Source organism: Canis aureus, chromosome 32 (genome assembly GCF_053574225.1).
Source record: "Canis aureus isolate CA01 chromosome 32, VMU_Caureus_v.1.0, whole genome shotgun sequence".
NCBI classification, from domain to species: domain Eukaryota; kingdom Metazoa; phylum Chordata; class Mammalia; order Carnivora; family Canidae; genus Canis; species Canis aureus.
Window position 1 is genome coordinate 44,124,717 of NC_135642.1, and position 65,647 is coordinate 44,190,363.

At 60.1% G+C, this 65,647-nt stretch overlaps 1 protein-coding gene across 10 annotated transcripts; it reads right to left on the reverse strand.

Annotated features, from left to right (window-relative positions):
• Positions 1-3,443: 3,443 nt before the first annotated feature.
• On the reverse strand, positions 3,444-42,767 carry PSTPIP1 (proline-serine-threonine phosphatase interacting protein 1). 10 transcript variants are annotated; one of them, XM_077882035.1, is made up of 15 exons: positions 42,322-42,767; positions 23,247-23,347; positions 22,947-23,021; positions 17,783-17,817; positions 17,527-17,633; positions 15,976-16,038; positions 15,575-15,673; positions 14,800-14,845; positions 7,694-7,773; positions 7,352-7,450; positions 6,826-6,922; positions 6,336-6,409; positions 4,518-4,573; positions 4,294-4,412; positions 3,444-3,793 (listed from the first exon to the last, which is right to left on the reverse strand). In XM_077882035.1, exons 1-15 carry the CDS (start codon positions 42,355-42,357, stop codon positions 3,471-3,473), a joined length of 1,410 nt encoding a protein of 469 aa, XP_077738161.1. In that variant the 5' UTR covers positions 42,358-42,767; the 3' UTR covers positions 3,444-3,470. The 10 variants fall into 10 exon arrangements, with proteins under 10 accessions (XP_077738161.1, XP_077738160.1, XP_077738162.1 ...); XM_077882034.1 differs by having other exon boundaries at positions 4,518-4,576; XM_077882036.1 differs by having other exon boundaries at positions 4,294-4,403; positions 4,518-4,576; positions 42,322-42,766.
• Positions 42,768-65,647: the final 22,880 nt, after the last annotated feature.

A 65,647-nucleotide genomic window follows, 5' to 3' on the forward strand; every position in this document is an offset into this window, starting at 1 on the left:
GTTCCCATTTTTTTCCAGTGGTCTAGAGTTCGTTATTGTCCTTTTGTGTTTTTTGCTTTTTGGTTCTCATAAAGTTCCAGGTTTGGCCAGCGGTTGCCCCTTTAGGTTGTTTCCATGTCCTGACATTTTTGTTGAACACTTTTGTGATTTCTGACTTAAGAAGGTGCTCCAGGCTCTTGTCGTACCCCTGGTGCCTTGGTCCCTGGCACCAGCCGTTCTCATTACCTCGGGGATGTCTTTGCCGCTCATCCTGTCCTTGTCTTATTCTTTTAAAATTGTGTCCTCCCCCTTTTTTAGAAACAAAAGTAATGGTGCTTTAAGAAATGCAAATCTATAAAGACAGACATCGATGAAGAAAAAAGTACCCAGTAGGCAAGTTTAGCAATGATGTGTATCCTTGTATTTACATTTATAAAATCAGATTTGGTGTGGTATTTGGTTTTGCTTCTTGCCAGTGTATGAATTCTGTTCTACGAGGTCTTGTTTCCTTCTTCACTGTGTAGCAGGTTCTCTATCGGATCGTAGAATTGCGACATTTCTGCCAGCTGCGTGGACCCGTTAGTATCACGCTTCACTGGCTTACAGATTGAATCCGGCCTTGCTGCGGGGAACATCTCCAGATGCAGACTCTTAGGCATTAACTTTTTTTTTTTTTTTTTTTGGTCTTTAACAACTTTTTATTGAGGTGTGCTGGGCACCTTTCTGGACGCGCTGAGCACGTCGCTAGTGGTGGGAAATGGACTCTCGCACGGGTCCTTCTCTCTGGAGGAAAGTTGATACAGAAATTATAACAAGATGGAGAGGTTTGTTTATCTCTGCACCCCAGCCCCTGGCACCTGGTGGGCGCCGCAGGTCTGAGATCAGTCCCTGCAATGCCGTCAGAATATGATTTCCTTTTTTTTTTTTCCCCCAAAGCCAAAGAACCCATCAGCCAGAAAGGTTTTCATCCCTGGCTGCAAATTAGAATCACCAGTAGAATGTTTAAAATGTTGATGCTCAAGCTCGGCCGGCAGAGAACGGGTTTCAGGGCGTCAGCATCTCAGCAGGGGACCCCGCGGAGCAGCCAGGGGGAAGACCCACTGCTGGCTGGTGCGTAAGGTCTCCACGTGGACCTGAGGTGCAGCGGCGCCCTCCTCCCCGGGCTCTGCTGGGCGCCTGAGAGAAAGCCGCGAGCCCCGAGTCCTCAGGCCCCGCGAGCTGGTGGAGGGCGGTGTGCCCGCCTGCTGGTGGCGGCTTTGTCCCGGGCTCGCGCTGTCGCGTCACAGGCCAGGATGGCAAACGGCCGGGCATCCTGGTCCAGCCAGAGGAGCCGGTTCCCGTGCGGAGGTTGCAGGGCCTGGGCGGAGCCGGGGAGGCGGGGGGAGGCGGTGCTGGGCCTCGGGGGTAGAGGGCCGCTGCTTTACTCCGTGTCACCCTTGGGCGAGGACGGCAACTGGAGCCCCTGTCACCGACGGTGAAAGCAAGGTCCCGAAGAATGGCAGCGGGGAAGCCTGAGCCTGGCTTCGACGCTGACGTCCCGACTGCGGAGGCCGTGTCTAAGCGGGCCTCGTTAGGAAGACACCGGTTCCGCGCGCCGGTTCCCCCTGCCTGGCGCCGGGTCCTCGCCGCCTGGTGGCAGAGACGGTGGAGAAGGCCGCGGAGCCAGCGAGTCTTGGGCTCCTCTGTGGGCTCTTCCCCGGGCGACCTGCAGCCCTCGACTCGCGTCCAGTCGGCTCTGGCGCCCACGGTCCTTACCGGCGCCGCTGCCGCACCTGTCGGAGGTGGGGTCAGGGTCCAGGCCAGAGGTCTCGGACAAGGCTCTGCGGCTGGATGGAATGTTCGATGGAGACGACCAGGTATTTCCGGGGAATGAAGCGCTGAGCCCGAGCTGCTCTCCCGCTTCCCCCGAGGCTGCTACGAGGGCCCGTGCCCGGCCCAGGCCGCCCTCCTCCCCGGGCCCTGGTGCTCAGGCCCGGCCCCGCCCAGTGTCCCCCCGTCCCCCCCCCTCAGCCTCTGGCCCCCAGCCCCGGCGCCGGCGCCCCCTCCTACCACCACCGCCCCGGGGTGGCCGAGCTCGGGAGGACACCCCTCAGCCCAGTGCCGCCCCCCCCCGCCCCCCCCCCGCCCCCCGTTCTCAGGCGCAGGCTCTGCCCCAGGAGCCTTCGGGACACCTTGTCGCGTCGCGTCCCCTCCCGGTGCCTGCCGGTCTCGGCCGGGGCCGCCCGCAGAACCCTTGTAGACCCTTCTCCACCGGTCTCCCCGGGGAGAGCAGACCCTGCGCCGCCGCAGGTGTCTTTGCCAACATCCCTACTGAGGGCGTCAGACGTGTCGGGCGTGGGGTCGGTTCTCTTGTAGGAAGTGCCTTACAGGGGAAGAGGACATTTCCGGAAGGATCTCAGCCTCCATCTGATTTTTCTGAGAAGCCCGAGGCCCTTCCCCACCCCCGGCCCGGCGCGGTGCTGCTGCTTGGGCCCCGCAGCCCGTGTCCCCGAGGCCAGGCGCCAGGCTTGCTGGGCCACGAGGAGGCCTGGCCGGGGCTGCGGGGCCGCAGGACAGTCCCCTCCCGGCCTGGGCCCCGGGCTTTGCTGGTGTCACGGCCCGTCCCCGGCAGCGTCGTCGCGGCTCCTGCGGCTCCTGGTGTGGGGCCTCCCGCAGCCCGTGCGGAGCGTCGGACGCGGCGGAGCCGAGGGCCTGCCCCTTCCCGGGGAGCCTTCCCGGTCCCGCGCTGTCCCGGGGTCACCGACCCTCAGAAGCCTGTGGCGCCCTCAGCCTCGGGACGGTCCCGTCGCTGGTCCCCGGGCCGCTCGCGGGCTCCCTGAGCAAAGCAGGACCGAGGCCTCGGGGCCCAGTGGGCAGCGTCCAGGCCGCGGGAGCTGCTCCTCAGGGGCCCGTGACCCCCGCCCCGGGTGCCTCGGCCAAGCGGGGCCTCCCAGGCCAGCGGCGGCAGCTGTTCCTGGGCTCCGGGGGCAAGAAGAGGCCCAAGAGCATCAGAGGGGACCCCCGCCCGGGAGGGCTTCCTGCCGACGGGCCGAGGTGCCGCAGCCCTGGCCTCCCCGGCCTCCCCGGCCTCCAGGCCTCCCGTGGGCCTCGGCTGGGTGTGGGGGCAGGACCACTGCCCCAGCAGGTGCTCGGCTGCCTCCCCGCTGCCCGCGGCCCCCTCCCTGCAGCGGAGCCGCTGCCTCTTCCGCAGACTGAGCTTGGCTCATCCCAGAGTGTTCCAGGCGATCCCACCTCGCCACCCCCCCCCCCCCGTGCTCATACCCCACCTGGCGCCCTTCTCCTCGGGGTGCCCTGCCCTGCCTGCCGCTGCCCTTCCAGGCCCCCATCACCCCCCATCGCCCCCCTTCCCTTTACCCGGGTGTGGGTCTCCCTGGCGGTCTGGGCCCAGGGCCCTGCTCCCTCCCCAGCAGGTTGGGGGGAGCCTGTCTCCCGGTGCACCCCTGCCCGCCCCCCCACATCTCCCTCCCTGCACTCCGCGGCCCCATCTTGGACTAGACGCTTGGACGTGAGGGCCGAAGAGTGAACGGGACCCTGCAGACCAGGGAGAGGGCAACGCACTCCTTTATTCCCGGTGCAGACACCGCGCAGGGAGCGGCCAACACCATGGGGGGGGCCCCCTCGGACCCCATCCCGGCCCAGTGAGGCCGCGGGGACAGCAGGGTGGTCGGGGGGGCTCCGCCCCTCAGAGCTTCTCCAGGTAGGAGCCAGGGACGAAGCCGCGCTGCCCGTTGCGCTCCACTGTCCACCAGCCGTCCTCCCCTTCCAGGATGACCTCCAGGACGTCCCCCGCGTTGATGTTCAACTCGTCGGAATTCTGGGCAAGGGAATGAGAGCAGGCCGGGCTGGGAGGGCCGCGGGCGGTGGGGGGTCCGTCGGCACCCCGCCCCAGACAGCAGGTGCCAGCTGGCCGCCAGGTGGGCGGGGGCCCCGGGGCTGGGGGGCCTTTGCAGGCTCGCAGGGAAGAGGGCCCTGTGGGGCTCAGCCTGCTGCCTCCCCCGCCCTGGGTCCCCCACTTTCCCCTCTGCCCCAGCCCCCACAGCTGCTGAGCTGACCTCTGCCCCGCGGACGCTCCCTCTCCTCCCCCCGCCCCCGTAGCCCCGAGCCTCAATCCGGGTGGGCCCGGGGGGCTCTGCGACCCTCCCGTCAAGCAGGGAGCGGCCTGGACCCGAGGGTCACACAGCCGCCCCGTGGCCCGGGCCCAGCCGAGGGGCGCCCCCGTTCTTGCCCGCTCCCCAGCGGCAGCTGAGCCCCCGGGCTGGGTGCTGCTCCAGGGCCACGCGCCCCCTCCGCAGCCCTCGGGGGGCCTGGCCTCACCTGGGCCGCGTAGTCGTAGAGCGCCCGGTAGGCGGGGGGCCCCGGCGCCTCCTTCACCACGATGCTGCTGTAGACGCCCTCGGCCTGTCCCGGGGCCGCGCTCGGGGTCTCTGCGGAGGCTGAAACCGTGTGAGCCCACAGCCCCCCCACCCTGGGCGGGCCCCCCGTGCCCTGCGGGGCCTCCCTTCACCCCAGGGCAGCGCTGGCCCGTCCCCCGCAGTCACCTGCGGAAGCTCCCACCGCCGAGGCCTTGGGACTTCCGTGCAGCAGCCCGGAGAACCTGCTGACGGGAAGGCAGGTCGGCCCCAGGGTGGGGGGGCTTCCCGCGCCCCCCACCGCCGCTCCATCTGCCTGGCGAGGAAGCTCACTCGTGGCCCGGGGCCTGCACCCCACGGCGACCCGGCCCAGCCGGCCCTGACCCCGCAGGTGGGGCTCCGAGCCCGGCAGGCGGGAGTCACGGAGGCTCGCAAAGTAAAACGGGGGGACCCCAGAAGCGGGCAGCGCTGAGGGCCAGGCAGGCGCGGGCGTCGTGGGGTGGAGCCAAGCCCTGAGAGGCTGCGGGTCAGGGGGGCTCCCCTCGGGTGGAGCGTGTGCGGGATGGAGGGGCCCCCTGGGCGCGCGGGAGCCAGGACGGGTCGGACCCTCTGGGGGGGACACGGCGGGATGGGAACTCGGACGTGTGTGTGTGTGGACCTGGCCTCGGGGGGGCACAGGCCCAGCAGGTCCCAGCAGGCCCCACACTAACGGGACGGCCCTGCCCCTCGGGGAGCCCGGGCAGGGAGACAGGCAGGGGGTGGGCGGCGGGGCCGCGGCCGGAGGAGCGAGCTCGGTGGGGGGGGGGGGGGCCCTGCCGCAGGCCCCGCCGCCCGGCTCCAGTCGGCTGCACCAGGACAGCGGTTCCCGAGTCCTGGCCCCCCCACCGCCGTGCCCGGCTCCCTGCTGGCCCCCTGTGCCGGCCCCCATGGTGACCCCTGTGCCGGCCGCCGGCCCCTTCCCTGTGCTGCCCCCACATGGTGACCCCCGCCCCCCCCAGGAGCCAGGCCGCCTCCACTCAGTGGGACTTCTGTCCTGGCCATCTGTCCTTCCAAGACACTACGCCCGGGAGCTCTCCCATCCTGTCGTCTGCACGGCCCCCTGTTGAGGTCCGGGTCTCCCCAGGGCTGCAGGGCGGCCTGCGAGCCCCAGGGTCACTCGGTGCAGCTGTGAGGCTGTGACTCCCCCCTGGGGTCACTGCTCTCTCCCGGCTCCTGGACGGACACGCTGTGCTCCCTGCCTCCGGGGCGGCCTGCCGGGGGCTCCGGGGGCTCGGAGGCCTGGGAGGCCCGTAACCCGTCCCCATCCTGCCGACCACCCACAGGCAGGGCCTTCTCTGCATGAGCTTGGATGGGGAGAGGGTGTCGCAGGGCCCTGGGGTGGGGGTGCGGCAGGGCCCTGGGGTGGGGGTGCGGGCACCACACGAGACCGCGGATGCTCAGACGCCCGCCGCCAGGGCCCAAGGGCCCCTCAGGAGCCTGCCGCCGAGGGCTCCCCGGGCAGGTGGTGCTGCTCCTAGTGGGCCTTCGCCCTGGTCACCCCAGGCCCGAAGCAAGTCCTTAGGTTCTCTGGGCCCAGGGAAGGCGAGTGACCGGTGCAGCGACGCGGTGACGCAAGGCCCCTGGGCCCTGCAGCCAGGCCGAGGAGGGGCCGGGAGAGTCGCTGTGCGGGGCCTGCCCTGTGCCCGGATCCGCACCAGCCGCAGTGTCCCCGCTGCAGCGCGACAGCCCGGCCACCGACGCAGGCCAGCAGCGGGGCCCAGGGACGAGGGGCCGGCCTGGGGTCTCGGTAGCTCTGAGCACAGTCACTGCCGAGTCAGCGGGTGTGATGATTTGCTTAATGCCTGGGCCCCCTGGGGCTGTGGGTGTCGTGAGGCTCGATTGAGTCGGCTTCTCCCCAGAGCGCCCGACAGACCCCTAGCAGCAGCCCCGCGGCGGGTCTCAGCAAGCAGGTGAGGAAGGGCCGCCCGCAGGTGGAGGGGCCGGGCCCAGGCCCAGCGGGCGCCTCACCTCTTGATCATGCCGCAGGATGGCTGCGTGCTGGGGCTGCCGGCTGCCGGGGTGACCTCTCGGTCGTAGTAGTTCTGGAAGGACACCGGAGCTGCGGGCAGCAGGCTGTGAGGCTGGGTGGCCCCGGCAGGCAGGACCTCTGCCACCTGCTACCCCAACTTGTCCCCATGCGGAGACCCCGACGACCTCTGCCTCGGAGCTGAGGGAGGGGCCGCTCGCAGCTCAGGCGCCCGCTGTGGGCCCCACGGAGAGCAGTCCCGGGCTCCGGCCCCAGGGGAGCCCAGCAGGCCCCGGGGCGCCCCCCCGCCCCCCTTCCAGCTCTCCTCACTGCTGCACCCGGCGGGGAACTGCTCTGTCCCCACGGAGCCGCCCGCCTTGTCCAGAGAGGAGCGTCAGGGCTGGGGCCGGGCCTCCTGGGGCCTCCTGGGGCCTCCTGGGGCCTCCTGGGGACACCGGGGCCCCGCGGCTCTGCGGCCCAGGCTGGGCTCACCTGGGGGCTCGGCGCCTGTGCTCCTGGCCTGGATGAAGCTGTCGATGTCGGCTTCCACGCTGCAGCCTTCGAGCGTCAGCCGCACCTCCTCGTAGAGCTGGGGGCGAGGCGGGCCGAGGGGGGCTGAGGGGGCCGCGCTCTCCAGGTGCTGCTCAGGGGGCCTCAGCCCCCCCACCCCCAGCCTCCTCCCTGCGGGGCGCCCTGGGGCCCGACCACCTCTCTGGGCTCCCGAGCACCTGCTGGGCCCAGGGTCCCCGGGACGCGCCTCCGTCCTCCAAAGGACAAGGAAGCGCCAGAGGCACAGTGACTTGGCCCCGGGGGTGAGCGGGGACCCTGCAGCCAGGCTTTGGGGTCCCTGTGAGAGGCCCCGAGGCCCAGGCTCCTCCGAGCCCGGGGCGGGGGCCAGTCCGAGCCCAAGCGTGTGCACAGTGGGATGGTGGCCCCGTGAGCAGGGTGGGGACCGGGACCCTGAGGCCGAGGCCACCGCGGCCCCCCGCGCGCCGCCCCCGCCCGCGCCCAGCCGCACCTCGTCGTCCTTGACGCACTGCAGGGACAGCTGGTTGCAGTGCACCCACAGGGCGTTGCGGAGGATGGTCAGTCGGTCGAACTCCTGCAGCTGGAAGGCCTGGGGGCGGGCGGGGAGGCCGGGAGACGCGAGGCTGCGGCCCGAGCCCTGAACCCGAGCCCCGAACCCGGTCCCCAGCCCGGCCCGGCCCGCCCGCAGCACCCGGGCTAGGAGCTCCGTCTGCGTGTGGGTCAGCGGCAAGGGGTGCAGGGCGCGTGGCTGCGGGCTCGGCCGCGACGGGGCACACGGGGGGCGCACGGGGGCCGCGGACACGCGGGAGGCAGGGACGCGGCGGGGCCTCACCTCACACGCCGTCCGGTGCTCCTGCTCCCACTCGCCCCGCACCTTCTCCAGCTGCTCCACGTTCTGCCGGTAGACCCGCTCTGGGGGCACAGGGGTCCTCAGGGAGGCGGGCCGGCGCCCCAGCCCCCCGGGGCCCTGCGGAGCCCCCTCCTCCCCGGCCCGGTGCTTCCCCTGGACGCCCGTCCAGCACCTGGGGGGACCAGCTCCCCCGCTGCGCTCTGAGTGGCCCAGGGCAGCCGCACACCCCGGGCCTTGGGGTGCGAGGCCAGGTCTCTTGGCACCCCTGGGTCCCACCCTCTCACACCTGCTGGACGGGAGACAGGCTGGGAGAGGGCGGTACTGAGGGGGGATGCGAGCTGCTGAGTGGAACCTCCAGTCCTAGAAACCTGGGGGGCATCTGTCTACCAGCCAAGGGAGCAGCTGGGTCCCGGGAGAGGCGGAGCAGGAGGGAGCGCGTTTCCGCGGGGGGTGGGGGGTGAGCTCTCTGTCCTAGGAGGTGTGCCAACAGACACAAAGGATGCTGGGGCTGGGGGCTTCTGGGATCACGTGAAGGATGGAAGAATGGAAGAGACAGGGGCCCAGAGAAGGCTCCGTGTGCTTGGGGGGGAGTGGGTCTGTCTCCCATGACGGCTGCTGTAGGTCCCGGGCTCCGGAGCCAGACAGCCTGGGTTCACACGCAGACCACTTCTTGGCTGTGTGACCTGCGGTAGTTACTTAAGCTCTCTGTGTCTCAATTTCCTCCTTTGTTACAAAGGGGGATGCAACAGTGCGGCCAAGCTGCTGGGGGCCAACCTCCCACACCAGCACACCTGGAGCAGCTGCAGCCAACCCTCTCCACTAGCCACTCGGTGGCCAGCCCTGCCCACCAGCAAGCGTGCCACCGTCACGGCCAGATCCCCACAGGAAGCCGGCAGAGGGCCCCATGCAGGTGACACCTCTAGAGCCTTGATTCTAGTGAACAGGAAGGATTGTGCTACTGGGCTCCTCAGGCTCCCACCTACGTGAGACCTCCAAGGCTGTTGCCTACCAAATACATATAAACAAACACACAAAATGGGGAGAAGAGGAATGTGTTCCAAATGAAAGAACAAGACAGAAACCCCAGAAAAGAACAAAACAAAGATAAACAATCTACCTGATAAAGAGTTAAAAGTAATAGTCAAAAAAAATAAAATAATAAAATAAAATAAAAAAAGTAATAGTCATAAAAATGCTCATCAGACTTGAGAGTGGATGAATTCAGAACCTCAATAAAGAGATAGAAAATATTAAAAACAAAACAAGCAGAGCTGAAAAATATAACTAGGAAAAATAAAAGACAAAAACCTAAAGGGTGCCTGGCTGGCTCATTTGGAAGCAGGGAACTCTTGATCTCAGGGTTGTGAGTTCGAGCCCCACGTTGGGTGTAGAGATTTAAAAAACAACAATAAACAACCCTAAAACCAAGAATACTCTACGTAGCATGAGTATCATTCACAATTGAGATAAAGAATTTCTCAAAGCAAAGTTAGAGTAGTTCATCATCACAAAACTGACCTTACAAGAAATGTTAAATGGTCTTCTTTAAACGGAAAAGAAAAGGCCATAACTAAGATGTAAAATTATGAAAGGGAAGAAATGTCACCAGTAAAAGCAAACATATTGTAAAAATAGTAGGTCAGTCACTTATCAATCTAGTATGAAAGTTTAAAGACAGAAGTAGTAGAACCAATTATAGGTATAAAAATTAAGGAATATGCAAAATAGAAAGATGTAAAATAGGACAAAATATGCATAAAAAGTAGGGGAGGAATAAAAATATAGAGCTTTTAGAATGTGTTGGAACTTAAGCGACCATCAACAAAAAATAAACTGCTGTATACACAGAGTATCATATATGAACCTCATAACAACCACAAACTGAAAACTTGATAATAGATACACAAAAAATAAGAATCCAGGTATAACATTAAAGAAAGTTATCAAATCACAAAGGAAAAGAGCAAGAGAACTACAAAAACAACCAGAAAAGAGCAAGATGTCAATAAACACATGCCTATCAATAATAACTTTAAATAGAAATGGACTAAATGCTCCAATCAAAAGACATAGGGTAAACACATAAATAAATTAAATAAATAAATAAATAAATAAATAAATAAATAAATAAAAACAAAAGACATAGGGTGACTGAATGGATAAAAAATAAGACCCATCCAGGGGCTCAGTCAGTTGAGCATCTGATCCTTGCTTTCGGCTCGGGTCGTGATCTCAGGCTCGTGGGAGCAAGCCTGGCACTGGGCACTGCACTCCCTTAGAGTCTGCTTGTCCCTCACCCTCTGTTCCTCCACCGCCCCCACCACCCCACTCTCACTTACTCTAATAAATAAATAAAATCTTTTTTAAAAAAGTAAGGCCCATCTATATGCTGCCTGCAAGAGACTCACCTCAGACCTAAAGACATATACGGGTCGAAAGTGAAGGGATGGAAAAAGATATTCCATGCAAATGGAAGCAACAGCAACAAAGCTGGGGTCAAACTACGGCTATCAAGCAAAATGGACTTTTTAAAAAGACTGTAATAAGAGACAAAGATGGGCATTACACAATGATAAAAGGATCAGTCCAGCAAAAGGAGATAACAGTTGTAAATATCCATGCACCCAACGTAGGGCACCTTACTATATAAAGCAAATAATAACAAACACAAAGGGAGAGATCGACAGTAATACCATAATATTAGGAGACTAATGCTCCACTGACATCAATGCATAGATCATCTAGACAGAAAATCAGTAAGGAAACAATGTCTTTGACACCTTAGACCGCATGAACTTAGATATGTAGAGAAGATCCCACCTCAAAACAGCAGGATACACATTCTTTTCAAGTGCACATGGAACATTCTCCAGAATAGATCACATGTTAATCCACAAAACAGGTCTCAGTAAATTTAAGAATATTGAGATACTATCAAACATCCTTTCTGATCACAACAGCATGAAACTAGAAATCAGTTACACGGAAGAAAAAACTGAAAAAAAAAAAAAAACACATAGAGGCTGAACAATATGCTACTAAACAACCAATGAGTCAATGAGGAATTCAAAAAGGAAACCAAAGAATACCTGTAGATGAACGAAAATGGAAACTTAACATTTCAGAATCTCTGAGAGGTGGCAAAAGCAATTCTAAGAGGGAGGTTTATACCAATACAGGCCTACCTCAAGAAACAGGAAAACCCCCAAATGAACAATCTGATCTTACATCTAAAGGAACTAGAAAAACAACAAACCCCAAGGTTGGTAGAAGGAAGGAAATAATAAAGATTAGAGTGGAAATAAATGAAATAGAGACCAAAAACAACAACAACCCAGAAAAAGATCAATAAAACTAAGAGCTAATTCTTTGAAAAGATACACAAAATTGGTCAACCTTCAGCCAGACTCATCAGGACCAAAAGAAAGAGGATTCAGATAAAATCAGAAATGAAAGAGGAGAAGTTGCAACTGACACCAAAAAAATACAAAGGATTGTAAGAGACTACTAGAAATAATGGATGCAGAAAAGCTATTTGACAACACTCAACATTCATTCATGACAAAAACTCTCAATAAATGAGTTTAGAGGGAACATACTTAAACATAATAAAGGCCATCAATGACAAATCATAGCTAACACCATATTCAGTAGTGAAAAGGTGAAAGCTTTGCCTGTTAAGATCAGGAACGAAACAAGGATGTCCATTCTTACCATTTTTACTCAGCAATCAGCAAAGAAAAAGACATATCCAAATTAGTAAAGAAGAAGTAAAACTCACTGTTTGCAGATGACATGACACTATATATAGAAAACTCTAAAGCAGGGATCCCTGGGTGGCTCAGTGGTTTGGGGCCTGCCTTTGGCCCAGGGCGTGATCCTGGAGTCCCAGGATCAAGTCCTGCATCGGGCTCCCAGCATGGAGCCTGCTTCTCCCTCTGCCTGTGTCTCTGCCTCTCTCTCTCTCTCTCTCTCTCTCTCTCTATCATGAATAAATAAGTAAATAAATCTTAAAAAAAAAAGAAAACCCTAAAGCTTCCACCAAAAAACTATGAAAACTAATAAGTGAACTCAGTAAAGTTGCAGTATACAAAACACCAATAATGAACTAGTGAAAAGAGAAATTAAGAAACAATGCCATGGGCAGCCCTGGTGGCTCAGCGGTTTAGCACTGCATTCAGCCCAGGGCGTGACCCTGGGGTCCCGGGATTGAGTCCCACGTGGGGCTCCCTGCATGGAGCCTGCTTCTCCCTCTGCCTGTGTCTCTGCCTCTCTCTTTGTGTCTCTCATGAATAAATAAATAAATAAAATCTTAAAAAAAAAGAAAGAATCCCATTTATAATTGCACCAAAAAGAATAAAATACCTAGGAATAAATTAAGGAAATGAAAGACCTATACTCTGAGAACAAAAGCCTTGATGAAAGAAATTGAAGACGACACAAATAAATGGAAAGGTATACCATGCTCATGGATTGGAAGAATTAATATTGTTACAATGCCCACACTGCCCTAAGAAATTTACAGATTCGATACAATTCCTATCAAAGCACCAACAATATATTTTCACAGAACTGGAACAAATCCTAAAATTTGTATGGAACCACAAAAGACCTTGAACAGGCAAAGCAATCTTGAGAAGGAAGAACAAAGCTGGAGGTATTACAATTCCAAGTTTCAAACTTAATTACAAAGCTGTAGTAATCAGGCAGCCCGGGTGGCTCAGCGGTTTAGCACCACCTTCAACCCCAGGCGTGATCCTGGAGACCTGGGATCGAGTCCCACGTCAGGCTCCCTGCATGGAGCCTGCTTCTCCCTCTGCCTGTGTCTCTGCCTCTCTCTCTCTCTCTCTCTCTTCCTCTCATGAATAAATAAATAAAATCTTTTAAAAAATTATAAATAAATAAATAAATAAATAAATCATAAACAAAGCTGTAGTAATCAAAACACGTACTGGCACAGAAACAGACCCATTGGGCAATGGAACAGAATAGAAAGCCCAGAGACAAACCCGTGCTTCTATGGTCGATTAATATATGACAAAGGAGGCAGGACTATACAGTGGGGGAAAAGATAGTCTCTTCAATAAATGACATTGGAAAAACTGAGAACTGCATCCAAAATAATGAAACCAGACCACTTCCTTATACCATACACAAAAATAAACCCAAAATGGATTAAAGACCTAATTTTGAGATCTGAAACCATAAAGTCCTAAAATAAAACATAGGTAGTAAATCCTTGGATGTCACCTTAGCGATATTTTCTGGATCTGTTCCTTCAGTCAAAGGAAAGAAACAAAAGCAAAAATAAACAATTGGAAATACATCAAACCAAAAAGCTTTTCCAAAGCAAAGAAAACCATCAAAAAAATGAAAAAGACGACCAGCTGAATGGGAGAAGATAAGGGGGTAATATTCAAATATATGGGATCCCTGGGTGGCTCAATGGTTTAGCGCCTGCCTTTGGCCCAGGGCACGATCCTGGAGACCCGGGATCGAGTCCCACGTTGGGCTCCCTGCATGGGGTCTGCTTCTCCCTCTGCCTGTGCCTCTGCCTCCTGCTTCTTGCTATGTCTATCATGAATAAATAAATAAATCTTAAAAAAACATTCAAAATATATAGAGAACTCATATAACTCAACATTAAAAAAAAAAAAAAAAGAAACAATCTGGAGGCACCTCAGTGGCACAGTCGGTTAAGCATCTGACTCTTGGTTTCAGCTCAGGTCATGATCTCAGGGTTATGGGATCGAGCCCCGAGCTGGGCCCTGCACTCAGCAGGGAGTCTGCTTAGCCTCTCTGTCCGCCTCCCACCACACGTTCTCCCTCCCTCTCACTCTCTCTCTCAAATAAATAACTAAAGCTTAAAAAAAAAAAAGAACCAATCTGATTAAAGAATGAGAAGACCTGAACAGGCATTTTTCCAAAAATGACACCCAGATGGCCAACAGACACGTGAAGAGATGCACAACGTCACTCATCATCAGGGAAATGCAAGTCAGAACCAGTGAGCTATCGCTCTATACCAGTCAAAATGGCAAAATGGCAAGTATCAAAAAGACAAGAAACAAGTGCTGGTGAGGATGTGAAGGGAGGGACACCCTCCTGCGCTCTCGGTGGGAATGCAAAGTGGTGCAGCCACTGTGGAACATGGTATGGAGCTTCCTCAAAGCATTAGGAGCAGAAATACCGTGCAATCCAGTAATTCCACATCCGGGTATTTACCTGAAGAAAATGAAACCACTAGTTGGAAAAGATCCACACACCCCTATGTTCCCTGCAGCACTATCTATACACAACAGCCAAGATGGGGGGGCAGCCCGAGTGTCCACTGGCTGACGAGCGGTGAAGAAGTGGGATGGAATATTACTCAGCCGTAGAGGAGAATGGAATCTTGGCATTTATGACAACATGGATGGGCCTAGAGGGTGTGATGTCAAGTGAAATAAGTCAGAGAAAGAGAAATGCCGTATGGTTCCACGATGTGTGTGAAATCTAAAAAAATAAACAACAGCAACAAAAAAACAGAAGCAGAGCCGTAAAAATAGAGAACAAACTGGTGGTTTCCTGGGGGCGAGGGCGGGGGAGGGTGCGCCCGGTGGGCGACGGGGATCCCGGGGCGCAGCTCCCGCGTGTAGGATCCAGGAGGCGCGGCCTGGGGAATGGCCGGTGACCTCGGAACGACGCTGCTCGGTGACGGTGTCGGAAACCGCGGGTATGGAGGGGAGCGTCGCGTGACGCTTATGACGGTCGAGTCACTAGGTCGCACACCCGAAATGAGCACAACATCATATGCCAACTACACTCCAATTAAAAACTCAGGGTTGAAAAAATAAATAAATAAGAAATAAAAAATAAAAACTCAGGGTTGTTGGGCGGAGCGGCCGAAACACGCCGGGCGCCACGAGCGGTCCCGGCAAACGGGAGGACGCGAGCTTGGGTTTTACGGCAGGATCACGGGAGAGTGGCGAGCGCGTGCCTCCGGGTAGTCGTGTGCCCGTGCATGTCCCCAGGGTGAGGATAGTGTGTGGCCGGGGGACGGGCCCGTGGGCCGCGTCCCGGGTCGGGGGAAGGGCAGGGCCGCGTACCTGCCTCCAGGGCTGCGTCCTTGCACTGCTTGGCCTTGTTCTGGCTCTGGGGAGACACAGGGGAGCAGGGCTGAGCTGTGGGGTCCCCGCCCCCGGGGCTCTGACGTCTGCTGTCCCCCTCTCCTGGGCCCCCGGGAGGACACCGGGAGCCGGCCGTGGGCAGGTCCCGCCGCTCACTCCAGCCTCGCCCACCAGCGACCACAACCAGAGAGGGTCCAATAAAGAAACTAAACACAGAAACGCGTAGCCCACGCGTGTGAAGGCGATGAGAGGAGCTGGGGGAGGGTGGCCTGGCGCTGCCCTTGGGCCCTCGACCCGCTGCCCTAATTCAGCCCCAGCCCCCTGCCTTCTGGGCTGGGCTTTCCCGTCCGGGCACTGGGCACGTCCGCCCTTGGGCCCCGGCGTCCCTGACCTCCCCCAGCCCAGAGACCCGAGCGTTGGGTGCTGGGCTCTGGATGAGCTGATGTGCGTCCTCTCTTCACGGCCTCTGGCTCCGAGACCTCGGCCAGTCACTCACCGTGTCCGGGCCTCAGTTTCCCCTCTGTGGCATGGGTGTACTGAGCCCTCTCCAAGGGCTACGTGGGGGCCAGCTAGCTGTCCACCCAAGGCCTGAGGTTCTTGGAAACCCGGTTCACGGCTGGGGACACGGTGGTTCGGGGGCGCTGAGCAGGTGCCCCAGATGCTGACCTTCCTGGGGTGTCCGTGGCACCCCTCCCTGCCGTCCTCACCCTGCTGCAGCCCCGGGGACAGCGCTCGGCCTCAGCGGCCCACGCACCTTCTCCACCTGCTTCTGGGGCCCGTTGGTGCTAATGCGCTCGAACACCTGCTCCGCGTCATCAGCGTCCCGGCACTTCTGCTCATACGACTTCTTGGACTGGGGGCGAGGAGAGGCAAGGGGGGCCCAGACTGAGGCTCCCTTCCCCATGGCGGGCCCGTGGGCGGGGTGCAGGCCTCCTCCCGGGGCGGAGCAGGGGGGGCATTGCTCGCCCTTCCCCTGGGGATACGGCCCCATCCTCGCATCAGGCCCCAGCACCCCCGGCCACACCCGCATCCTCATCCCTGCGCAGGGAGGCCGCTCCCGCCCTGGAGCCCTCGGGGACCCGGTGCCCCATCTGCGGCTGCGCCCCGGCCCGTGGACCCCAGGGCCTCCCGCGGGGCCGGGCCCCTCACACTCACATCCATGGCCTTCTTGTACAGGGACAGCTTGCTCTTGTGGACCCGGTCCATGACGGCCTCGTACTGCAGGGGACATGCGGCTCTGAGCAGGGGCCCGAGCCGGGGTGGCCCGGGGGAGGCCCAGCAGCCCCCTGCCCCCCGCCCGCCGCCCCGATCGTCCACGGTCCTGCCCCGGACGGGAGCCCAGGGCCCGGGGCGCGGTGTGGCCGTCTGGCTGCTTGGTGTGGACCCCGCGGGGACTCAGGCCCCCTGCCCGGCACGCCCGGCTCACTCGCGGGCCCTCGCGCCCCACGGAGCACCCGCCCGTGTCCTGCACGCAGCCGTGGCCGTGCACCCAGGTGGGCACTCGCGTCCCTGGATGCCTGTCCCCGTAGGCACCCGGGCCGCCGCCCCTCGGGGCTTCCGTTCGGGCAGACGAGGACCCTCAGCCTCAGACACTGGGCCGCGCGCGGGGGTTAGGACCCGGCTCCTTGCTTGGGGTCGCGCCGCAGGCAGCGGGCCCCGCTGTGCCCCGGGCGGCCTCGCGGCTCCGACCCCGGGCTCGGGCGCGCTCTCGGGCTCCACGGCGTCCGCAGCCCTCACAGCCCCTCTGGCCACAAGAAGACCCCAAACAGGCAGGTGGGGGCCCGGCTGCGCTGGCGGGGGCTCTGCCCGCTGCAGGCAGGCCCGGTCGGGGGGTGGCTACCCGCACCCTGAGGCGCCTCGGGGCCCTGGAGGCCGCTGACCCGGGCCCCATGCAAGCCCGAGGCCGCTGGCTGCCGGGGACGGGGCCCGGCCACACTGCACAGAGGGCCCAGCGCAGAGACCGAGGGGCCGCGGCCCGGTCCCGCAGCGCGGGGGGAGGCATAGCAGCCGGCCTGCGGCAGGGGACCGAGGCCCCCCAGGAGCCCCCAGGCCCTTCCCCTTCACGGCTCAGCTGGGTGGACTTCCCCGTCTTCCAGGCCTCCGGACAGTTCGCAAGGGTCCTTCATCCCTGGCGACAGGTGCCGCGTGTGCCCTGCACCCTCGTCACGACAGCCCGACGGGCTGAGCACGGGGCCCCGCCGCCTTCCAGCTGCCACGAGCGCGGCCAGAGCCTCAGCCTGGGAGGGACCTGGGCGGCTGAGGCCCCAAGGCCACCCCGCCCCTGCTGCCCCAGTCTCTGCTTGCACACCTCCCGTGACGGGGACCTCACTTCCTTGCCAGGCCCTCCCACAGGTGAAAGGACCGGTGGGTGTCGGGGAAGCCAGACACCCCCAGCGCCCCCTCCCCCCGGGCGGCCCGCAGAGCAGCGGCCACCACCTGCCCTTCTCCCGACAAGCAGCCCTGACTCTTGCGGCTCGGGACCGGTTTCCAGTGACTCCAAATCAGGAGGCCTCCTTTGGGTACCCCCAGACTTCAGGGACCCTCCGGCCTGCTGTGCAGCATAATCAAAAAGGCCAACGGCTCTCCTTCCTCCCGCCTGAGCCGCTCAGGGGAGGCCCAGCCCCCGCGCCCTCGGGGCCCTCCCCGCCGTGCCCCCGCCGTGCCCCCGCCGTGCCCCCGCCGTGCCCCCACGCGGCCCGGCCTCACCTTCTTCCTCTGCTCCTTCTGTCTCTCGCGGAACTCCTCGAGGCCCCGCAGCTCCTCACGCAGGGCCAGGGCCAGCTGGATGTGGGAGCTGCCCACGTTCTCCATTTCTGGGGACAAGCGCGTGGCATGGGGTCTCCGCCCGGAGCCGCCCCCCGCCAGCCGCCCGGCGCCCCTCTACCTCCCTCTGTGGGGACGGGGGTGTTCCCAGAAGGTCCTGGCCCCCCGCAGCCTGGTGTTGGGGACAGGCAGGACTTACGCTGCTTCAGGCACTCGAAGGAGGCCCGCAGGGAGCTGAAAGCAGAGAGGCCGGCGTCGGGTCCGCAGGGCCGGAGTCACAGTCACCCCACGCCCGGGCCCGGGGACCTCGCCCGTGGTGGGCGGGCTGGAGGTCACGCATGCACGGGTCTCGAGTCGAGGGCCCTCGGCCGGGCCAGACATGACCGCTCAGAACCAGGCCGAGATCTCTTTGGGAACAAGGAGGCCGCCGCATCCGGGCCATGGCCAGTGCCCCCTCCCCCCGTTGGGCCACCTCCAGCCCAGCATCCGGCGGCTCCACCTGGGTGCAGGCAGGCGGGCGGGCGGCCTGGGGGAGGCGGCGGGAGAGGCAGCAGGCGGCCGAGCAGCGGGGGGACTCGGGGAGCCCGGGACGTGCAGGCCCGACGGCGCCCTGGCTGGGCCGCTGGGCGACGGGGGTGCGGCTCCCAAGGGCCAGTGGGCGCTGGGGGCTCTGGGGGCACTGGGGAGGGCGCTGGAGGGAAGCTGGGGCGCCGGGCTGCGGGCAGCAGGGAAGGACGCGCCGTTACATCGCAGCCCCGATGACCATGGAACGCTTTGGACGTAGGTGTGAGCCGCGGTGTGTGGGACACACTCACACGTGAAAGGCCCCTGCTCTTCATCTGGGACTTGATTCCCTGGGTGGGCCCCACTGCGGGGACGGCCCCCAGGATCCCCAAGGAGGGAAGGGGGTGGGGTCCCCTGCTGGGTCGCGGGGCACCGAGGGACCAGCATCTCCCTGGGCCAGGCAGGGAGGCGCGTGGGTCCGGGTCGGCGGGCGTCGGGGACACGGCCCCAGTGGGGCGAGGAGGGTGACTGGCCATCGCAGCCCGGGCGCAGCAGGGCCTGGGCAGCAGCTCCTGCTCGGTGCCCCACGTGCTCTAGAAGCTCCCCTCCCCCCTCCCCGCCCCTCCCCCCTCCCTGTCCTCCGGGGCGCTGGCTCCGTCTCCTCACCGGACCCTTGGGGACCCTGGGGCCAGCCTGGTGGGACCCACGGGGACCAGGTGGAGAAGGCAGAGGGTGGGGCAGGGACAGAGGCCGCCCTGCACCCAGGAGGCGTGGGCACGGGCGCTGCACCCGCGGGGAGCCTGCGGGGCCCACCCCAGTCCTCCGGAAGCGCCTGAGCTAATAGCCTGGCGCCCGGCTCCCCTCGGTGGGAGAAGGGCCGGCCCAACTGCCGGGGTCCTCACAGCTCTGCGGGGAGCCCCCAGCACGACCCCGCTCCCCGAGGAGGAAAACCAGCCTTGGAGGTGAGGGAAGGTGAGCCGGCAAGGACGGGGAGGAGGGGTGGCGGCCAGGGTGCCCGGCCCTGGGAGGGCAGCGCCGACGGACGCCCTGCTGGGCTGCACCCGGCCTCTGCACACCCACGGCTCCTGCCCTCGTGGCGCAGTGTGACCCCAGCCCGCGGCCGCCCCCGCCACCTGCCCTCCTGACCACATCCCGCCCCAGACTCAGGCCTGCCCCCACCCCCCGCTCGACCCCACAGCCTGCGAACACCTCACATGCAGTGTCCAGCTTGGACTCCGCTCCCCGCGAGCCCCTCCCGGCCGGCGCCCCGCCAGCAAGGCCTCAGCCTGCACCTGGCCGCCCGCACGACCCCGCGGACCCCACATCCGCCCCCAGGCCCTCCCCGCCGCACCCCGCCGTCTGGTGCACCTGTGAGCCCCCTCCCGGAGCCCGCGCTGCCTCCCCTCCTCCACCCCGAGCGCCCCTTCCTCCTGCCAGCTTGGCCTGGTGCACTAGATGGCCCCTGGCCGGGCTGGGAACCCGCTGAACGGGGCGGTGCCCACCTCCCTGCCCCCTTGTCCCCAGGCTCGTCGTCCAGGGCGACAAATCCAAAGCTTGGCAACTACTGGGGCCTTTCCACATCCCACCCCCCACCGCTCCATCCTTACCCGCGGACTCGGGCCCTCCCTCCCAGGCGAGGCGGCTGCGAGGAATCACAGCCTCTGGGACGGCGGGTGCTGCTCCCCACCCGACCCCCTGGCTGGATGCGGGGAGCCCCTGAGCCCGCAGCACTGCCCGGGACATCGGGCCCTGGTCCCACCCTGATGGGGCCCCCAGGTCCCCCGCTGCCGGCTTCCGGGCAGCCCAGCCCTCCGTCCCCACCCCCTGCCCCAGGGCCCGCTCGAGCCCCCTCTGCGGGTCTCCGGGTCGTGCGGGCCTCCGCCCCGGGGGCCGCCCATGCCGTTGCCCCGGCCTCCACAGCGTAGGGAGCGAGCATGGACACGTCCCCGCAGCCCGCTGCCCTCCTGCCCACCTTCCTCCGGCCTCTGCCCCTGCCGCCAGCCTGGCTCATCCTCTGGGCTCAGGATCGGGAACCCCTTCCAACAGGAAGCATCTCAGCCTGGGGCAGCAGGTGAGGCAGGGGCTCGAGCCCGCGGAGGGGCGTCCGGGGGGCGCCCAGGGGGCAGGAGGCCGCCTCCAGCCCTGCCGGCCGCGCAGCTTCTGCAGCGGGACGCCCCAGAGCCCGCCTGGGACCACGTAGCCAGCAGGACACGGACGACTGGCCAGGGGACAGCCTGGCGCCTCCCACGGGGCTGAGAGGAGTCGGGGGCCCGCCGTCGGCCCAGGGCGTGACCCTGGGGTCCCGGGATCGAGTCCCGCCTCGGGCTCCCAGTGTGGAGCCTGCTTCTCCCTCGGCCTGTGTCTCTGCGTCTCTCTGGGTCTCTCATGGATAAATAAATAACATATTTTAAAAACAGGAAGGAAGGAAGGGCTTGTGCGCTCGGTTCGTTCGGGGACTGGCTCCCGTCTGCACCCCAGGGCCGCGCCGAGCAGTCAGTGCGCGCAGGGGTGACCGTCAGGGGAGCCGGGGCGACGGGGCTCGCCTCCCTGGGTGCAGGCGGCCGGGCGGCCGGGCCCGAGGACAGTGAGAGGCTCTGCGGCCCCGGCCCCCTCTGCCCTCTGCTGTCACCCGGCTTCTTCTGGGGTCGCTTAACCCCCGGATTTGTGCTCCCGTCCGCTCCTGTCCAGCCCGCGCACCCCCAGCCCTCGGCCTGCCCTCCAGGGAGTTAGGGAGGCGTATCCCACGCTCCTAGGATGGGGTGGTCGCGGGAGGCCGGGGCTCCCCCAGGGTCGGGCTGCCAGCCTCAGGCCGAGGAGCCAGGCCGATCCCCGGTGCCAACCCCGAACACGCCTCTGGGTCTCCGTGACGATGAGGAAGCGACTGTCCTCGGGGCCACCCTTCACTCCCCCCACAGAGAGCCCTCCAGGTTGGTGCTGGGACAGGGCGACTTGGACCAATTTTTTTTTAATTAAAAAAAAAAAGTTTTAAGATTCTATTTATTTATTCATGAGACACACAGAGAGAGGCAGAGACCCAGGCCGAGGGAGAAGCAGGCTCCATGCAGGGAGCCCGATGCGGGACTCGATCTTGAGTCCCCAGGATGACGCCCTGGGCCGAAGGCAGACGCTCAACCCTGAGCCCCCAGGGATCCCAGGACCTGGTGAATCTAAAGCAGTAACAGTCGCACGAGGCTAAGGGTTTGGGAGGACTTGTAGGAAGATGGGGCACGGGGGTGCCTGGGGGGAGGGTCCCCACAGCTCCCCTCTTTTCGCGTTATTTTTGGATTTTTGCATCCTCCCGACTCAGCCTCAGGCACCGCACGTGGACGTGCCCCATAAATGCTGAACAGACGAATGGGTGATGGGGGCTTCGCCCACAGGTAAACAAGGGGCCTGTCCCGGGGATCCCAGCAAGTAGCCCCACGGCGGTTCTCACGGGGCCGGGTGTGCGCGGCCCACGCCCGCCCCGTGCCCACGCCCACGCCCTGTCCGCCTGGGCAAGGCCTCCGACTTCCGCGGCGCCTGCAAGACCGCAGGACCCCCTGTTCACCGACCTGCGCCCCGGCCTCGTGCTCCCTGATGTCAGGACCCCAGAGCACCTCCGGGGGCGACTCCCCTTCCGCAGCCCAGCAGGGACTCCGGGCAGTGAGACCCCGCGGGCGCACAGGGCCTTGCCCACCTGGACCGGGACCACCTGGGGCACTGCCCTGGCCGCTTCCTGGTCCTGCACTGGGACGGGCACCGTCCCCCCCTTCCCGCCGTCCGCCCGGCTCCCCTTCCATTTTGTTCTCCTGCTCAGGGGCTGCTCCTTCCCCATTTAGGCTCCAGTGACTCACGCGCTTCTGAGTGTGACTGTGCCTCACGCAGCTCGGCCCCAACCTGAGCTCCGGTCGCGGCCCCCCCGCCCCCAGGAGGCCCCCCCAGTCTGGGGAAGTTCTCCCGGTGCAGACCTGTGGGCCTTGAGCACCCCCGCCCCGGCCCACCCCTTCTGCACCTCCCTCTAGCTCTTCCTGTGTCTTCCCTGGTTCCAGGTTGGCAGCGGACACCAGTGGGGGCCCCTTGTGTCTTTAGAAGCCCCAGAGAGGGTTGTGCATTCAGGGCGCTCGGAGGGGGGACCCGGATCCGGGCCTCAGAGCTCAGGGGCTTTGGGGCCACTTCCCTGGTGCGGAGCCAGCTCCGGACGGGCTTGCCCCCGGGGCAGCAGGGGCAGGGCTCAGGGGTGCAGGCTCCACCGGCAGGGGCTCCTCCCCAGGGGACAGTCCACCGTTAGCAAGTTCTCCAGCCGCCCTCCGGCCGCCACGCTCTCCCTCCCTGCCCCCCGCCCCCCGCGTCCGCACGCAGGGACCCGGCCCTGGGGCTGGAGAAGAGCCTTGCTTCATAAGCACCCCGCATCGCCTCCCCCAGCCAGGCCCGAGCCGAGCCCCCGGACTCCCTTACTCCTTCGAGAAGCTTGTGTTCCTGTTCTGCTCGGCCTGGAGGCAACGTCGGGGGAGCAGCCCGACCCGGAGCCCGGCCATGGCTCTCCCCGAAGGCCCGGCCAAGCCAAGGCTGCGGCTGCTCGGGCGCCCGGGGCAGGGCGGTCACCCGGCTCTCGGCCTCCTGGGACTTGGGCGGGGGCCGCCTCGGCGCTGCTGGTCGGGACAGACGGCCCCTGTCCCCCGCCCGCAGCCTTCCTGGCTCCCACACAGCGGGATTGTCTGCCCACGTGGAACTGACCTGACCCCACAGCGCAGTGTCCCTAAGAGAGCTGTCGCCCGGGCACTCGGCCCGCTGCACCCCTGCCGGGCGGCCCAGACCCCGTTGCGAGGCCCGGACCTGCCTGGCCAGTGAGGAGCGAGCCCGGGCGCGGGGCCTCTTACTTGATCTCCGTCTGGCCGCCTGCCTTCCGGGCGATCTGCACCAGCTCCTTGCCGTACCGCTCCTCCGCTTGGGCCCTGCAACAACAAGGTGCGCTCGGCCCTGCCAGCCTGCCGGGTGGGGGGCTCTCAGCCTCCCCCTTGACGGCAAATTCCTGCATATTTGAGGGGAGGTCAGATTATCTGTCAACCTGCGAGAGAGGCCCGGGGTGGGGGGTCCTGACAGCAGCGTGGCTGGGGGTGGGCTTGCACTTCCACCTGGGGGGGTCAGCTGGCTCCCCTCCCGCCCCGAGCCTGGCCCACCTCTGCCTCAGCAGCTCCTCCACGTCCTTGCACATCTTCCTGCCGTCCAGCAGCCTCTGCAGCAGCACCTCGTAGCCGGTGTGCGCCGTGAAGTCCCTGCACTGGAACCCGGGGCAGAGGGACACGTGAGCGCTGCGGCTGGCCATGCGGGCCAGGTGGGGACAGGGACCCCCTGCTGCGGCCTCCGGTGGGGGGGGGGCTGACCTCTGTGGGCCTCCGTGCCCCCCACAGGGACGAGCCCTCGGCTGCAGGACCCGCCGGGACCAGGCCGCGTGTGAGCTCTGCGTGTGCCCTCGGAGCTCACGGCCCAGGACGCGTCAGCTCCCACACGAGACGGCCGTGGAAGGGCCACCTCCAGGGCCGGGTGGTGACAGCCCCACGGGGTGCCCGGCACGGCTTGCCCCCGTCACAGTCCCAATCACCCTCTTATCTCCGTCGTCCAAGTGAGCAAACTGGGCACAGAGGGGGAGGTGTGCCCACGGCGACGCGGCCCGGCCTCGCACTCGCACCCGGGCTGTGTGGCTCGAGCCCCCCCCCCCCCCCCCCCGCCTCTACACGAGGGACCTCCTCGGCAACAGCACCAGTGGACAGCGGTGTGCCTGCCGCTGCGCCAGGGGCTCTGGGTGGGCCCCGGTGACCTGCACACCTGGACACATGGCCCCTGCCTAGCACCCCAGGCCCAGCCCTTTAGCAGGACAGGGACCAAAGGGGCATTTTGGAGAGCCCTCCTGGACACCACCGCCCTCTGTGGCCTGGCAGGATGGTCCCCCCGCCCTGGGGCTCCTGACGAATGCGACCCTCCTTCCTCACCCGTCGAGCCCATTCTGAGCTGCTGGCGCTGGGAGCCGGGGAAGGAGGTACGGCTGAGGACCACGGGGGACAGAGGGTCCCCGAGGACACCCCTGCATAGGGGGTGGGTCTCGGGGCCAAGCTGCACACGCAGCCGACGGGGGGGGGGGGTGGGTAAGGGAGATGGAGCAGTGGTGGGACGCGGTGCTGGGGGCAGCACTCCCCACCGCTCGGCCCCAGCCGTTCCGGAGGACAGACCCCCACCCCGCCCCTCGGACGCTGGGCCAGGCCACGGCGACCTGAGGGAAGCCCCGACATGCAGCACCTGGTCTGTCTTCTTTCCCGCCCCTGTGGGTCCCCAGAAGCCTCGGAGGCTGGAGAACGGGTCCCTGCTTGCCCGAGAGCCTGCATCACGGCCCCATCTCAGTCGGTGGGCACCTAAGTCAGGGGAGGCCAGTCTCGCCCACCTTAGAGCCAACAGCCGACGGCGTCGGGCCAGGCTCCCGCGAGTGGCCGCTTGCCCGTGAACCGGCCGGCAGACCACGGCTGTCCCCCCAGCCCCTGGCAGGCCATGACCGCAGGGATGCAAAGGTCCTGGGGCCTCAGCCTCCCGGCCTCGCCCGACAGAGGCGTGCTGTGCGGGCCCCTCAGGCCGCAGGCCAGGCCACGAGGCCCAGGGAGGGGAAGGACCTGCCTCGGGAAATCCAGGCGGAGGCAGGACAGGGACGGGGCTGGCCGGGCCCTTAGTGACCCCAGAGCCTCGGGGAGAGGACAGCCGCGAGCTCGCTGGCCCCCAGAGCCCGCCCCCCGGGAGCCCCGTCCTTCCCGAGGCTCCCCCCCCGCAGCGGAAAGCCAGGCAGCAGCGCACCTACATGGGCCATCCGCGGGGTGCCCGGAGCTCAGGGCCCGGGGCGCAGCCGGCGCAGGAACCCCGACGGCGAGCTCTGGCCCCGGCGCCCCGGCCGCGCCCGCTGCCAAGTGCCCAAGTGAGCCACGGTCACAAGCAAGCAGGCTGTTCCGAGGAAGTGCCTGCTCCCGGGGTGCTCCCGGGCCGCGCCCCCCCAGCTCACCCGCCTCCTCCACCCCTTCCCCATCCCTCCGGCCTGACTCATCGCCCAGAGCCTGGCAGGGCTGCCCAGGCCGCGGCGGAGGAAGTGAACCCATCGCCCTTGGGTTCAGTGACCGAGCAGCCCTGCAGGATCCCGGCCAAGGCCAGCTGCGCGTCACCCCGCGGGCCCACCCTGGCCTTGCCGCCCGCACCCCCCGCCTGCACCAGGCCCCCCTGGGCCCACATCCCCGACATTCCCCGGGCGGGGCCTCCCTCCGCCTCCACCGGAAGCCTCCTGGCCTGACACCCACCCCAGCCTTGGTCTCAGGGAGGTTACGGGGTCTCCGGCCACACCCCGGGGGCTCCACAGCGGCGCCCTGGCCTTTTCTCTCCTTTTCTTTTTTACCATTTTATTTGTTTGAGGGAGAACAAGAGAGAGCGAGCATGACTGCGAGGAGGGGCAGGGACAGGAGGAGGAGCAAAGTCCCCGCCCAGAGGGGAGCGACGTGGGGCTGGATCCCAGGACCCAGGATCGGGACCTGAGCCGGAGGCCGACACTCGCCGCTGAGCCCCCGGGGCCTCACGCAGCGGTTCTCTCACTGAACACGCCACACGCCCAGGCAGGTAAGGACCGAGGCGAGGCCCAAAGGTACCAGGCGACTGCGCTCAAGGTCTTGGGGTAAAGGCCAGCGTCTGGGACGTGAGGCCAAGCCCCCTGCCCCCCGGCTCACGCACCCCCGTCAGTCATTCGAGAGACAGACAGCTCCGATTTTCATTTTGAAGCATCAATAAACAATTTTTTTACGATGACTTTTAAAAATGATCACTCAGATTCTTTCCAGCTTAAGTCAACGTTGTATTTGGGGCTACGGTGCAGTTGCCATGGATTCGCAGAGACCAGGCCCGAGCCAGGCTGGGTCACAGGAGCTCTTCCCTGGACCAGGGCCCTGGTGGCCGTGCAGCCGCGTGGAAGCAGCCAAGCCGCGGCCCCGTGGCAGCGAGCAGTCCCCCCGGGTGGTGGCAGGTGGGGGGACGCTGCAGTGTCGTCATCCCCCCACCCCCACCCTCACCCCCACCCCACCCTCCGCCGGGCCTCCCCGCCTCCCTTCCCCGCAGAGGGGCCAGGCCAGCAGGATGTGTCCCCAGGGCCCAGCAGGGAAGCTCTGGGCAGGTGGCAGCGCTCTCCTGCCCCGGGAGCGGGGGCCCTGCCCGGGGACGCCCCCAGCTTCCTCCCGGGCGGCCCCACTGTGCCCCCACGGCGTAGACGGAGATCGGCCTCTGTACCCACTGCCACTTCCCCCTCTTCCTGCCCATATCGCTTGTGGCGGCCGCAGGGACTAGACCGCAGCGACCAGGGCCCAAGCGAGCCGTCCCTGTCCGGGGGCCTGGTCTCCTCGTCAAGGAAGTGGGGGCAGAGGCCGAGGCCCGGCCGACGGACGACCTGCTCCTTGGCCCGGCTCCTCGGGGCCGACTGGCTGCCAAGTCTGGGGACGTGCCTGGCCTGGGGCTCGCGGCAGCCCCTCGGGGGTCCCAGCACCGGGGTGACCCGAGGCACGAGGGCACCGCGCTGCGAGGGGAACCGAGGGCAGGGCGTGAGGCCGCCCAGGGTCTGAGGGCGCGGCAGGACCTGAACCCTCTACCTCCGGTCGCCCCCTCTCTGCAGCGCCCAGCAGGCGGCCGCCACCCGCACCGGGAAGTGGCTGAGGCCTCTCCTGGGGACCAAGTAAGGGCCGTGGAAGGTGGCGGGGGACGGGACAGCACGGGTGCCAGGTGCCCAGGACAGGAAGCACTAACCCAGCGGAGCCCCGGGAGGAGCCTCACCCTTCGGCCTCTGAGCCGCACGCACCCGACCTGGGCGACCCCGAGCAGTGCCAGGAGGACGTGGCGAGCGGGGACACGCACCTGGAGGCGCGGCCGGGAGCGGGCCACTGCACAGGCTGGGCTGCAGTGAGTGATGCAGAGGCGGGGAAAGGACTGGAAAGGGGGGGACCCGCGGCCCGTGCCCGCCGTCGGAAACCATCCTGTGGCCTGTTACCCTCCCTCGCTGAGACCCCCTAATGCCTGACGTGCCCCTGGCTCCACGCACCCTTCATTCTTTTTCTAGCCTTTTTTTTAAAATCCCCTTTAACCGTGGGAGAGGAGACGGGCGGCTAGACCCGCTGGTCGCAGCCCAGAGGCCCGGAGCCCGACGGCAGGTGCTGGGGGCCTGGCGCCGCCTGTCCCCTCCCCCGTGTCACAGAAGCACCTCTGCGGCCAGCTTCCGGCTATTCACTGTCGCTTGCTGTGCACCGAGAAACCAAAGCGCGAAGACGGTTAGGAAACCAGAGGTAGTGAGCATGGAACCCTCCAGAAGGCAGCTCCCTGAGGGCGGGAAGTGGGTCTGTTTCCCCGCTGGGTCCCAGAGCCCGGCATCCGCGCGGCCCACCTTCGGGCGAGGGCCGAATGAATGCGTGTCTCGGGGAGGCCCTGGGGAGGATGTGGCTTGACGGCCGGCTCCCCGGGGTGTTGCATGCAGCCCTCGGCCTGCATTCCAGTGACTCATCACCCAGGACCTTTACGTGAGCCCGACGGGCTCGTCCCCTCCAGTGTTATTATCGCTGTTGTACAGATAAGGAAACTGAGGCTGCGGGTGGATCAGTGAGCAGCAGCCGGGCGCTTTCCACTGCCCTACGGCTTCCGCTGCACAGTGGGGCTCCCCCCCACGCTTCTTAGTTGGCAAATTGAGGAAGACAAAGGACAAAGGACAAGGCCAGCCATGGCCTGGGTGGCTGGCCGGCCAGATGCACGACCAGAGCCTGCAGTAAGCAAGCAGCTGCTCCCGCAGAGGATCCAGAGGCAGGTGGGCAGGGAGGGGGATGGTCCCAAGCCCAGGCCTTGGGGAAAGCGTGGAGGCAGAGGGGGTGTCTGTGGCTGGGGTCCCCAGAGGCCAGAGCCGAGCTCTCAGGGTCAGAGAGAGCGAGGCCGCTCCGGGTCAGCACAAGGAAGGCCTTCCCAGGAGCCCCCGGGGTCCGGGTACCAGCGAGCTGCTGCAGGTCGGAGGGCGCCCCCACGGGGGTCTGTAAGCAGGTTAGGGATCCCGCAGGGAGGAGAAGCAGGTGCAAGCGGCCCTGACCCAAGGATTGCAGGGGTCCACACATAAGCAGATAAATGTGGGGTGATCTACAGCTTTTCTCCGGTGGCCCAGGGTCGGTGTCACAGGGGAAGCCCCAAGAAGGCGAAGACGGATTTTTATTTTTAAAGAACAAAAGCGCATTGAATGTGGTTGGATGAGCTACACTGGGCTCCGCTGGGCTGCCAGGAGCTTGAGACTAGAAACAGGCTTCCAGAGGATTCCAGGTCTCCCCTGCGCCCTCGTCTGAGGGTCCCCGTGGCCTGCAGGGCCCCCCCAAGGCTGAGCAGCAGCGCAGCCCCCCGGACAGGGCCGAGGTGCCCTTGAGCCTGCCAGCGACCTTGTCAGAGCTTCTCAGGAATCCCACAGAACCAGGGGTGGGAGCAACACTGGCTCCCAAAGGGGACCTACTGTGGGAGGGGTGGGGGCTGCAGGGTGGCCCCGCAGCTGGTGCCGCCCAACCAGCAGGGGGTCGGGGGCCTGACCTGCAACCAGAATCAGTCCTGCTTGAAAGTTCTTTTTTTGGGGGAGGGAAAATTGTTTTTATTTTAAAATGGTAAACAGAAATGTATAATATATATATGAAAGTCCTGTGCTTTACGTTTTTTTCCCCCTTTTTGAAAGTTTTGTTCTTTTAAATAACCTCCTGGAAGGAAAGTCGCCGCCCCTGCACTCCCCCTCCCCCCCCCCAACTTCCCCTGCACTCTCTCAAGTCTTAAAGGCCCCGGATCAGCACCCCACGCCTTCCTCCTGCTTCATGAAACCAAAGCACATAGAAAGAGTAGAGGGAGTGGGGGACGGGCAGGGCCTGCTGGTGCGAAGGGGCCCCAGGCTACCACGGGGAGCTCTGAGAGGTACAGGTGAGCTCTGGGGGCGCTGGAGCAGGCCTCTGTGAGGCAGCCTGAGGCTGGACGGGAGACTCCTGAGCAGGTGCAGACCTTCCCCAGAGGGAAGGGGAAGCAGGTTCCAGCTCAGGTTCCGAGTTCAGGGGAAGCGAGCCGGGTGACATGCAAGGGTAGAGGCCAGTGCTCCAAATACCCTGTCACCTCTAATCCTCAGAAGGCCCTGGAGCGCCCCAGAGGACCACCCAGGGCTCAGCACCAGGAGGGAGCTCCTCTGTACCGCCCCCACCGAGCCGCTAGAGAGGTGCCTTGATCTAGCACTGGGTGGGGTAGGAAGCAGCTGCCGGGCGAGGTGGGGAAGGGAGGAGGTGGGAGGCAGAGGACGGGTGAGGGAGGAAAGGAGGGGACTGAGCCACCCCGGGCCCTGAGCCCTGCAGGAGACCGACCCCTCGAGCAAGCACAGGCACTGTGCACCCCCTGCCCTGGCCCGGCCACTCAGGGCTCCTTGCCGCATGGGCTCCAGCTTGTGGGTGACCAGCCAGACACTAGAAGCTGGCACGAAGGTGCACCTGCTGTCCCTGCACATCCCATTCCCCAAGTATCACCCCTCCCACACTGCCGACACCTGCCCGGGGAGGCCCCCCAGGGGAAGTCTAGGCAGTTGAATGTGGCAAGAGCTCAGGCCCTGGGTTCTAGTCCTGCCCAGTCCCATGCACACACTCGGCGCGGCCTTGGGCAAGTCACTGAGCCTCCTAAGCACTCAGTCCCTCCTCTGTAAAATGGACATGAACCTATTGCTCCCCTCTGGACTCTGGGGACTAAATGAAAGTACTCGGGGGAGCCCAACAAGCAGCACCTGACACTTACTAAGTTCCTGGAAAATGGTGGCCACGGTGATGAGCACATATTAAGTAAAAGAAAGGAAATAAGAAAGGAGAGCTAGGTTTGAATCCAGTAACACTTATTTGGTTGCTTCCAATCTCTCTAATGCATTTCTTTTTTTTTTTATTTGTAAAATGGGATGAGCCGTTGAACCTCGTGCCCTCACAGGGTTCTATTTCCTTGGGACTGTGAGGTGCTCCTCCCTTGGCCTTGGGACTTGCTTGAGAGACAGAGATGGACCCTGGAGCTGCAGAGGAGCCCATTCCCATCGCCACGCTTTTCCTGAAGGCAGGGACAGACCCCTGCAGCCTCTGGAGAAGGCCCTTTGGCCTCCCCTGCCAGCCTTGGCGAGTTCTGGGTCTCCGGACGGACTCTGAGCTCTGGCTGCAAAGCTCTCCAAGCCTGGGTGCTGGCTGGGTCCTGTACATGCAGGGGGTCTGCATGTCGGGCTCCTGGCCCCTAAGTGGCCACTAACATCGTGTTGCCACATCTCTATTTCCTGCCCACAAAAATCAGAGGCTCAGAGAGTGGAGGGGCTCAGCAGGGCCACCCCGTGAGTGGAGTAGGATCCCAGCGGGGCACCGGGCTTTAAAGGCAGTCTGACCAAGTAAGGCGCCCTCCAAGTAAGGGTTCTGTGTTGGAGACTGGGAGTCTGCCTACCCTGCCCGACGCAGCCAGTGTGCACCTGGCAGGGAGCCGCGCTGCAGGAAAATACATGTCTAAATAGAGCAAGATACCGCCCTCTAGACCCTGGGGTGCTGGGGCTCCCGACCGAGCCCTGGGCAGCCTGCGACCGTGCGCTGCTTCACCTTCCCTCTGAGCCAGCTTGAAGTCCCGGGGCCGGAAGTCCTGATTTTCAAAGGCCCCTCAGATCCAAGCAGGCCGAGGCCAGGGCAGGCAGCAATTCCCCGCAGGACCTTCCTATGAGCCACTGAGGAAGCTGGCGACCCTGGCCTGTGGGCAATGCTCCCTGAGGAGTGAGAGCCAGTGGGACCTCAAGGAAGCCCAGGAAGCCGGAGGTAGGACCACTGCAGAGGACCCACCATCTGTGCGTTGGGGTCTGTGATGACTCTCATTCCGACGTGCAAGGGCATAGAAACTGACCCTGGAATCAAAGGAACAAATGTGACTGATGCCAGGACCCAGGAAGGCCAGGCCTGTAAGGAGGGTGCTCCTCCAGTGCCCAGGCTGGCGGAGCTATGGAAGGTTGGTCATAGGCTGGGCACCAGTCCAGGTTGGGCAACCTTAGGAAGGCTCAAGACTCAGTTTCCTCACATGTAAAATGGGAATGATAAAAACCTTCCTCCCAGGACCTTTGCTCTTTGAAAAAGAGCAAAGTTGGCAGACTCGTGCCTCCTGATTTCAAAACTTAATACAAACCGACCGCAATCTAAATAGTGTGGTACCGTCAGGACAGACGTATAGACCGATGGGAGAGAATAGAGAGCCCAGAAACAAACACGTGTATGATTTTTGACAAAGACGTCCGGGTCATCCAACGGGAATAGGACAGTCTCTTCAACAAATGGCACTGGGGAACTGGATGGCCACATGCAGAGGAACGAAGCTGGACCCATTCCTTACACTACATACGAAAATTAGCCCAAAATGGATCAATGACCTAATGTAAGAGCTAAAACCATAAAACTCTGAAAAGAAAACATAGGGGAACAGCCTCAAGACACTGAATTTGGTAATGATTTCCTGGATTTGACACCAAAAGCACAGGTAACAAAAGAAAAATTAGACAAACTAGATTTTGTCAAAATGAAAGACTTTTGTGCATCAAAAGACAGTATCAAGAGAATAACGAGACAACCCACCAATTGAGAGAAAATATTTGCACATCATATATATGATAAGGAATTCATACTCGGAATATAGAATGAAACACAGCAAACACAAATAATTCAAAAGGAGACAAAGGTCGTGAATAGATGTTCCTCTAAAGAAGATACACAAATGGCTAATAAGCACATGAAAGGATGCCCGACATTAGTCATTAGGGCAATACAGATTAAAACCCCAGGGGAAAGCACTCACGCCCTGTCGGATGGCTGGGATCAAAACACACATGGGCACGCGCGCGCACACAAGCTGGAGATAATGTGGAGAAGTCGTAAGTCTTGTGCATTGTTTTTTTTAAAGATTATTTATTTATTTATTCATGATAGACACACAGAGAGACAGAGAGAGGCAGAGACACAGGCAGAGGGAGAAGCAGGCTCCATGCCGGGAGCCTGACATGGGACTCTATCCTGGGACCCCAGGATCACACCCTGGGCCAAAGGCAGGTGCTAAACCACTGAGCCATCCAGGGATCCCCAGTCTTGTGCATCGTTAACAGGAGTGTAAAATGGAGCAGCTGCTGGGGAACACACGTTAGCGTTACTGAGCTAGTGGAACGAAGGGACCCATATGACACAGCAATTCCGCTCCTAGGCAAATGCCCCAAAGACCTAAAAGCAGGGATTCTTTTTTTTTTTTTTAAGATTTTATTTATTTATTCATGAGACACACAGAAAAAGAGAGGGGCAGAGACACAGGCAGAGGGAGAAGCAGGCTCCATGCCGGGAGCCTGACATGGGACTCTATCCTGGGACCCCAGGATCACACCCTGGGCCAAAGGCAGGTGCTAAACCACTGAGCCATCCAGGGATCCCCAGTCTTGTGCATCGTTAACAGGAGTGTAAAATGGAGCAGCTGCTGGGGAACACACGTTAGCGTTACTGAGCTAGTGGAACGAAGGGACCCATATGACACAGCAATTCCGCTCCTAGGCAAATGCCCCAAAGACCTAAAAGCAGGGATTCTTTTTTTTTTTTTTAAGATTTTATTTATTTATTCATGAGACACACAGAAAAAGAGAGGGGCAGAGACACAGGCAGAGGGAGAAGCAGGCTCCATGCAGGGAGCCTGATGTGGGACTCGATCCCGGGACCCCAGGATCATGCCCTGGGCCAAAGGCGGTGCTAAATCACTGAGCCGCCCGGGCTGCCCTAAAAACAGATATTTGTACAGTTATGTTCATAGCAACACTATTCACAATATTCAAAAGGAGGAAACAACCCAAACAAGAGTCCATCCACAGATCAATGATGAACAAAATAGGGAATATACAGAGAATGGAATATTGTTTAGCCACAAAAAGAAATGAAATTCTGGTACCTATTGAAACACGGATTAACTTTTGTAAAAAAAGATTTTATGAAAAAAATAAAAAGATTTTATGTGGGGCAGCCCATGTGGCTCAGTGGTTTAGCGTCGCCTTCAGCCCAGGGCATGATCCTGGGGTCCTGGGATGGAGTCCCACGTCAGCTTCTCCCTCTGCCTGTGTCTCTGCCTCTCTCTGTGTGTCTCTCATAAATAAATAAATAAAATCTTTAAAAAATATAAAGATTTTATCTATTTGAGAGAGAAAGAGAGAGAGAGAGAACAAGTGGGGGGAGGGGCAGAGGGTCAAGCAGACTCCCTGCTGAGCACGGAGCCCAATGGTGAGGATGCAGGGCTGAGCCTATGTAAGGACCTTGGGATCCTGACTTGACATGAAGGCAGATGTTTAACGACTGTGCCACCCCAGACACCCCGAAACATGGATGAACCTCGAAGACAAGCCGAGGGAAAGAAACAAGACACTGAAGGACAGATATTGTATGATTTCAAATCTAGGAGGTTCCTAGCAGAGCCAGATTCATAGGAAGTAGGACAGAAGCAGGAGATGAGGGGAGGGAGGGGGGGAGTCAGTGCTTGATGGGTACAGAGTTTCTGCTCGGGATGATGAAAAGTTCTGGAAACAGTAGCAATGGTGTACTTGATGCCGCTGAATTACACACTTAAAAGTGGTTAAAGTGGAAAGTTTTAGGTTACATTTATTTACCCCAGTAAAAAAGTAATCGTAGAGGAATATAAGGTTAAAAAAACTAAAACAGGGGATCCCTGGGTGGCCCAGCGATTGAGCACCTGCCTTTGGCCCAGGGCGTGACCCTGGGGTCCCTGGATCGAGTCCCACATGGGGCTCCCTGCATGGAGCCTGCTTCTCCCTCTGCCTGTGTCTCTGCCTCTCTCTCTCTCTCTCTCTATCATAAATAAATAAATACAATCTTAAAAAAAAAAAAAAACTAAAACTAACCTCTCCCCTCTACTGGCTCACAAGTGAGTCCAACCAAGTCACATCAGTGGTACAAGCCGGATGTACGCCCGCTGTCAGCGACGGCAGCGCGTCCGGCAGAGCCCCCGGTACCTGCACCAATGCTTCCAACCCCGGCTGCGTGTTGGAGACGCTCAAGAACTTCAGAGGATACCGAGGCCCAGCCTCCCACCTGAAATTCAGATGTGATTGGCCTTGGACGTGGCCCGGGCATCGGGACCTTTGAGACCACAGTCCCACTAGATCTGGCTCCCTGTACATACCCCGTCTTATCTCCAAGGACTCCCCACCTCGTTCACTTGGCCCCAGACACCCCAGCCTCCTTGTCCCTCGAACATACCAGGCACTCTCCCACTCTCCCACCTCAGCCCATCTCCCCCTTTTCTCTCCCCAGTAGGGCTCAGCTTCCCTTGTCCCCCCTCCGCTGCTGAGAAGCCCTGGGCCCCGGCCGGCCACCGCATCCCTGCCCTGGCTGTAGTCTCTGGAGTGCCAGCTGCCCTTCCTATTGCCCAACAGCAGGTGCTGTCAACATCGGCGGAAGGGGCTGTCATTCGCCCCTGCTCAGGGCACCAGGTCCCAGCAAACCACCAAGGGCTTTGGGACCCAGGCCCGGGAACTTAGCGGCCAGGCCTCACCCACAGCCTCATGCCCACCTGGGTGGCATGCCGAGGCCCACACCCCCTCCAGGAGCTTTCTGTCTGCAAAATAGGAATAAGAGTGCTCAGGCCACAGGGCTGCTGTTGGAACTAAATGCATCTTGTCCCTTGAAGCCGTGGGCATGACTCTCTGATGCTGGAATGTAGTGTGTGATGGTAAACGGGGGGGGGGGGCGTTCTGGGAACCGGGGTGCACGTACAAGGCTCACCCTGGGGGTGAACATGCGACCGTAGGTCTGGGTCACTTGGAACCTGTTTCTGCAGGGGACGCCTGGGGGGCTCAGCGGGTGAGCACCTGCTTTCGGCCCAGGACGTGACCCCGGGGTCCTGGGATCCAGTCCCACATCAGGCTCCCTGCGTGGAGCCTGTTTCTCCCTCTGCCTGTGTCTCTGCCTTTCTCTCTCTCTGTCTCTCATGAATAAATAAATAAAATCTTAAAAAAAAAAAAAAACCATTTCCGCTCTGCTGACTCCCTATGGTGGGCAGCAGAAGAGGGGCAGCCCCAGGGGACCGCCTCTGCCTTAGGTGAGCCTCGCTCTGCCGGCCTGCAGGTGAGGACACTGCAGTTCAGAGACGGGAAATGACCCCCCCGAGCCACAGCCAGTGAAGGTGCAGCGTCTCCCTCGGGAGGCTGGGGGAGGCCCTTCTGGAGCTAGTCCAAGGACGAGTCCTGGCGCGGGCAGCTCCCCGGGCACCGGGGCCGCTCTCTTGCTGGAAGCCCAGGCACTTTCAGTTTCCACACCGAGTTTCCCCTCATTGTGTGGTTTGTGGCACGCGCCGGAGTCCGGGAGAGGAGCAGGGGCACCCCCCGCCCCCCCCCGGGCTGCAGCCTCTAGGCTCCCTCACACAAGAGCATCCGCCCCTGGAGGGGAGCAGAGGGGAGAAGGAAGTGTCTGTGCCAGCACTTGGGCTGCGCAGGGCCTTTCACAACCGGGCTGCCGTCGTGCCTTCCTACCGGCCGCCCTGCACAGTCCTCTGGGCCACAAACTGCCTTCCAGGCACGTGTCCACTCCCCGCTTCCACGCGTTTGCCCAGGCCAGTCCTTCCACCCGAGTGCCACCGCCCTCCTGCCACCTCCCAAATCCTGGGCCACCCTTCGAAGCCCAAGCCAGGCCCTGCCTCTCCGTTCCAGGGCTCCCCCGGCTGGGCGCAGGTGCCAGGAACGGCCGGGAAGGGTACCCAAGTCCCTGGGGACTGGAGCCCCGAGAGGGCCTTTGAGAAGCAGGTCGGGTCTTCCAGTAAGAATCAAGTCGAGGCGCGGCTGGCTCTCTCGCACTGCCGGCCCGCAACCCTCCCGGTGACCACCTGCAGGCCGCCAGGGGCAGAGGCAGGACCGCACGCCCTGCCGCCGCACCGTCAGACAGCGGGCCGCGGCGTGGATGCGCGCACGCGAGCCCTCGGGCCCGGGGCCTCTGGGAGCCACACAGCGCCACGGAGCATGCGGAAGCCGGCGCGCTGTCAGGCCAGGTCTCACCGAGAAACACCAGCTCAGGCTTGAAAACAAGAATTGCTTAGTTTTGCTTTTATAGATATTTTCCTTTCGAGTGACAAATAGGGTGACAGCTCGGTGGCTCGGTGGGTCAAGCATCTGACTCTTGATCTCGGCTCAGGTCAGGATGTCGGGGCGTGAGACCGAGTGTCCTGCAGGCTCCACGCGGGGGCGGGTCCGCCTGGGATGTGCTCCCTCCGCCCTCCCCCAGCCCCACGCACCTGCTCGCCCTCAAAAAGCCAGAAAGAGATGTCATACGTAGCCTGTGTTCACTTGCAGAAAATTAAGGCAGAAATGGAAAGACAACGTTACTTCCAGAACCACAGAAATCCCTGCTGACTTGTAGGGGGCCGCCCAGGAGGCGCCCGGGGAGACAGCCAGGGCCCCCAGCCCCCCTGTGGCTCGGGAGGGCCTGCCCCCCGGCCCGGCCTCCCCTGTCCCCAAGGCCTCCCCAACGGACCCTCCAGGCCTGTCCCCACCCCCTCCGGGCGGCTCTGCTCCCTCCTTCCTGCCCAGGTAGGAACGCGGCCCCACTCTCTCACCCGGGAACGTCCCCTCTTCCGGAAATCCACCCAAGGAAATAATCCTCAAGTGAAAAATTTTGATACACAGAGATCTACGCATTGCATCTCTGGCCAGAAATAACGAATAACCGGCCTCAGCCACCTAAATGTCCAGCAGTGGGGGATTGGATAAATGAATCCTGTGTCTCCCGAGCCCGTGAACTGGACCGTGTAGCCTTTAACAATGGGGTTTTGCAGCGAGGAAATCGCACCCGCACCCACATGTGCCCAAAATGGAATCACGTTGGAAAGGGGTGGGAGGGGTGTCCGCAGGGACCGACTGAGCTGCGCGCTTCAAAGTTTAGATGCTGATTTTCATGCGAGGCCTACTTTGCCCCAATTAAAAATAAATCTTAAAGTGCAAGAAAAAGAAATTAGGGGAGAATCCGATACCGTGCACACCATGTGTGAAATGACCTTAGGGAAGCACAGCAAAACATCACCGGCCAACTGTCTTTGTGCCATGAGACTAAAGAGGCTTTTTTTCCTGGTTTCCTCTATTTTCCTGTTTTCCCTTTAGGGTCTTAGACCTACTGGTTTTATCTTTTCAGAAAGTACACACAGAGCTTCAAGCGCTCAGAACAGAGTAGCTGCCCAGGGAACCTCGCCTCTCCTGGTTTTCGGTGAGGCCCCGGGACCCGGATTGACAGGTAAGAGCAGGGCTTCCCTCCTAAATGGGGAACCTGAGAGTCTCAGAGCCAGGAAGTGGAAGAGGCGACGGGGTTAGCCCCCCGGATCTCCCTAGTGAGTCGTTCCCGCACCAGGAAAGTGGTGTCTTCCTCTGTCCCCTGTGTGGGGTTCGGCTCCTCCCAGCCTGGCTGGTTTCGGGATGACACTGGTGCCCACCCGGCCACACAGGGGAGAGATGTGACTTCAGGTCAGAGGGCAAAGTTCAGGCTCGCTCCCTCCAGCCCCTTGCAGCTCCTGCCCAACGCCTGGTGAGATGCCACTTTAGTGTACGAAGCCCAGACTCCCCCAGCCCAGGCTCCCCCAGTCCTTGCTTTTCCTAGTAACAACCCTAGAGGGACAGGACGTGGGTCTCAGTAGAACCGGGTCCAGAACTAGAGCTTCCCTCTCAAGACGGTGCCCCGGGGCTTCTGGGCAAGGCTCTGGGAGGGAGCTGCGGATGGGGTGGGAAGGCCCAGCAAAGAGCACTGCCCCTCCTGACGCATCCCACAGCCGGTGTGTGTGGGGGCCTCCTCCCCGGGGCTGCGCAGGGACCCCCCCCACCCCCGAGCCATGCTGGCCCGTCCACCTGCCTGGAGGCGGCAGGGAGTCTGCGTCCAGCTGGGACCATGGAGCAGAGCCTGCTGCTCAACAAGTGCTTGTAGGATGGAATAAAGTGAAACGAAGGAGAAAATGGGTTCAGGAAGGTAGTGGGACCGTGGAGGCGATCACCTCTCGTACATCTGTTCCGCGGACACTGAACACCGTCCCTTGCCGGGCAGCCCTGTGCCAAGGGTGCAGACAGGTGTCCCGGCACAGAGCCCGGATGCCCCGGGAGCACAGGCTCCGCAAGGAGGGGCTGGGAGGCGGGGGCAGGACCCGCTGCTGAGACCCAGGCCTCTCAGCTCCGGCTGGATTCAAGCCCTGGGCTCTGTCTCTCCAGGCCCAGCCCGGCTCCCAGGCCCGGCTCCAGGCCCAGCCCTGCAAGGCTGCGATGCTCTTGATCACCTGCGCGCAGCAGCACTTCGGCCGCCCTGCCCCTGTGGCTGGCCCTCCTGCCTCACGCCGCCGGCCTGGCTCCGCCACAGGAAGGCAGGCCATGAACGGCCCTGGGCCCTGGGAGGTCAGGCCGCGATGAGAGAAGCGCTGCGGACGCGGGCCTCCGAGGGCCACAAGCAGCCGCCCCCACCCGGCCCACTGCCTGCGCTTCCGGGCTCCCCTCCCTTGCCGGCAATGCGTGTCTCCGGCCGACAGGCCCCCCAGCCTTGGCCAGGCCCCACGGGCGCCAGGTTCCCTGTGGACTACCAATTAAAACACCAGACGACTAATCTTGCTAAAGTGGCAGGTGGAATTAGAGCTCACAGGCCCTAAATAACACTCACGGGGCATCTCCCTTGAGTAAAGTGTACGCGCTTTAATAGAAGCTCTTAGCTCCCCAGAAACTACTGTCTCCGTCTTCCCCCGAGTGAGTGCTAGATCCCGGCGGGCCCGGCAGAGCGGGTCTGGGCAAGAGCCTTCCAGCTCGCGCATCCCCCCCCCCCGCTCCTGAAGACCACTCGTTCTCAAACTGCCAAGCTATGGGGTTTAAAGCCTTGGGCTGGGCAGGGCTGGGTGGGGGTGGGGGTGGGGGTGAGCAGGCTGGGCCCTGTCCCCGGAATCCCCGCAGCAGTTAGGTCAATATGTCTGTAAATTGAGCTTCAAAATACTCCCATCAACTATGTCTGGTCTCACGTCTCTGCGAGGGAGGAAGGACAGAAAAGTCCCCCCATTTTGCTGGTGTGGCCCGAGCGCAGGGTCGTGCAGTGTTGACAGAGGGTGTTAAGCTCCCTGGCTGGCAGCCAACCCAGCTAGCCTGTCAGGGCTTGATCCCCACTGGGTGGCCCTGGGCCAGCCGCCTAGGTCCTCTGGGCCTCCACTAGCTCCTCTGAAGAGTAGAGAGAGGATAGTCGGCTTCATCAGCTTAAATGAAGGACCATGTAGCGTCCTGAGAACGGTGCCTGCACCGTCTGCAGCTCCCCGGGTCAGCTGGGAGTGGGGGGGCTGGGCCCCAGGGAGACAGCTGCAGTGAGGACGATAATGACCTTCTGGGACGTTTGTCAGAACTGGGCTGAGAGGCTCCCATGGCCCCGTCTCTCCTCCTCCCGGCTCCAGCTTCCCCAAAATAGAGCCCCGGCTTCCCCAGGATAGAGCCCCGGCTTCCCCAGGATAGAGCCCCAGCTACCCCCAGGATAGAGCCCCGGCTTCCCCAGGATAGAGCCCCGGCTTCCCCAGGATAGAGCCCCAGCTACCCCCAGGATAGAGCCCCAGCTACCCCCAGGATAGAGCCCCGGCTTCCCCAGGATAGAGCCCCGGCTTCCCCCAGGCTAGAGCCCCAGCTACCCCCAGGATAGAGCCCCAGCTACCCCCAGGATAGAGCCCCGGCTTCCCCAGGATAGAGCCCCGGCTTCCCCAGGATAGAGCCCCAGCTACCCCCAGGCTAGAGCCCCAGCTACCCCCAGGATAGAGCCCCAGCTACCCCCAGGATAGAGCCCCGGCTTCCCCAGGATAGAGCCCCGGCTTCCCCCAGGCTAGAGTCCCAGCTACCCCCAGGCTAGAGCCCCAGCTACCCCCAGGATAGAGCCCCGGCTTCCCCAGGATAGAGCCCCGGCTTCCCCCAGGCTAGAGTCCCAGCTACCCCCAGGCTAGAGCCCCAGCTACCCCCAGGATAGAGCCCCGGCTTCCCCAGGATAGAGCCCCGGCTTCCCCAGGCTAGAGCCCCGGCTTCCCCAGGATAGAGCCCCAGCTACCCCCAGGCTAGAGTCCCAGCATCCCCAGGATAGAGTCCCGGCTTCCCCCAGGATAGAGCCCCAGCTACCCCCAGGATAGAGCCCCGGCTTCCCCAGGATAGAGCCCCGGCTTCCCCCAGGATAGAGCCCCAGCTACCCCCAGGATAGAGCCCCGGCTTCCCCAGGATAGAGCCCCGGCTTCCCCAGGATAGAGCCCCAGCTACCCCCAGGCTAGAGTCCCAGCATCCCCAGGATAGAGTCCCGGCTTCCCCCAGGATAGAGCCCCAGCTACCCCCAGGATAGAGCCCCGGCTTCCCCAGGATAGAGCCCCGGCTTCCCCAGGATAGAGCCCCGGCTTCCCCCAGGATAGAGCCCCAGCTATCCCCAGGATAGAGCCCTAGCTACCTCCAAGATAGAGCCCCGGCTTCCCCAGGATAGAGCCCCAGCTACCTCCAGGCTAGAGCCCTGGCTTCCCCAGGATAGAGCCCCAGCGACCCCCAAGATAGAGCTCCGGCTTCCCCAGGATAGAGCCCCAGCTACCCCCAGGATAGAGCCCCGGCTTCCCCAGGCTAGAGTCCCGCTCCTGCCCAGAGCCAGCAGAGGAGGGAGGCACCACAGCTCCTGGAGCCCGCACGGCCCAGGGGAGGGGCAAGCACAGAGCACCGCTGGCCCCAGGTGGGCCCCTTCCTTCCCTGCCACCCCCCATGCCATCCCCCACGGCCCAGGCCCTATGGGGGGCTGCTCCTAGCCACCCTTCTGCCCTGGGGCCCTGGGCTGGCACAGATGTCCAGGGGCCAAATGTGCAGGGTCTCTGGGTCCGCCCTGGGCCACAGAGCATCCTGCTTTCCAGGCCTGCGTCTTTCCCCCACTTTGCGCCCCTTCAGCTCCTCCGGAGCCGGGGTGCTGACTCACCGCCCCGCCCCCACCGCAACCGCCGCCCCCCTGCTGCTTGGTTGGGCCCAGGCGGCCCTGCCATTGGCTCCCCTGACCTAAGCCCATTTCTCTCTTGTAGAGATGGGGAGAGGGAGGCCCAGCAAGGAACAGGGTGCCCCGCAGCCGGCCCTCTGCCCACTGTGCGGTCAGGGCAGGCCGGACGCAGGCCATTTGCACGCTGACCACAGGCCCCAAGCAGAGCAGGGCCCGGAAGGGAAGGCAGGCCTGGCTCGTCCGCTCTCACCGCCCTGGCCTCTCACCGCCCTGGCCTCTCACCACCCCTGGCCGCCCCAGGAAAGGGCCCGGGGTGGGGGGTAGCTGTTGGCTGTGGCTGCGCGACTGAGTGAGGGGCCAGGGAGTACTCTGTCCTCGGGACCCTCACCCCCCCCTCGGTGGAGGGTCTGCGCTCTCTCTGGGCCACTGGGCCAGCCGGAGCCCGGGAAGCAGAGGGCGAGGGTCACGCCACCGCAGAGAAAGCTGCAGGGATCCAGCCGAGGCGGCTTGCAGGCCGCATGGCCACGCCAAGCCCGTCACCTGGAGCCTGCGGCGGTCACTGTTTCACGCAGGGGACGTGAGGTGCACCTGCGCTGGACAAGGGGGCAGGGGGCTGCCCGGCCCTGCGGCCTCCTACAGGGCCCGAGGCGGTGAGGACGAGAGGCGGCGTGCAGGAGAAGACCTGCCCGGGCAGGCCGGCGAAGGGCTGCGACTCCGCCTTAGATCCCCCCTCGAGTCTCGCCAGCTGAGACCATCCTTAAGGCTGACCTGGCCCGAACAACTGGGGAAACGAGGCAGGAGAGGTCGCGCGGCTTGCCCCCTCCCTAAGTAGCAGAGCCAAGACCCGAATTCGGGAACCCAAGCCCCTTGGTGCCCCTGCCCTCGCCTCCCTGGGCCTGCCCCGGCTTGCACCACAGATTGGATCCTCCCACAGAGACCCTGGGGCAGTGCTCTCGGAGGTCAGGCGGGTGGAGAGCCTCCCAGGTGCCCAGGCCAAGGGCCTCTCCCTCCCCGACCCAGAAAGACAAGGAGCGCAGGTTGCGGTGGTTAAGGCCAAAAGTCAGCTGCTGTTTTTATGAGAAAACCTCCTTCTGGAGCCGCATCCCCATCAACCGCGGGGCGGGGGGATTTCAGCCTGGCTGGCCTCCCGGTGCCCACTGCACTTGTCCAGTGCCCCGGCGGCTTCACTCACCCAAAAGGCATCTCTGAACTGCAGCTGAGGCATCATCCTGGGGCGACTGGTGCAGCTCAGCTCGCTCTCCTGCCACACAGCCAGGGCTGAGGGGGGCCAGCAGCCAGCAGCCAGGAGCCAGCAGCCGGGAGCCGGGAGCCAGGAGCCAGGAGCCAGGAGCTAGCAGCCAGGAGCCGGGAGCCGGGAGCCAGGAGCCAGCAGCCAGCAGCCAGCAGCCAGCACCAGGCGCAGGCCGTCCCGCTGCGGCGGCCCAGGCCCCTCCCGGCTGGCGCCTCCGAGGCAGCTGCAAGCCAGAGGAGCCGCCCCAACGGAGGGAAGGACCCAACCTGTTTTGTTTGGGGCTATAGCAGCAGCAGCAAAATGAGGAAGGAGCCGCGGCCTTCAGGATGGGAGGGCGGGCCCTGGTGTCCCGCCACCCGCAGTGTGCAGACCAGTCAGGCTGCAGGGGTGAGCACGCTCTGGGTGGGGAGGCTTGTGCAAGCGCCCAGGGGCAGGCAGCAGGGCCCTCGCCACAGGAAGTGGAGCCGCGGGGCTCCCTCCTGCAGCCCCGCCTGCCACCTGCCACCCCTGGGGAAGCCCTAGTGAGGCCACTCTCCGAGGCATTGACTTAGGGACCCTGGAGCCCCCAAAGGTGCGGGCCAGCACAGGGCAGGACCTGAGTGCCGTTGCCCCCCCCAGCTCTGGGCCAAGCCACACCCCCACTGGCCAGCCAGGCTCTGGCTGCCTGGTGCCCCGATACAGCCCCCCTCAAGGGGGTCACGGTCTGGGGGCAGACAGCTGGGAGGGACAGAGACGGGGGACAGGCAGCTAGCCCTCGTAGGAGGGTGGGAGGTCTGGTGGTCGCTGCCCCCTGTGTCTCTGGGGCAGGAAGATGGTGGCGGAGCCAAGATGATGGGATTATAAGACATCGTGTTTATCTGTCTGGCCCTGCCCTGCAGCGGTCGAGGGACCCTAATTCACCCTCCAGCTCTCCAGCACCCGCCCCCATCTCTAGGAGGGAGCCCACGTGGAGAGCACGGCCCGGATTCCCAGTTTGGTTGGGCAGGTGCTGGGGACGCTGTCTGCTGCCACCTTGGAAGGGGCCCTGGCCGCCCCCACGCGGAGCCCAGGAGCCGGGGCCTGGCCACTCAGCAGAACGCACCTTCGGGGCCCCGAGCCCAGGGTGGGTAGGCGAGAAGGGGTGAGTCAGCCTTGGCCACAAGTCATCACCTCACCGATGCCTCAGACGGGTGATAAGAGAGATGAGAGCTGGAGCGGACGGGAGCTGAGCTGCCCGGTGCTTCCAGATGGGGCGCAGCTGTACCTGGGCCCAGCCGCCCCGGGGAGGGCCCGGCACAGCAGGCTGCCCCCTGCCTCCAGCACCTGCAGGGCACCCCTGCCTCCAGAACCCTTAGGTTTGAGCCAATAAACATCCTCAGCATTGAAGGCCCCAAGGTCTGTGTCGCCGGTAGCCGATGCCAGCTCATGTGAGGCCGCCCCGTACCCCAGGACCCGGAGCGCCACCATCATGGCACGAACTGCTCCCTGGCCTCAGTTTGTCCATCTGTCAGTGGGGCTGATGCCTCTAGTTCTGGAGGCAGACAGAAGCCCCTGGTAAGAGAAGGCCTCCACCCTCTCCTTGGCAGGAAACTGCACAGCCAGGCCCTTCCCCTGCCTCCCCAGGGGTTCCTCTCATCACCCCAAGCCTTTTCCCACTTGCCCGAAGGTGCCTTTCTCGCCGCTGTACTTTTCTCCTCTGCTCTCCAGCCTCCGTCTCGGCGCATCTTCCTGGCCCTCCTGACCGGGCAAATCCCCCCGGGCCACCCCAGGGACCCCACGCAGGAGGTTCCCCCTCCCGGGGCCGTCCACAGGCTCCTGAGCTCTCGGCCCAGGTCTCCCTTCTCCCCTCACCCCGCCCCTGCTCCCCACATCCCGAGCCCGGGCCCCTGAACGGCCAACTCGTCCCTGGAGCCCTGGCCAGGTGCGGGGCCCCGGGAAGCCCTCCACACGGCCCACCTCCCGCAGCCTCAGCCTGTGCTGGGGGCTGCACCCCATCGCTGCCTCCGCTTCCCAGAGGAGCAAACCAGGGAGCAGGGTTTGCATGACTCACGCGAAGCCTCACAGCCCACGAACGGGGTCTATCTTGACCTTTCCCCACAGTGGGCCTCAGCCTTGCTTTCTCCAGTTCCGCATCCAGAACTTCTCACGCCGCCTGGAGCTGGAAAAGGTGAACCCCGGGAGGTCGTTGGGGCTGCGGGCGCCAGGGCGAGGGCCCAGCACGGGCTTGGGCTTCCAAGGTCACTGTTACCTGCCTCCACTGGGGATGTCGTGGCTGCGGGAAACATGAAAGCAAAGGGCCTAACGGGAGGAGGCCTGTCGTCTCCCACACGAGGGGCCCCGAGGCAGCGCGGCCTCCAGGTGGGGGGCCTGCAGTTCACCTGTTTCTCTCCCCGCGGGGCCGCAGCAGCTCAGCTCTAGGACCCCAGACAAAGCCTCGTCTACAGGGAGGCAAAGGCCGCCTCTCCCGACATCTCAGCTTCTTCAAAGTCCTCTCCGCCCTCATCCTCCCCAGAGACCTCCCCTGGGGTCTCGTGACCAGAAGTGAGCCCCACGTCCATCCGTCGCCCCTCGAAGGAGATCCTGGGCTGCCGTGGACGCTGACGGCCGACCGCGGTGACTGCCACCGCGTCTGTCCGCAAGCACCGCTCGGCACCACCTCCCGCCAGGCTTTGCAGGAACCGGGGCCCAGGAAGCAGACAGACCTGGTCTCTGCCTGGAGGGGCCCACAGGCAGGTTCTGGAAAGGTCTCCCCTGATGAGAAGAAGCTCGGGGTGGGGGTGGGAGGTGAGGAGGGTGTGATAACATCCGGGAGAGAGACGAGGCCCAGGCCCGGCCCCGAGGCGGGGGCCTGGGTGGTGAGCCACGAGGAGGTGCAGAAGCGGGACGGAGACACCCGAGTGCCCCTCAGGAAGGGGAACTCTCTTGGGGCCCCCCTTACTCACCACCTCCCGTCGCCTGGAGCCCAGGAAACAGCAGCAGCATCGCTGCGCGGCGCCACCGAGGGGATCAGTGCCTGCGGGACCCGGCGGTTCACACGCTCGCGGACCACGTCCTACAGGACGAGCCGTGCCATCCGCGAGGTCAGCGCCCCCGGCACCCCGAGCCCCCCGTGCCTGCACCCAGGTCCCCGCCAGGGGCACGGAGTGGCAGCGAGCCCTAGGCCGGCGAGGAATTAAGGATTTCAAGGGGCTCCTGGATGTTGCAGCCGGTGAAGCGTCTGACTACTGGTTTCGGCTCAGGTCCTGATCTTGGGGTCCTGAGGTCGAGCCCCAAATCTGGCTCCGAGCTTGATGCAGGCCTGCATGAGATTTGTTCCCTCGCCCTCTGCCTCTGCCTCTGCCTCTGCCCCTCCCACACGCTCGCACGCACCGTCTCTCTGTCTCTCTCTCAAATAAATAAATAGACCTTAAAAAAAAAAGTTTCAACAAGGGGTAGTGGAAGGGGAAGCAGGCAGGGGGATGGGGGGACTGGGTGACGGGCACCGAGGGGAGCACTTGGCGGGATGAGCACTGGGTGTTATGCTATATGTTGGCAAATTGAACTCCAATAAAAAAAAAAAATTTTTTTAAGTTTCAAGACGACCATCAGGGAACATTAAGCCCCAGGTGCAGGGCTCCTCTGAGCAGGAGTCCAGGGCAGCTGTGCTCGTGGCTCATCCCTGAAGCCGAGGCTGTCACAGTTTCAGGCCCTTCCCATTGTCACCTTGCTAGGACTTCCCATTGTTCTTAGGACAATGGTCGTTGTTTTTTTTTATTTTTTTTATTTTTTTTATTTTTTAAGATTTACATATTTATTTGAGATGTGGGAGGGGCAGAGGGAGAGCAAGCATCTCCAGCGGAGGCCCTGCTGTGCAGAGTCCGGTGCCAGGCTGGATCCCAGGACCCTGAGGTCATGTCCTGAGCTGATTCAGGAGTCAGCCACTCGGCCCACCGAGCCGCCCAGGGCCCGAGGTCCTGGTTCTTACGCAGCTGCCCCCCTGGGCGATCCGGGCCGCCTACGGCTCTGCACCTCCTCCTCCAGGAGGACTGGAGCGAGAGCTTGGAGAGCCCTGGGGTGGAAGGGGCCGTGGAGGAGGAGGGTCTCCAGGCCGCCTGGTGACGTCAATCCCACTTGGAAAGGGCAGTGCCTGGGCTCCGAGGCGCCGTCGTGGCCTCTCTGCTAACACGCTGTCTGAATCGCGCCCGTCATCCTCCAGCAGGCCGGCAGCACTGGCCCCCCTGGAAGGGCAGCGCGCTGCCGGGATGCGGGCCGCACCATCAGGAGCTCGGGGCCGCACTGGGATGCTCCTGTGACCGCGGTCCACGCCCCGGAGGGCGCCTGCGGGGTCCCACTGGGCGGCCGGACACGCGCCCGCTGGACTGGGGCTTACACCCTCGACCCCGCCTACTAGAAACCCCACAGCAGTGCACCGATCGCATTTACCAGGCTTCCTCTGGGGTCATGAACACCAGGCGGGCAGTGTGCTGAGTGGCAGGAGAGCAGCACCCGCGAGAGAGGCACCGCCGAGAAGTCCTCCCACAGGAGGCCACCCGGGGCCCCATAGATGAGAAGGAACCCACTGCTGAGACCAGGCAGGAAGGGAATTCCAGAAAAAGTGCCAGAGCCTGTTGGGGCCTCAGGGCCTCCGTCTCGCTGCCAGGCGCCTCATGCGCTGTAGGCCTCACTTAATCCAGCAGATACAGAAACGGAGGCTCGGAGCGGTCGTGAGTTGTCAGGGTCCCGTCCTAAGCGGAGCCCTGCCTGCCCACCGCGTGGGGTCCTAAGCGGAGCCCTGCCTGCCCACCGGAGGGGGCCGGAGGTGACAGCGGGCCAGGGTCGGCCGCCAGGGCACGGTGGGAAAGCAGGGAAGGAGGTGCGCACACCCAGGCCCAGGCCGGCAGGTCCTACGTCTGACCCCGGGAGCCGGTCGCCTCCCCACAGAGCCTGGATGGCTCCCGATGCCGTGACTCAGCACACAGGACGTGACAGAGACTGTTTTTCAGTTTGCACCAGGAAGGCAGCTGCAAATGCAAGGCCCCTTCCCACTCAGACGGCTCCCGGAGTTGACAGGAAGCTTCCGGGTTTACTAATTTGCAGCCGCAAGGCCGGGACTCTAGTTTGCAAGCGCCGGCCGCCAGTCTTCGACGCCGGGCGCTGCTCACAGTCCTTGGAAGACGTCAAGGAGGCGCACAGGGGCCCGCGAGCGGCCGGCCCGACAGGCACGGGGCAGACGCGGAGAAGGTCCGCCCTCAGAGAGGGCCGCGAGGGCCCCCAGCTCCCGGCCGGGCACAGGGGCCTGCCAGAGTGCATGCGCCCCCCGAGGCCACCTGGAGGCTCCCAAGCGGCGGGAGGACGGCCTACCAGCTGCCCTGGGGGACTTGTCAAGCGCAGGCCAGGCCCCAGCTGACTGCCGGCCGGGAGGGCCGGGATCCGCACGGTGTGCAGGCCCGCAGGGGAGGCACACGCAGCCCCGGCCTGCACTCCGGGCCGTCCTGCCGCTTCATTGTACAGGTGGGGAAACTGAGGCCCAGCCGGAGAGACCGACGACCCCGACCGTAGCAGGGAAGGCAGGATGGGACCACGGCCCACCCTCCTGCAGCGCCGCCCGCCCCGCCGGTCCCCGGGATGGCTTCCCCGCGTCCACGGCCCGGTCGGGTTGGTTCCCGTTCCATCAGGGAATGACCTGGTCACAGCGAGGCCAGGCTCGGTTCCGGCCCAGTCGCTGGTTCCTTATCACTGAGACCCTGGGCTTCGGAGGCAGGAGACCTTGATGCCACTTGGCCGCAAATTCATGAAGCTGAGGAGGAGGCGGGGACCCTGGACTGAGGCAGAGGAAGGGGCGCCAAGCCCTGGCGGCAGGAGGGGTACGGGCACGTCCAGGGCGCGGGGCGTCGAGCGCGGGAGCTGGGCCAACGGCAGGGGCTGGAAGCTGCTCAGCTCACCTGGCCGGCGCTCGGTTTCCCTGCCTGAAAAGCAGCGGCCATGAGCCTGCGCATTTGACCGGGTTGTCCTAAGCGCAAGCTGGGCGTCTCTAGCCCAGGGTATGGGCACCAAATGGGCACCCGGCCCGGAAGGCACAGGGGCAGGCGCCCAGGCTGGCGGCCAGCGGCCCTAGATGCTCGGCTGCCCCCGCCCGGGGCTCTGGGGCTCCAGGGGGACGCCTCCCCCTCAGGGCTGCCTGGGGCCTGCGCAGCGGAGGGGGCGGCCGGAGACTCTGGTCACACCGCGGGGCCCCTGCTTCCAGGGTGCCCATGCCATCCCCTCAGCCCCCTCCAGGCTGGCCTGCAGCAGCACCCTGCTCTGGGGGGTTTGAAAGAAGCAAATTTTCTCATTAAAAAAATAACAACAACACAAAAAACTTGTACATTCTTATTTTGATATGATTTTAAATTTAGACCAAAGCCTACAAAGAACTCTTGTCTCCTTTACCCAGATTTACCAGATTGCTTGCTTACGTGTTACCCCAAGTGCTGTCATATTTCTGTTTTTATGCGCCCCTATTAATTTGTTATATTACTTTATATTAAGTATTAATATATTACATATAATTATAATATAATACAATTATACTTTATATAATGATTACTTTATATTAATTATAATATATTAACATATAATTATAATATAATACGATTATAATTTATATAATGATTACTTTATATTAATTATAATATATTAATATATAATTATAACATACTGTAATTATACTTTATATAATTATTACCTTATATTAATATAATTATAATTATATATATTAAATATATTAATTTATTATATTAATTTGTTCACATGGGATCCTTCACTCCGAATCTCCTCCTAAAAATAAAAACATCCTCTTACGTAGCCACAGTTCAAATTTCAGAACGGAGACTTCCGTTGATAGGACCCTATCGTTGAGGCCACACGCCTCGTTCAGCTTCGAGTCCGTCACTGGTGGCGCTCGGCTCCCCTCCAGTCTGTGACAGTTCCCCTCCCGAGCCTCGACCCTGGTGACCTTGACATGTTCATTGGACGCTGCAGGCCAGTGACCTTGCCGAAGTTTGTTCCGTTTGGCTTCGTGTCGGGTCCTTTCCTCGCGGTGAGATTCAAAGCAAGCATTTGTGGCACCAACAGCACAGAAGTGCCTCCGTGTCCTCCTCAGTGCCTCCAATCGGGAGGCAGGTGATGTCGACTTGGGCCACTTGACGACGAGGCGTCCACCAGTTGTCTTCACCATAAAGTTACTCTTTTCCCCTTTGTAATAAATAAGTAGTCATAGGAAAATTTTGTGAGACTCTAAATATGGGCATCGCGTTCCTCAGAGCAACCTCAGCCGCCAGCCTCGGCCTCCAGCGATGAGTCCCTAATGATGAGTCCCTAACATGAGTCCCTAACATCGCTCCAGATGTTTGTCAGCTGGCATCCTACTGAAAGGAGGAGAGTCCTCGTTCCTCCTCTGTGCATTTCCCCTTTTGCTTATTTTAAGGTGGACTCAGTAGCTTCTGTTTCATCCAGTGGGTTCTAACCTGTTGCTCTTACTCCCCTCGACCTCAAGCTGTCCCAGGTCTGCAGCGGGAGCCCCTCGGCGCTTCCTGTTTCCCTCTGACCAGTCCCGTTGCTCGCTGAGCACTTCCTTAATCTCTTGCCCAAGAAGCCCAGGCTTCCCTTGCCTGTTGCGCCGCCCCAGCTCTGCAATCCACATTTCTCCAAAGGATCCCCGGTTCCTTTCAAAGGGGGAACCCAAAGGTTTTGCTCTTAGCTAATCTCTTGTCTCCCGGAAATGGTGGGAGTAGACTTTGCAGAGAGACTCCCGGCTTCGTCTGAGCAGGTGCGCCAAGGGGTTTCAGGCTATTGCTTCAGCGGAACCTCTCGACGGAGCCTGTTCTTTGGTGGAGCCTAGAGAAGCAGTTCTTTTATTATTATTATTACCACTATTAATGAGCATAAACATTTCCTTTCATTCAGCGACACCTGCTGGGTCCCGGCCCAGCAGCCTGGGAAGAGGCAGGGCCGGCTCCTAAAGGCATCGCCGCCCCCGCCCCTGGACTGAGCGTTGGGACTACAGACACCACGAGGCTCCCGAAGGTCTCCCATCCGCCCTCTCCCTCGAAGACCGAGGCTCAGGGCATGACTCCTAGGATTGCCTCCTCTCTCCCTGGCATCAAGGCCTCAGGACCAAGTCACGCAGAAATGGCAAAAGGAGAGAGATGATGTTTAACTGAAGAATAAGCGGACGCCCTCTCCCCGCAGAGAGCACGTTAGCAGACCCGGGAGCGGGCACGGCGGGAGGGGAGGGAAGTGGCAAGATGCGACAGAGCGGACATTTCAAAACTGCCAGGCAAGAAAACCAGGAAGCAGCGTGCTCTGAGGATCGCACTCTCCTAATGGAGACTCCCTTGGTGCAAACTCAGCGATTTCGTATTTGAGTTTCTTCTCCCCATCCACATTTTTCGAAGCATTTGGACAAGGCACAGGTTTGTATCCTCCAAAATTTCTCTTCCCCGGGACTGCCGTGTACAGTTGAGCAGGTGGTTCGTCACCCAAGGTGTGACCAACGTGAAGATGCACAACCCAGATCCCCTTTCGAGAAAGGACGTGCTGCCCAGCTGCAGGGGAGTAGTCAGCCCCCTGGGCGCCCGTTCCTGCCCTTCGGCAGCCTCTGCTCACCTAGTGCCTGGGGTCACCCGGTGTCCTGGTACTAAACCAGCCCTTCTCTTGGGACCTCAGCCCTCGGTCTTGACTTTCCCTGTGGGCCCCTCCAGTCCTGTCTCCCTTTGCCTTCCCAGATCCACTTCTCAGTCAGCCAGGAGATCACTTCCTCCCTCTGTCCCGCTCGGAACCCTTTGTTCCCTTTCTCCGGCCTTGGGCTTTGCCTTCTGCCCTGCTGTCTGCTGGGCTCCTGGAGGCGCTGGCTCGGCCAGTGCAATGACGCACCGGCCTGGGGGGTGGACATTGGAGACAAGGCCTCGGCTGGCAGCACCAGTGGGCAGGGGGCATGAACTCCCTCCGATCCCAATCACAAGGCGTCACGCTGTAGCTGTAAACAATGAGTGTGTTCCTACTGTGTGCCAGGCACTGAGTTCCATGCTTCCTATTCACCATGTCTGGTTCCCACAAAACTGCTCGAGGACAGCATCATCACTCCTGTCATACTGTCTTCAGGAGGGAGAACCGATGTGCCCGGGGTCCTGAGACCCCCAAGTCTGTTTGGGTCAGAGCCCACCCCAAGCGTATCTTTCTACTCTGACCCCGTACCTCCAGACAGACCTAAACACTGACAATGCCGCAACTCCTATGGGGTACATCAGGAAAACCGTTTCAGAAAGTCACTTGGCAGTAAATATCAAGGGATTGTTGAGGGATTTTTTTTTTAATTTATTTATGATAGTCACACACAGAGAGAGAGAGAGAGGTAGAGACACAGGCAGAGGGAGAAGCAGGCTCCATGCACCGGGAGCCCCACGTGGGATTCGATCCTGGGTCCCCAGGATTGCGCCCTGGGCCAAAGGCAGGCGCTAAACCGCTGCGCCACCCAGGGATCCCTGTTGAGGGATTTTTAACGTGGTGATACACGGTCAGAAATTCCATGACAAGAAGTCCACCCCGAGGAAATAACAAGAAACATGGGAAATAATTTTTACACAGAGATGCTTATAACAGCATTATCTATTATAGGGAAAAAAAACCAACAACAACCCGAAAACCACCTAAATGTCCAAGCCTAATTAAATTATGGCATTGCTCTACTGAAAATACACAGCAGCCACCGAAAGTATTTACAAAGGTTAATTATAACAGGGAGGAAATGTTTATGACATAATGTCAATAAAAATAGGTTTTAAATTACGCACACAGCTTGATCTCAACCATGACAACATGCTCCACAATTAAAACCAGAAAAAAGGGAAATGGAAGTCTTCAGCAGCTCCACTTCTTTGGTGTTTCCTGCCTGGTGGGGACACAACTCCACCAGTGGGTTGCACTCTGATGGTGTCTCCCTGCGTTGCCTGCCTCCCTACTGGGCTGTGAGCGGCTCAGGTGGGGCGCAGTTGAGTCTTCGTCCTGCCTGACTGAGCAGCAGCGGGTGATCTGAGCGGATGCTCCGCCCACACTGTGCAATGAGTGAGCAACTGAAGGGACAGAAAGGGTGGGAAGGGTGGCCCGGGTCCCAGGCCACTCACCTCCTTGGAACCAGTCTTCTGAGTGGCAGGATCTTAGGTTGGCACCTCCTGCTCTGAGCCCACAGCCAACCCAAGTTTCTCCTGAAGCCTTTGGAGAAACTGAAGCTGAGAAACAGAAGAGTGTCCCCCTTCTCCCCGAGCGGTCCAAGACGGGGACGAGAGAGCCTCCCCACCACCCTGGGCCAGGGGAATGGAGTCGGATGCCTAAGCTGCCGCTCAGGAACGGGCACCTTGTACACATCATTCGGTTGAGTGCTCACCGCTCTGAAATGTTAGAGTTGCAGCCCCTGTTAACATTTAGAGAAACTAAGACTCGGGTTGTAACTCGCTCCAACTCTTTTTTTTTTTTTTTAGATTTTACTTATTTATTCATGATAGACACAGAGAGAGAGAGAGAGGCAGAGACACAGGCAGAGGGAGAAGCAGGCTCCATGCAGGGAGCACGATGTGGGACTCGATCCCGGGTCTCCAGGACCAGGCCCTGGGCCCAAGGCGGCGCTAAACTGCTGAGCCACCAGGCTGCCCATCGCTCCAGGTCTTACAGCTCTAAGTGGCAGGGTAGAGACTCAAAATCCTCTATCTGCAAAACTGCACCGGGACTGCAACAGTGACCTTGCCAGGCCCCCTCCTGCGTGAGCCTTGGCTTCCAGGGACAGCAAGTGCTGGCTCGAGGGTCATCACAGGTAACCCATGATGATAAAATGCCCTGATCCGGCCCCAGCCCCGCTGGAGACCTGGGACTGTAGGCCTGCAAGCCGTCCGGGTCAGGCGTCTCCTCCGCCCTGCCCTGCACGCAGCCTGGGTCTGAAGGAGCTCGTGTCCCCCCTGGGCCCTGGCAGAGCCCGGGAGCAGCTCCTCCGGGCTGGCCGCGGGGGCTCGGGGCGCGGGGGCTGGCTGGGCCCGGCTCGGGTCGACCTGCAGCCCCAGCACGGCCGGTGAGGGGCGCGGGGCGGGGACAGCCAGGTCCCCCCACAAGGGCCAGGACGGGAGGCGCGGTCCAGGTCACAGGTGGGGCTCCCGGGGCCGAGGAAGGCGACGAGGAGGGAGGGGGAAGGAGGGGGCGGGGGGAGGGGGACGGAGGGGGCGGGGGGAGCCTCCTGCCTGGGCAGGTCGTGTCACGTGTCCGCGGAGCCAGGGCCTTCCTGGGGCCCCCCTGACGCCGGGGCGCGGGGTGCTGGGGGAGGGGGACCTCCCAAAAGTCCCGTGCCTCGCCCTCCTCCATCCGTTTTGGTCATTTCCTCCCCATTTCCTTCATTTTACTTCTTGCGATGTATTTTTTAGGATATCATTCATTCATTCATTCGTTCATCCATCCCGAGAGCGCGAGCCCCCCCCCCCCGGGCCGCGGCCGGGCCCGGGGGCAGCGGGGACCCCACGGGGGGCAGGACCTGGGCCCTGAGCTGAAGGCGGTGCCGGGCCGCGAGCCCCCCGTCCCCGTCCCCGTCCCCGCCCCCCGCGCCCCCCGCCCGCCTCCAGCACAGGCCCGGCGCCCGGAGCCTCGCAGGGGAGCCGCGACCTGGAGCACGTCCCCCCCACGCCCAGCCCCGCTCGTCGCCCCCACCCCGGGCCGCGCGCAGCCCGCGGTCCCCAACCGCGCTCGGGCTCCCGGGGCAGCGCCCGAGGGCACAGGGACGCCCCTCCGCTGCCGGGGTGCGGGGGCTCGGGGCGGGGAGCCCCCCCAGGCCCCCCAGGCCTCCCAGCCCCCCCCAGCCCTCTGTCCCCCGGGAGCTGCCCGGGCTCCCGGCTCCGGCCCCAGATGCTGGGGGAGCGGCGCCCCCTACAGGCCAGGGCCAGGGCCGCGGGCGGAGGAACCCTCCGGAGCCCCGCCGAGGTCCCCCCGGGCTGGAGGAGGCGGCTCCGCGCCCAGAGCATCTCCTCCGCCGAGCGGGAGGCGGCCCCGCAGCCCCGCAGCCCCGCAGCCCCGCAGCCCCGCAGCCCCGGGCTCCCAGGCTGCAGGAGGGGCGGCCCGAGTGGGGGGTGAGGGGGGATGCTGCAGGTACACCCGGCAACACGCATGCATCTTTTTTTTTTTTAATATTTTATTTATTTATTTATTTATTTATTTATTTATTTATTTATTTATTATTTATTATTATTATTATTTATTTATTTATTTATTTATTTATTTTTTAATTTACTTATGATAGTCACAGAGAGAGAGAGAGAGAGGCAGAGACACAGGCAGAGGGAGAAGCAGGCTCCATGCAGGGAGCATGATGTGGGACTCGATCCCGGGACCCCAGGGGCCACGACCTGGCTGCCCTAAGTTTCTTTTAAATATCAGTTTTGTCTCTCTCTCTCTCTTTTTCTCATAACTTAAGAAACAAGATAATTTATCCTGTATAGGTTTCCACGGTAGAGATTTTACTGATTGCATACCTATGATGTCCTTTTTTTTTTAAGATTTTATTTATTTATTCATGAAAGACAGAGAGAGAGAGAGAGAGAGAGAGAGAGGCAGAAGGAGCAGCAGGCTCCATGCAGGGAGCCCGATGTGGGACTCGATCCCAGGACTCCAGGATCAGGCTCTGGGCTGAAGGAGGTGCTAAACTGCTGAGCCACCGGGGCTGCCCCTACGGTGTCCTTTTATATTTTCTTTTGTCCCTTATAATTCCTGTAAATTGCCATGTGAATGTAGATCTAGGCTGAGTATTTCGGCAAGAATATTTCGTAGAAGGCCTGTGATGTCTGGTTGTCTCTATCTGAGATAGTAGCAGATGCTGCTAATGAGTGCCAGGATCCATTAATTGATTAGGAGTTGCCACATGGTGATATTCCAATTCTGTCATTCTGTCTTCTTTTATGAACAGAATTATTTCTATGAAGACAAACTTCCTCTCATCACCATCTGGTTACCCAATAGTACAGTTTACATGGGAAAGACAGATAAATGCTTGATTGTTTGTCTTTATCAATTTCCAAAATAATGAATTTGTTCATGATCATACGCCAGAGGTGACCAATCAGATGTGCTTTAGTATCTTGAATTCACGGAGTTAAACATATTTGATGTGCTTCATTCTATTGCAGTTTTACCTATATCAATGCCAAAATTGTCCACCTTTGGCCAAAGGGAGCCTCTTCAAGTTGACTCCTGAATCCTTTTAATACCGTCTTGTGTCAGTCTTTGAGGGCCTCTTTGTCATCTGGTTCAATGGATGTTCTAGGCTCCTCTTGTCCATTTCCTGTCCCAGGCCTGGAATCAACCATTTTTTCATGGAACCCATTGTTTAATTGGAAAGTGGGGCTTCAAGACCACAGTCTGGGCCCTGGGGCTGCTCACTGCTACTGGATTGGTTATTGGTCCTAGATCCTTTCAGAGATGAGAACAAGGAAATACGTCCCTTGCTAGTTTTAAAGATAAAACACGGGACACCAGGGTGACTCAGTGGCTGAGCATCTGCCTTCAGCCCAGGACGTGATCCTGGAGATCCAGGATCAAGTCGCACATCGGGCTTCCTGCATGGAGCCTGCTTCTCCCTCTGCCTGTGTCTCTGCCTCTCCCTCTTTGTGTGTCTCTCATGAATAAACAAACAAACAAACAAACAAACAAACAAATAAATAAACAAACAAACAAATAAATCTTTAAAAAAATAAAGATAAAACACATGCGTTCATAATGATACTGTCAAGTCAAATTCAAGGCTACAGAGTTTTTGCATATCCTCTTATTTCTTCTACCCGAGTCTTCCATGCTGGGAACCACATTTCTCAAAGACACCAAGAATTACAGAATTAGAATTTCACATGGTTTCCCATTTGCTTCACCTCCCATTGCGTGCGTAACAGTCTCTGAATACCTATACCAATTCTCCATCAACTAAATAATTGCTGAAAATGGTTTACAGTTCTTTTTGTTCTTCTTAGGTTATATCTTTCTTTGATATACAGTCAAATTAACTGGGTTTGGAACAGTTCTTCTGCATGCTTGCCCCACCAACATAAGCACACTTCTCTTTGTTTCGTTTTATTTCTTATTTTCAAGGATTCCTTTTTTTTAATTTAATTTTGATTTTTACTTGCATGAAATATTTACTTGGTCCCAAGTCAATACACAAAAACAGGTGTATTCAAATAAGTTCAGCTTTGACCCCCATCCCCCCAGTCAATAACCTTTCCTCTTTGTATAAGTAACTGTTTTTCATTGTTTTATTTTTCCAATGCTTGTCTGTTTTAAATATAAGCAAGTAAGCTTATATGTTTATATATCTGTATCCCTACTTAGGTGGACATACTCCTCACCCCTTTTTTTTGTTTTTATTCTTTTTACAGCTGCCTAGGACTCCTCAGGGGCATGCCAACGTGTTTACCAGCCTGCTGATAGACGTGTGGGCTGTTTCCCATTACAAACAGTCCTGAAATGAATTACTTTTTGTATCTTGCCCTTGGTTTATTTAGGTACAAATCCTAGGCATCGTATCAATTCACAGAGGGGTACAGATGTGGTCATGACACCTCCTTCCTTAAAGCCCAGAATGGTTCCTCCTCACTTTTTTTTTATTTTTTTTATTTTTATTTATGATAGTCACACAGAGAGAGAGAGAGAGGCAGAGACATAGGCAGAGGGAGAAGCAGGCTCCATGCACTGGAGCCCGACATGGGATTCGATCCCGGGTCTCCAGGATCGCGCCCTGGGCCAAAGGCAGGCGCCAAACCGCTGCGCCACCCAGGCATCCCCTGGTTCCTCCTCACTTGTGAGATAAAGTCCAAACTCCCCAGGTCAGCAGACAGCGCCCTACTAGATCCTACCCTCCCGGCTCACCAGGCACCTGCTGCTCCTCTCTTCCCAGCACCTTTCATGCCTCCTCCACCCAGAAGGATGGGTGCATTCTTCCCTGACACCGTGCTGCTTACACAGGCTCTACTTTCTGCTTTGAAGGCATTTGTCCTTTTTTTCACCTGGCTAGCCTTGCAGCAGCTTGTGTAAACCAATCGCTGACAATGCATGGATGCACGGAGCCTGATTTTCTACGTCCACCCCCCTCACCTCCTGGCTCCCTCAGAGTGGGGGCTGACTTCATATCCTCCATGCCCAGCAGAAGCCCAGCAGCTCCACACGCTCAGTAAATGTTAAAGGAACAATTGCCTTTCCTTTTATTTTTAAATTTTTTAAAAAATATTTATTTATTCGCGAGAGACAGAGAGGGATCGGCAGAGACACAGGCAGAGGGAGGAGCAGGCTCCACGCAGGGAGCCCGACGCCGGACTCGATCCCAGGACCCTGGGGTCATGCTCTGAGCCGAGGGCAGACGCTCAGCCACTGAGCCACCCAGGCGTCCTGTCTTTCCTTTTAAATAAACAAAATCAGCTCCAGGGCACAGCCATGCCTCCTGTCAACCAGAAAGGAAGCTGCACCACAGTGAAATCTCCTTGGTGTTATTCTTTTTGTTACCCCTCTGAAGGGAAAGCATTTTCTGCCTGTTAGATGTTTATAAGAGTGACTTGAGTTATCATCACTATGAAAAAAAAAAAAAAAAAGACATTATAACCCAGAAAGTCAAGGAGTCCAAGAATTTTATGACAAGAGCTCTGGTTCTGTAGGAAAAAAGCAGACTCCGAGCCAGCAGCTGCCAGGCAGAGAAGGGAGGGCCCTGGAGGTCAGCCGTCCACAGCAGGTCCGGGCCACCTCGCACCTGGCCCTGGCCCCTCGAGTTGAGGAAGCACCCCCCTTGGCCTCTGGGACCCCTGAGGCAGGCCGCGGCAGCACGGTAGCTCAGGCTCCTTGTCCTGTCGGCTGGGAAGGAGCCTGAGGCCTGCACACCCCCTCCCCCCTCCTGCCCCCGCCAGCCTCAGCCCCTCCTGCTCTGTGGCCCTCAGCCTCACCTCGGAGGCCCTCCAGGCCACCCCGGGGAGGACAGTGGGCCCCGTGGCCGCGGCAGCGGGCGCACCTTCTCCCTTAAATAATGCCATCTGGGTGATCCCACATCCAAGGCAGCTCCCGGGCAGCTCCGAGAAGCCCGGATCTGGCTTGAAAAGGGGTCAAAGCACCACAGAATTGGAGAAACTCAGGTTGGAAGGAAGGGACCAAAGAGGCGCCCCAGGGATCACCAAAGACGCCCCTCCTCAATCTAAGATTGAATTCTGATTAAAAAAAAAAAAAATCCTGCAAAACCTTGACTGAAGGGCAGCTTTGTGCCGGATACAAGAATCCCCTTTGCTCTGGCACCTGCCACGTGGCTGCGCAGGCTCCCGTGCTCCCGGAGCTCCTCGTGGGCCCTGGACGTGGGCCCTGGACGCCGACACGCTGCCGGGCAGCTCCAATGACCTCGAGGGGCCCCCAAAGCCCCCCAGTGCTTGGCCTCGGGCCTGCTTTCTTCCCCTCACGGGGCTGCAGCCGCAGGAGCTCTCAGCCCTCCCCTCCCTCCCCTCCTCGCACCTCGCCTCTTCCTATTATTAAATGTCCTCAGGTCCTTGTCTGCTCCTTTGATATTTAACAGACCATTACCTGCTCTAAAGGGATCCTCTGGTCAGAAGTCAAAATGCTTTATGGCTGTCACTTCAATTCGCTGTGCTGCTGATTCAAAACAGCAGTTGTTTTTCTCTTTAATGGGTTTTCCCTCCTAGTTGAGGCCCCCCTTAAAGGTGTGAGGATGGCCCGCAGGCCCAGATGGCCTCCAGGGGCTCCCAGGGGTCCTCCCTTCGGCCTCCCGGGGACCAGCGGGCTGCAGCGGGTGACCTCGGGGCGCAGTGTCACGCGGGAAAGGCCTTCTAAGCTGCACCCGAGGCTGCTCCGGGACCCACTTTCCTGCACCCACAGGGCTTCTGGCTTGGGAGGGCCAGGCCGGGCCTTTCTAACCCGCTCCCTGCGCTGCCTCGGCTGCTGGTGTCAGAGCTGCGCTTTGAGGACCCCTCAAAATGACCAGGAGAAACATTCACAAACCATGGCTTCTATTCTTTCTTTCTTTTTCTTTTTCTTTTTTTAGGATTTTATTTATTTATTCATGAGAGACCCGGAGAGAGAGGCAGAGACACAGGCAGAGGGAGCAGCAGGCTCCATGCAGGGAGCCCGACGTGGGACCCGATCCCGGGACCCCGGGGTCACGGCCTGAGCCGAAGGCAGGTGCTCAACCACTGGGCCACCCGGTGCCCCAGAAAACCACGGTTTCAAAGAGCAGGAGTGTTTCTAAGCAGCCTGTGGCCGGGCCTCCACCCTGCAGGCCCCTGAGCTCCCGCAGCGGCCTCGGGGGCGGGGGGGGGGCCCTCCCCGCGGCCGCCGCATCCCCCCGTGGGTGCTCACAGGCCCAGAGCAGGCATCAGTCACCTAAGCCCCGCTCTGCTGACCACTTCGTCTCTAAGACCAAAGAAAACGGCTTCTCTGGACCCGATTTTGACCATTAAAAATGAATTGGTGAGCAAACAGTCATTTCCTCGACTGCCATTTAATGACGCCCGGGTTCTTCCGTGGGCCCTGCAGACCCGTCCCAGAGGCCTCAACAAAGTCTGTTTCAAAATTCTGAGAAATACAGGTCCCAGGGGTGCGGCTCCCAGGAGAGGGGACATCCTTTAACCCCGAGGACGCTAGTGAGGAAGAGAGGCTGAGCGGAGCCGAAGCAGGAGGCTGGCCAGTCTCAGGGCAAAGGTGCTAGACGGTGGGAGGAGGCGGGGGGTTGGGTGTTGGTTTTTAGAGATTTTGACACCAGCTGAGCATCAAAGACTGACAACAGACTGTGAAACCTCCTGGTCCAAGAGGAAGGGCAATTAAATTGAAGGGGCAGGAGCTGTCAGTGGGTAGCCCAGGTCTGGGCTTCACCCCTGGCGTCGAGCTCCGGCAGGGCCTCGCCTCGCCACCTTATCAAAGCTCTGCCCTTTTGTTGCAAAGAAAGTCACTTGACCGAGATCTGGAAATGCCAGAGTTTTCAGACCGTTGTCAGCAGCTCTCGGGCCTTGGATGAGCTTTAATCAGAAAGTGTCTATTTTCTGTTTTAACCTTAAGAGGAACTGCTACGGTCCCCACTGAGGTCTGACAAGAACTTGTTTTTCTGACAGCGGGTTCCGGAGCTTTCCTTCACTTTGTATTTTGGCCATGCTGGCTTCATCTTTTTATTATTACCTAGCAAGGAAAGAATTTCCCTTTTTTTTTTCTTTTCTAGTCTAAACATTCCCCATGAGAAAAACAGTCTGCTTCTCTATTGAATAATAGGTCAAAGAGCCTGTTAATAAAAAGTAAGTTCTGTTTAGAAATTAATGGTAGGCAAGATTGAATATAGTCCATTTTATTTCTTATTTTATTTTTTTTTAAGATTTATTTATTTATTCATGAGACACAGAGAGAGAGAGAGAGAGGCAGAGACACAGGCCGAGGGAGAAGCAGGCTCCATGCAGGGAGCCTGATGTGGGACTCGATCCAGGGACTCCAGGATCATGCCCTGGACCGAAGGCAAACACTCAACCACTAAGCCACCCAGGCATCCCCCTGAGGTTGCGTTGAAGGTGTTGACTGTCTCCAAAATGTCTCCACGGTCTGTTGTGAGGACAGTGGTCTTACCCAAGGGCTCATTATTCCCCTCTGGATGAGTCAACATCTTCTGACCTCCACCTCTCAACTCCCCAACCCTCTGGCTTTCTCCTCCCATTTTGCTAGTAATCCATTGTTCACACACTTCCCAAAGCACAGATGCCTCCTGGGGCCCATGGATCAAGTCCCCGCTCCTGCTCAGGCACCGCAGGGCCCACCAACCTGCCTCTCCAGCACCTCCTTCCCATTGCCTAGGTCCCGGCTCCTGCCCTTACCCTGGGCAACAGGTTTAATAACAATAACAACAGCTGACATTTCCTGAGGACTTTCCAAGGGGCCAGGCGCTGTGCTAGTGATCCACACAATATTAGGTGAATGTAGGAACTCATCAACCCCAGTTAACGGCAATGGAACCTGGAATTGATTCAAAAGGATGCTAACTATGGGGATCCCTGGGTGGCTCTGAGGTTTAGCGCCTGCCTTCGGCCCAGGGCGCGATCCTGGCGTCCCGGGATCGAGTCCCACGTCGGGCTCCCTGCATGGAGCCTGCTGCTCCCTCTGCCTGTGTCTCTGCCTCTCTCTCTCTGTGTGTCTATCATGAATGAATAAATAAAATCTTAAAAAAAAAGAGATGCTAACCAGCTTGCCCAAGGTCAGGCTTCGCACTGTGGGGGAGGCAGAGATCTAATGATTAAGTGCTGCAGTAGATGTGTGACAGTATACTGGGAGGTGCAGGAGGCTTCAACCATTCATTCATTCATTCATTCATTCATTATTTTTAGTGGTTTTGGTGCTCCTACTATGTTCCAGGCATTGTTCTAGGTGCTTAGAAAACATGAGACAGGGGGATCCCTGGGTAGCTCAGCAGTTTGGCGCCTGCCTTTGGCCCAGGGTGTGATCCTGGAGTCCCGGAATTGAGTCCCGCATCGGGCTCCTGGCATGGAGCCTGCTTCTCCCTCTGCCTGTGTCTCTGCCTCTCTCTCTCTCTCTCTCTTTCTCTCTATGTCTATTATGAATAGATAAATAAAATCTTTAAAAAATAAAAAAAGAAAACAGGAAAACAAAGACCTCTACCTTCACGGAGCCTCCGTTCTTGTGGCAAGAAATGGACAAAAGAGAACAAACTATATAAGCAAATATATAGTATATTTGAAGGTGGTGTGAACATCATGGAATCAAAAGAAGAGAAGGGGAGTCAGTGTGTGAGCAGGTTGCAGCATTAAATAGGGTGTCAGAGGAGCTGAATTAAGGGGGTGCCCGCCCTTCTACAAGACCCGAGGGAGGTAAGGGAGTTACCCCGTGGCTGTCTGGGCAAGGGCCCCCTTGGGAGGAGGAGCGGCCGGTGCAGAAGTCCCGAGGTGGGCGGGGGCCAGGTGCCCGGCGTGTTTGAGGAGCCAGGACGGAGTCTGGTGTGGAGGGAGGGGAGCGCACCGGCCGAGCAGGAGACACCGGAGAGGTGGGAGGCGGACTCTGCAGGACCCCGCAGCCCTCAGGAGGACTGTGTTGTCACCCAGAGTGACCTGTGAGGCCATGGGGAGCAATTCTATTCTCTGGTGCCCCCTGGAGAAGAGGCTGTGGACAAGGGGGGGAAGGGGGTGCAGAGAAGCGAGAAACAAAAAGCAGCTCCATCAAGCAGAAGAGCAGCAGGGGTGGGAGGTGGCTGGGCCGGACATGGGGGGTCACCGAGGGGAGCTGGAGGCTCCAAGGCTCCCAGGAGCCTCACTTCCAGGCCCAAGTCCCCCCCCAGGTTCCTCGGCTTTCAGTGTGGGCTCCTGGGGACCAGCGCCGGTCGTTGGCACCTGCCCCCCCGCCCCAGGCTCTCTGGGTGCAGCCCTGCCTGCGGCCCAGGCTCTGGAGAAAAAGAACGGACGAGGGGGGCAGAGGAAGGGGTCCCCTTGAATCAGCAGATTCCTTTGGAACGACATGCCCCAAACTGGAGACAATGGTTCATTACAGTTCACTTAGTATTAGCATTAGATTTAAAATATATGATCTACGTTAAAAAAAGAAAAAAAAAAGCATCTCCATTTAAGAATCCCTACAGACTTTTTTTTTTTTATCTTCGAGAGTCAAATTGTTAAATCCTTGCAAGGAGGCGGTGTCCTTCCCGGCCTTGGGCCCACACCTGCCTGGAGCCTTCGGGCGGCCGGGAGTGGGGCCAGGAGTGGGGCCGGGAGTGGGGCCGAGCGCGCCTCCCCCCAGCCTGTCCCCGCTGAGGCGTGTGGGGCTCAGGAAAGCCGTGACCCTAACGCAGGTGAATGGACTTTTGAGAAACTAGACAGGAAACATGCCATTCTCCTCCAGGGACACAGGCCCTCGACGCCCCCGATGCCAGGCAGCCGCCCGCAGGCCCCGCGCAGGACAACAGCCGGGCGTCCAGGCCCAGGCGCCGGGAGCAGGGCGAGCTGGTGGCCTCATGCCCTGGGGGACACCTGGCGGCTCTGCAGCCTTCATCTGTCACAAGCAGAGCTGCTCAGCACCCGGCCGCCCCAGGGAGTCCCGGTGGCCACCGTGCAGGAGGGACAGGCCCCCAGGGCCGCAGCCCCCAGTACGATGGGGCCAGCGAGGGCCACCCGGCTGGGCCAGCAGGCCACGGCACCAGCCTCCGTCCCCAAACCCCGTCTGTCCTCCCCGCGAGCCCGCTTGCCTGGGACTTGGTCCTGTCAGTGTCATTAGTGAGCGCTGGTCTCTCACGGGGCCTCGAAGAAGGTCGCCTCCCCCAGAGCACTTAGGGTCCCTTTCCCTTTTGCCGACCTCTTCAGTTATAGTAAAAACTTAGTATGAGACGAATGGAAATGAGAGAGGAAACATTTTTCTGCTTTCAGAGATCTCAAGAGGGTAAGGGCGGGAGTTAAGGGGGGGTAAGGTGGAGGGTGTGGGAATTGATAAGGAAGGTCAGTGGGGAGGAAAGAATTGAGGGCTTCAGAGGTCATCAGGAATACCCAGTACCCAGAGGAAGATGGGGTTGGGGACTGGGACTCCAAAGGGGAGACCAGTTTAGCTCTACGCTCTTGCTGCACGTGCCTGTTCCAGATCACTTTATTCCTACAACCAGCACCATCTTCTCAAATCAACCTGACGATCCCATCCCCTAGGTGCTTTCCCGGAAACTGTGAAATGACCCGCCTGATTTCCTGCCTTTACCTCCTGGTTATATCTCGATTCAAGGTCTAGGGTCAATCCTAACATCAGGAGGGACTCTAAGGCGTAATTCTTACTGAATTTTGATATAATTTCACACCTAAGAAAAGTTTCAAGAATATAAGTTCGATTCAGATTCATCAACGGTCTACACTGTGCCCCAGGTGCATCATCTCTCTCCCCCCTCCCTCCCCACACGTGCACACGCAGGTTATTTTTCTTCTGAACCGTTTGAAAGTAAGTTGCAGACATCGTGCTCCTTTCTCTTCTAAATACTTCACTGTGTATTTCCTTAGAACAAGGACATTCTGGGGATCCCTGGGTGGCGCAGCGGTTTGGCGCCTGCCTTTGGCCCAGGGCGCGATCCTGGAGACCCGGGATCGAATCCCACGTCGGGCTCCCTGCATGGAGCCTGCTTCTCCCTCTGCCTGTGTCTCTGCCTCTCTCTCTCTCTGTGACTATCATAAATAAATAAAAATTAAAAAAAAAAAAAAAGAACAAGGACATTCTCATTAAAACCATGGCTCAGCTGTCAAAAGTAAGATTTATCATTGATGAAATAGTAGTGACTAATTAGAGTACATTTTCAAGTGTCCATTTATACCTATTTTTCCTTTCTTCAGGATCCAATCCAGGATCACGTGTCGTATCTTTCTGTGATACTTTAATGTCTTTTAAACCAGAACTATTCCTTGACCCTTTTTATCTTTCTTGACGTGTCAAGACTGTAGGACAAGCATTTTGTAGAACATCCCTCCCTTTCTCTGTGTCTGTCTGAGGTTCCTCTGAAATTAGATTCAGACTATTTTTGCCGAGAATACCATAGAAACGATGGTGTGTCCTTCTCAATGACTATATCAGAAGACAAACAATGCTAGTTGGTCCCAGTGTTGGTGATGTTAATTTTAATCACTTCGTTAAGGTGGTGTTCACCAGGTTTCTCAGCTATAAAGTCAATATTTTTCTCTTTGTAACAAAAAAAAAAAAGCAATTTGTGGTGAGATACTTTGAAACTGTAAATATTAGGGAGGTGGGCGGGCGGATGGGGTGACTGGGTGACGGGCACTGAGGGGGGCACTTGATGGGATGAGCACTGGGTGATATGCGATATGTTGGCAAATCGAACTCCAATAAAAAAATATACAAAATTTTTAAAAAATAAAGCATTTCAGAAGCAAAAAAAAAAAAAAAAAAAAAAAAAAGAACCTATACTAAAATGTTCAGAAAAAGAAACTGTAAATATGAGGCAGCCCGGGTGGCTCAGCGGTTTAGCCCTGGGTGTGATCCTGGAGTCCCGGGATCAAGTCCCACGTCCCCTGTAGGGAGCCTGCTTCTCCCTCTGCTTGTGTCTCTACCTCTCTTTGTGTGTCTCTCATGAATAAATAAATAAAATCTTTAAAAAAAAAATGAGTGAGAGAGAGCGTGAGCTGGGGAGGTGCAGAGGAGAGGGAGGGACAGTCTCAAGCAGACTCCGGCTGGAGCTGGATGCAGGATTCAATCTCAGGACTCTGATATCATGACCTGACCTGAAACCAAGAGTCAGACCCTTAAC

Coding starts and splice junctions, on each gene's coding strand:
- PSTPIP1 (XM_077882034.1), bottom strand. CDS start 42,357: ATGATGCCTCAGCTGCAGTTCAGAGATGCCTTTTGG. Junction 4,577..6,335: donor TCCTGCGGCATGATCAAGAG/GTGAGGCGCCCG, acceptor CCTTCCCGTCAG/CAGGTTCTCCGGGCTGCTGC. Junction 3,794..4,293: donor TCTACGACTACGCGGCCCAG/GTGAGGCCAGGC, acceptor TCCCTTGCCCAG/AATTCCGACGAGTTGAACAT.